This window comes from Meriones unguiculatus, chromosome 6 (genome assembly GCF_030254825.1).
Source record: "Meriones unguiculatus strain TT.TT164.6M chromosome 6, Bangor_MerUng_6.1, whole genome shotgun sequence".
Classification (NCBI taxonomy): Eukaryota; Metazoa; Chordata; class Mammalia; order Rodentia; family Muridae; genus Meriones; species Meriones unguiculatus.
The window spans coordinates 129,286,492-129,358,580 of record NC_083354.1 but is presented as its reverse complement, the minus strand read 5'-3'; the positions used below and the strand labels follow the sequence as shown (position 1 = coordinate 129,358,580).

The window sequence follows — 72,089 nt, the reverse complement described above, 5'->3', positions numbered from 1 at the left end:
GGTACTGGAAGGTACCCTGCATGTTACCAGAGGTAATCACCAACTTGGCTGAAAAAAATAAAAAATATCTGTCACCCAAATGGTGACCTGCCTTTGAGATATACTGATGCAGTACTAACACAAATGCGGAAGTGGGAATAAACAGCCACTATCTGATTGAGTGTAAGGCCCACTCTAGCATCTAAGAACCTGATACTAGATAGACCATGGGCCTATGGGAAAACAAATTACTATTGTTCTGCTAAAAGAACACTGCAATAAAATTATTCCTAATGATGTACTGCTATACCCATAGATCTGTTTTTGCTCATCATAGAAGCTTCTTCTTGCAGTAGAAGAAACTAATAAAGACACCCACAGTTGGATAATGTGCAGAAAGAGACTTTGAACCACTCATTCCTAAATTGGATGTCTTCATCAAATCCTCCCCTCAGTGCTCAGGGAACTATGTGGAAGAAGAGGAAAAAAGAAAGGGCACCACAAGAAGACCTACAGAGTGATCTAACCTTGGCCAATGAGAACTCACAGAGACTGAACCACCAACCAAAGAGCAGCTCATGCATGGGCTGGACCTAGCCCCCTCCACATATATAGCAGATAAACAGCATGATCAACATGTGGGTCCCCTAACAATGAAGGGAGGGGCTGTCTCTGTCTCTGCCTGCTTTTGGATCCCTTTCCCTCACTGGGCTGCCTTGTTGGGCCTCAGGGGAAAAGGCTATGTTTAGTCATGCTGTGACTTGCTGGGGTGGGTTGTTCCCTCTTGGGAGCCTCCCCTTCTCTGAGAAGGAGTGGGAGTAATGAGGAAAGAGGCATGAGGTTTGGACTAGGAGGAAAGAAGAAAGGAATCTGGGATCAGGTTCTAAAGTGATTAAACAAATGAATAAATAAATGGAAAAATTAGATAGATAGATAGATAGATAGATAGATAGATAGATAGATAGATAGATGGATAGATAGATAGATAGACAGACAGACAGACAGACAGATAGATAGGAGTCTGAAGGGATGGAAGACTTCAAGGAAACAGTGTCCTTCAGACACAAAAGGAGTAAGGTACATTTTCACAGAGATTATGGCAGCACACACAGAACCTTCACGGGTTCAAGCCAAATCAGAAAATGGAAAGATGTCTCATGCTCATGGATCAGTAGGATTAACACGGTTAAAACGGCCATCCTGCCAAAAGCAATCTACAGATTCAATGCAATTCCCATCAAAATTCTAGCACAGTTATTCACAGGCCTTGAAAGAAAAATGTTCAACTTCATGTGGAAAAAGAATAAGCAGCAACAACAAAAATCAGGATAGCTAAAACAATCCTAAATAATAAAAGAACTACCAGAGGACTCAGAATTCCTGATTTCAAAGTATACCTCAGAGCTACAGTAAAACACAACAAACAAACAAACAAAAATCCACATGGTATTAGCATAAAAATAGATACATTAATGAATAGAATTGAATTGACTACCCAAAAATAAATCCATACACATATGTACACCTGACTTTTGATAGAGATGCTAGAAAAACACACTGGAAAAAGACAATGCCTTCAATAAATGGTGTTGGACCCAAGAAAGTCAAAGCCATTGAGAGGAAAAATAAAAAGGCTCAATAGTTATCACAGTACCTGGTTTCAAGTTTCAAGTCATAGAATATATAAAAGGGTGCTGTCACAAAAACTGCAAAAACTGAGGATATAAATTAAAGGAGAAAAAAAAAAAACACGGATCTGCATATAGCTAAGCCAAATGATGATTGACAGAAATGCCAAATATATAGTGTGGAGAAAAATACATATATTACCTCTTCAACAAATGGTGTGGAAAAGCTAGAATCCACAGGAAGATGAATGCAAGTTAGTCTATATTTCACCCTGAACAAAAATCACCTCTAAATGGATCAGACTTTAATTCAAGATCTGATCATCTAAAACTGTTCGCAGAAAATAGGGACTATACTTTAGTACACAGGCATAAGCAAGTACATTCAGAAACTCAAGAAATAATACTAATAACTAATGAATGGGCTTTCACAAAATTAAAGAGATGTGCAGTAAAAGAAATTATCATCAGATGGAAAGGACAACCAATTGCATGGGAGAAGAATCTTTGCTAGCTATAGCTCTGTAACAGTTAATCTTGGTCATCAACTTCATTGGATCTGGTTCAACTAAAAGACAGGCCTGTGGGAATGTCTGTAAGGTTATTTCCCAGGATGATTTACTGAGGCTGGAACACATTCCTTCCCCCAGAGTAGGCAACACCTTCTGGAGGGAGCCAAGATGTAAGGGATCTAAGGGGAAAGCTTTGCTGTCGCTGTTCACCTTCACTCATTGCTGGTATGTGCATCTACCATGCTGCTGGGTCCATCTTTGCTGGCACTAGAATCCAGCTTCCTCAGTCTTCCAACATGGAATGAAGACAAGTGACTCTCCAGGAATCCTTCAGGTTTTCAGCTCCAGATTGGGACTACTAGAGCATCCAGCCTCATGGACTGAGCACCTACCATGTTTTCAACCTTTACAGTATACAGACATCCTTCCTTGGACTACCTAGGCAATTTAATAAACCCCCTTTGTAATATGTATCCATCTATTCATTCTATTGGTTCTGTTCTTCTAGAGAACTGTGACTAATACATAAAAAGCAGAAAAAGAGTTGTGAAAAGGAAGAAATTCATGGGGGAATAAAGGGATAAAGGTAAGAAGAGGAAAGTATAAGGGTTAAGATGGTCAAATATAAGCTGGGTGCACACCTGTAGTCCCAGCACTTGGTAAGAGGCAGGCAGAAGGAAGCAGATCTCTGTGAGTTCAATGCCAGCCTGGTCTACAAAGAAAGTCCATGACAACCTAGGCTACACAGAGAAATCCTGTCTCAAAAAAAGGGGGAGAGGTCAAATCTTTTTAAAAATCAACAATATATATGATAAATACACACCAATTAATAAAACTCTGTTATTTATAAACTACAACAAATGTAATGTTTTGTTATAATAGCCTGCATGTACTAAGGCACCTTAATGTACATATCCATAAAGACCATCCAGTGTTGGCTCTGACTTCTACCCCCTTCCCCCAGAGGTCTAACAAAATGTTCTTGCCCGGAGATGACTGCTGTGAGAAAACCCTGTGTTTGGCAGAAAGGAACACTGAGAAGCAAACACACTGTTGTCTCGTCCTTGTTTTCAGAAATAAGAGGATCCCAGTATGTTTTCAGAGCATCAGAAAGACCCACATGCATCCTGTGGGACCACTTCCCCAAGCCTACAATTTCTACCTGCCACCCACAGAGACCAATGAAACATGCAATTCATCTGAACAGAATTTTTCACCAATTTGAGATCTTCTGCATAGAGGTTAATAACCAGCTCTATAATGTGTCTTTCAAAATGACACCATGTGACTACATTTGAGTAGCTAATTTAGACTACAACTGACCTCAAGGATTATTCATACCCTTTAAAAGAGAAAGAGACACATCTTTGTGAGGGAATTACTGGCTGTAACTTCTTTTCTACTTACAGCCCTGAGGCAGTAGGCAACAGGCCACAGCCTTCATTCAAACTAAATAAATACTGAAAGATTACCATTGTTACTACAAGGAACTGGACATGTTGACATGGGCAAACAAGCTGAATTACCTCTTTTCTTTTCTTTTCCTAGTTGTTCAAAACACTGATGTCTCAAGCTAGATCCCGTCAGACAGGTTAGACTCACTTGCTTCCTGATCTGAAAGCTAAAAAAAAAAAAAAAAAAAAATTCCCAGCAATATAGCAACAAAATCAATCTACACTGTGGAGTGTTATTACATCAATATAATATAAGTGGTTTAAGGGACTAGAATAATACTCAGTTATATTAACATTGGAAGACATAAACTTCCTGATTTTTAAAATATCAGAGTTTATAAAAACAATATGGCCTTGCTATAGATTTCAAAGGCCAGTTGGGCCAAAATTTGTTTTAAACAGTTAGTAAGATGCCTGAGTTTCCTAGTGGAAGAAAAGAAACAGATCAGGAAGAAAAATAAGAAGACAAAACAACAACCACAAAACACACACACACATATAGGTTGGTGCTCTGGTTTACCTAATGAGCTTTTAGGCAAAAGAAGTCCCTCCAGATTCCTGTTAGATTTCTTCCATGATGTGAGTCCCTTTGGATGTAGTCCACTCGGGACCTCACTGTCTAAGTGTAAGTGAATCATCAGTTTGTTCTATACAGGAGAAGCTAGCTGCTGCTTTCCACATGTTCCTTTCTTGCTATTCAGAGCAGAACAAGTCACAAAGCCTGCATTTCCTCAGAGATAGGACTATGCCAACTAGGCCAAGTGCAAAAGATGAGAAAGCCTAGTATTTTAGTTGTTGGTAACTGTAAAGGGAGATTTATTCTTCTATTGTTTGCTTTCAGAGAACATCTAAGTTTATATAAAGTTGGCTTGGATTTCAAACTCAAGCAATGACACATAGTAGCTAAGAGAGGAAATTTTGTTAGACAAAGCAGGAATCTGGCTGGTTGTACCACTTTCTAACTCAAAGCATTCTGAGAAAATATTCAAGTGCTAAGTACTATGGCACTGTCAAAGTGTTACAGCCAGATTAACTCATTCACTACTCAAAAAGGTTTCATAAATGATGTGACAATATGAAAAGAATAAGTAATACACTCAAGATTACAGAACAGGTAAGACAAATAATTAGAATGAAAAGAGTTAGCTGTTATTGGATACAACATGTTTAATTATTTCATTGGTGCTTTAAAGATCTTCAATCCACTGTCAGAAATGTAACCAGTGTCAATAAGTGTGTGTTTTAATATAACCCACTACACAAATACATATTAACAATTATACACATACTATGATATGTCTATTTGAAATTTAAAATTTTATGGAAGTATACCTACTCTTACTTCATGCAATACACTGGTTATATACCACTGTGCTATTTAAAACTGCTAGTCACTCCCCACAAAACTGATGAAAAAATCAATGAGCCATGACCTAAGATTTGAATAACAACATACATTCCTTTTGACCACCATCAGAATTTTGACAGGCTTAACTAAGACAATATAGTCAAAGCACTGAACCACCACACATACCATGTGCTCAGTACACGTTGATCTTGAAAATTAGCCCTGGCTGTGAGGAAATGGGGAAACCCTGGCATGGCTGTAGATAAACCTACTGCCAGTTGAGGTCTGTCCTTGACAGTAGGGTGGGAATTTCCCCAGTATTCTTACCCTGTACCTCAGTGGAATCCAAGTCAGAAAGAAAACACTGGGTTATGGTTAATCTGGTTTCCTCTTCTCCACTAAAAAAGACCAAGTTACAAGCTACCATGCTTGTCTGCTAAAATCCTTAGTAGTTACAACTTATTGCATCCAAAACTGATACAGGGGACATTGACACATAGGAAATTGATCAAAAAGAGTCTTTCTAGGGAGAAATAATCATTTCTTATTGATATTCATTCAAATTGCCTCAAACCTGCTGGTTTAAAATAATTTAATCTTATCATCTTCTAGTTAATGCTAGAAGTCTGAATGAGATCACAGCAGACTAAAATAAAGGTGTCTGTCAGCAAGGGGATCCTTTATAGAAATCATAAAGGAGCATTCATTTTCTTGCTTTGTTCCCCCTTTTCTGGAGGGTACCTACACTTCATGTCCCTTTTTCCTTTTTCCATTTTCCATGGTGAAAGACAGAAATGGCTGGAACTTTTTTGCACTTAAGTACTCTAGTCCTGATACTGTTGTCATGTTTCTGTTTGTGCCCTCCATCTTTAAAGGACTTTGTACTAATGTGGAGTTCAGCTGAATAACACCTGGTAACCCTTCTAAAAGGTGCTTGACATAAGCACATCTTCTAAATCCCTTTCTTAATATGGTAAGATGTTTGGATGATTCAGAAGTAAGCATTTTTTTCTTTTGCTCATTCAGGAGAATAGTTAAATGAACCAATAGTTAAATGGTGCAATGTATAACAGCAACAATAACTCAGAACTTATCAAATATTACTATGTGGTAAGTGATCTATTCAACGATGCACTTGCCTTTACTCATTTCCCTGGCAAGAAATCAAGATATAGAAAGATGTGACAAGTTGCTTAAAATTACACAGACCGGAGGTGGCAAACACAGGCAAAAGCTCTCAACCTACATGGGTCATTGCATACAGCTGAGTTCTAAATATGTTTATGTACGTTAAATGATACAAAACTTTCTGAATCATGATTTCTTTTATTATCTTCCAAAAAAGAAAAGAACTTATCCTGAGAAAATTCATTTATTTAATTAAAGTTTTATGAATCAAAGGCAAAGTTCAAGCCAGGTGGTGGCAGTTCACATACGCTTTTAATCATTTTAAGCATTCCAGAGGCAGAGGCAGATCTCTGTGAGTTCCAAGACAACTTGGTCTACAGAGTGAGTTCCAGGACAGTCAGTAATAAACAGAGAATCCCTGACAGTTGGAGCAAACTTCCAACTGAAAGCTTTTGCTAACCTCTTTAAATCTTCTGGGATTCATATAATTTCAGGCTCAAATGCAACTAAATACTTTATTTTCTTATTGTCATATTTATTTATTAATAGAGAAAGGGAGCAAACTCACACGACTGAGTGCTTGGGGGGTCAGAGAACACTCTGTAATAGCAAGTTTACTCTCCTTCTACCATGTGGGTCCCAGGTCACCAAACTCAGGTTGTCAGGCTTGGTGACAAGAACCTTCATGTAGATTCCTGAACACATTTTGCATCATTTAGTAATAACAACATAGTAACTCAAATAGACAGACACCAAGACATCTGATAAGATGTAGATGATTCAGGTTAAAATGACCAAAAAAATAATAATAAGGAAATGAAAAGCAGTGCAAACAAGAAAAAATGTAACCTAACCTGAATATCCCAGAAGCAGAAAGGTCAAATAGGCCAGAGAAAAGAATGATGTCAAGGAAGTATAACAACACCCGCAGGAATGAGATGTGGGAAGCTTATTACATAGAGATGGAAAGAAAATCAGAGAAGAATAAATAAATCATTGAGGCTTTGAAAATGGATAAGTAAGGTTCAATTTAACAAGGCATTGGGAGATATAACCTGAGAAGTTCCAGGGCTGGATGTATATAAGACTAGAGAAGACAGCCATAAAACAGAGGGAGATAATAAGGTAGGACACTGGAAACCAGCAATTTCTGACACCGCTGGAAAGGAAACTGCGTCACTAGGAAACTTGAAAGAAGTAGAGTATACATTTTTACTATTATGCCCTTTGAATCCTCTAATCACAATGCACATGTATGAACTAAAAACATGTTATTGTAAACATGCACATGAAATGATTTAACAGATCCACAGCACTATGAAATTAAACCAGGCACCTGCTGGTAGTTAATTTAGGAGTTCAGGTTAAGCTATAGTTTATTCATATTCCTGCTACCCTCAGCAGCCTGTAAAAGCAATTCACCTGCCTTTCCCATTGGTGTAAAAATTAACCTTTCAGCTCCTCTTTGTCTAGTTCAGTCTAAGCATCAGCCTCAAGATGAATTGAGGTCCAGTCATCTTGTAGTCCCTTTATACAGTTGCTCAACCTGGCATCCATTTCATAACTGACTCAGACATGTCAGAGGATCCAGTCATTTACCCTAGGGACGAAAGCTACTGATGGAGTCACAAGACAAATAGAAGACAACCCGACCCAGCATTGTGGCTGAGATAATGTCTGCCACCTGTTTTTTTTTTTCCCAATCCTCTCATATTCCTACTTCATCAATATTTACTGACATCAATATTTGTCCTTTCAAATGAATATGAACCACCAATGCAGCTTTTACCACACAGAAGAGCAAGTTATGTAGCTCTGTTCTGTTAAAAACTAATGGCTAGTTCTTCCCTGCCACTCTTCCAGCCATTTCTTCTAGCCTATCTCCATTTCCCTGTGGCTCTTGGCCATCTGGAAGAACAGCTCTCTACTAGATCCCTCATACTTGGCTAGGTCTCATGAGGTGAACTTTATCCTCCTCTACTTCCTCCATTGCAGTCTATTAAGACCTTAGACTATCTGCCACTGGCTCATGTTACCTCCTCCTCCTAGTCCACCTATATACCCTCGGGACTCAGCCTCTGGATATAGAGGCAGTGCCCAAGATCTACCTAGTTCTTCCACATCACTCCTTTCATCCATTCCTATTAGCTTATCTCCATTTCATTATCTTCATTTCATTCATTTTCTTTGTTGACCTGAAGAACTACTGTCTGCCACTACCACCAGACTTGGCTGTAATTCACGGGCCCAACAACTGACACTTGGCTAAAAACTAGAGTGAGAAACAGCAACCAAAGAATATAACACCAACCCAACAAGGGTGAGATCTGATATCTAAACCAAGACACATAACAAACATCCTAGATGCCTAGATGCTAGCTCAAAAACATGAACAACCAAGACAATATGCCAGATAAATGATCCCAGAACAATTGATCAAAAGAAGGGGAGAGAAGACCACTACAACAAAATAAGAGGACTTAAATTAGTAAATACTGCTCATTAATAACTCTCAATAATAAAGATCTCAATTCACCAATGAAAAGACACAGACTAACAGACTGGATTACTAAAGAGAATCCACCCTTCTGCTGCATATAACAAGACCACTGTATCATCAAGTACAGAAATCACTTTAGAGTAAAAGTATGGAAAAAGGTATTCTAAGAAAATGGAAACAAAGAAAGAAGCAAGCTACTTTAATATCTTACAAAATAGACTTTTTATTAATTTTTATTTTATTTTATATTAATCACAGGTTATTTACTTTGTATCCCAGCCATAGGCCCCTCCCTCATTTCCTCCCAATCCCACCCTCCCTCCCTCATCTCCTCCCTGCCCCTTTCCCTGCTAGGGGAGGTCTTCCTCCCCTTCCATCTGACCCTAGCTTATCAGGTATCTTTAGAAATGGTTGCCATGTCCTCCTCTGTGGCCTAACAAGACTGTTCTTCCCTCAGGGGGTGGAGGGTAAAGGAACTTTAAATCAAAATGATTCAAAAAATAGGAAATAACAGTATATAGTCAAAAAATAAAAATCAAAGAGAATCTTGTAATTCTAAACATTTATGCACTAAAGTAAGGGTACTCAATTTCATAAAATATATTCTAGTACAGCTAAATCAATACTGACCCTAAGTCAGAGATAGAGAATGACTTCAACACCCAACTCTTGCCAATGCATAGCTCATCCAGACAAAAATTAAACAGAGAAATGAGGGAGTTAAATAATATCATAAATGTACTTAACAGACATCTACAGAATATTCCATTAAAACAGCCTTTGGAACTTTCTCCAAAGCCAACCACATATTAGGACACAAAGAAAGTCCCAATTGATACTAAAAAAATGAAATAACACCCTTCATCTTATCACCATGGATCAAAGATAAGCATCAACAAAACAGAAACTACAGATTACAAATTCATGGATGCTGACCAACTCAACACTGAATGAAAACTGGGTTGAGGCAGAAATCAAGAAAAAAAAATGAAAACTTTAAAAAAAATGAGTGAAAAATAAAAACACAACATACCCAAACCCATGGGATATAATGAAAGCAAATATAAAAGGTAAGATCATAACACTAAAAAACTGGAGAGGGATGAAGAGATTGATCAGCTAGTAAAAGTGAGGACCACACCAAAAGAATTTGAGAAATCTCATAATAACCCAAACACATTCGAAAGCTCCAGAAAAACAACAAGAAATAATACCACAGAAGGGAAGAAATGATCAAACTCAGGGCTAAAACCAGTAAAATAGAAATAAATAAACAAGCAAAATAATTATACATGGATTCAATGAAAAACAGAATTGGTTCTTTGAGAAAATTAACAAGATTAATAAGCTTTACACAAATTAACAAAAAGACAAAAAAGAAAAGATACAAATTAATAAAATTAAGAGAGAAAAGGGGAGACATTACAACACACACTGAGAAAATTCAGAGAATCATAAGAACAAACTTTAAAATTCATATTCTACCAAACTAGAAAACCTAAAAGAAATGGAAAGAGTTCTTGATATGATCTACCAATGTTAAAGCAAAATGGAATAAACAGTTTAAACAGATTTATAATCCCCTAATAAAATAGAAGCAATTATGAAAAGAAATCTCCTAACCCCCCTTTAAAAAAAGTTCAGGGCCAGATGGATTCAGCACAGCATTCTACCAAAACTTCAAAGACAAACTAACACTAATCCAAATGCTCCTCAAATTATTCCACAAAACAGAAACAGAAGAAACATTTCCTAAATCTTTTTATGAAGCCACTATTATTCTGATAACAAAACCACACAAAGACCCAACAAAAAAAAGAAAATCATAGAACTATATTCTTTATGAACATAGATGCAAAAATATTTGTAAACCAAATTTAAGAGCATATCAAAAAGACTATCCCTCCTGATTAAGTTGGTTTTATTCCAGAGATGCAGAATGGTTTAGCATATATAAATCAATAAGCAAGAAAGAAGTCAATGTATCTTTATCTGCAGATGATATCATTTTATACAGAAAGACTTTACCAGGAAAAAAAAAATGCTACAGCTGATAAAGTCTTTAGGGAAAGTAGTAATATACAAAATAAACAAAAAAAATTTTGTAGCTTTCCAATATACAAATGACAGACTAAGAAAGAAATCAGGAGAACAGTACTTTTCATAAAAGCCTCAAAAAAATCTTAAGATAATTCTGATGAAGCTATGAAAAACTTGTATAATAAAAACTTTAAGACACTGTACAAAGTAAATAACCTGTGATTTAATATAAAAAATGAATACATTTTTTAAAAAGACACTGAATAAAAAACTTTAAGAAGATACCAAAAGATGAAGGACTTTCCATCTTCATGGACTGGTCAGACTAATATGGTGAAAACAGCATCGCCGAATCAATACAATCCCTATCAAAATTCCAACACAGTTCTTCACAGAAACAAACAACTGTGCTGAAGATATCACCATCCCAGATTTAAGAATGTATTACAAAGCTGTAGTGATAAGAACAGCACAATATTGGCATAAAAAACAAGATGCTTTTATCAATGGAATCAAAGACCCAAACATAATTCTACACAGCTCCAGATACCTTCTCTTGACACAGAAGCCAAAAATACACATTGGAGAAAAAAGAGCATAATCAAAAATTGATTCTGGCCAAACTGAATGCGTAGAAAAATGAAAGTAGGACTAGAGAGCTGGCACAGAGTTTAAGAGTATGGGCTTCTTTTCCAGAGGTCGGGAGTTCAATTCCCAGAAACCACATGACTGTTTATAACCATCTGTAATGAGATCTGGTGCCCTCTTCTGGCATGCAGGTATATATGCAGACAAAACATTGTATATATAATAAATAAACAAACAAACAAACAAATAAATAATAAATCTTTAAAAAAAAAAGAGCGAGAAAGCCTATAAGGGACCAGGGAAGAGAAGGGGATCTTACAAGGAGGAGGAAACAAAATATAGTGCTATACACAGAAAGTAGGGTGGAAAATTAAATGGGAAGTAGGATGGAATGGCAAAGTAAAGGAAGAAATATAAGAGAGATAATTAACACAGGCATTTAGAAAGTCATAGGAACAGTGACTACTGTAGAAGCTTTCTAAAATGCATACATATATGAAAGAACTTTAAGCGGAGTCACCAAACAATGAGAAAGACAATGCTCCAAACAGACTTAATATCCACTAAGTAAAGTCTCCAGTGACGGGAATGAGTTACATCTTGTTGATTCCTCCACCTAAGGAGTTCCAAAGATTCCCCCACCAAACATCACACTATTGCCAACACTATTGTTTCCTTCCCACAACCTGACTGTAATGTTCTATTGCTGAAAACATGACTTAAGTTATGCTGGAAGGTACTTTATGTGTTACTGGAGGAGAAAAGTAATTATCAACATCATCTGGCTATAAACACTGCAACACTGGCCTGCCAAGATATATTAATGCAACAGTGGCACAAATGTTACGGTAGTAGCATAACTTTTCGGTTGGATTTAAGACTTAGGGAAGCTGTACCTCACACTGCTAAAGTGGCCAAGAACCTGAGACTACACAGGTCATTGGCCCTACTGGGGAGAAAAATCCTACTATTATTTGGCTAAACGAACATAGAAATAAAATTACTCCTAATGACATATTGCTATACCCATGGTTCAATGCCTCACTCTACCATCATCAGAGAAGCTTCTTCTTGTAAGAAATATAATTAACACAAAAACCCACAGCTCTGTAGAGTTAGGCAGTTTGGAGTATTGAGACCTAAATGGGATGTTTGGTCACCTCACTCTCTTAAGGTTTAAGGATCTATGTAAAGAAGGGGCAGAAAGATTTTCAGAAGCAGAGATGATAGATAACTCCAAGGAACAGCAACTTCCGGCCACAGCAAGACTGTCACACAAACCCACACAGACTGACAGCACACACAAGACCTGCACAGATTCAAACCAGAAAAAATGCCAACACTGAGAAGGGGAAGTTGACACAAAGTCCCATCACTGTACAAGAAGCTTATAGCAACTAATGCCAGAAAGAAAAAAAAGAAAGAAAGAAAAGAAGGAAAAAGGAAGGAAGGAAGGAAGGAAGGAAGGAAGGAAGGAAGGAAGGAAGGAAGGAAGGAAGGAAGGAAGGGGAAAATCAGCTTTCCCCAGTTAGTGTCACTGGGTATATCAATCACAGTGCAGGTCCAGCTCCATGCTCAAGAGCAGTGCCCTCTTTTTGTTTTATTTTAGTTTGACTTGGTATTTTTTTTTTGTCTTTGGGTTTTTTGTTTGTTTCAATGTTTGGTTTTTTAGGCAGGAGAGGAGATGAAAGGGGGAAAAGAGCATGGAGTTGGGTGGGTAGGACAGTTGGAGGATATGGGAGAACTTGGGGGAGAGGAGAGAATATGATCAAAATATATTATGTGGAAAAAATTAAATAAAAAGAACCTTATCAACCAATAAAAATAAAAAGACCTAATGAATAATTCAACTATGCTTTCTATGGGAAGACGTTGACACTCCACGCTTTCTGAATAGTCTGTTCTACTGCATGTATTTTACTAAAAAGCTCAACATCCATGGCACACATTACCCAATGCCTGGGCAGCCAACAGTGTAGGATGCTATGAACAGTAACTGCAGCAAAGGGTACAGAGTTCTTTGAACAGTTTGAGGTTTAAGGGAAGAAGTGCCTTCGAGGATGAATCCTTAATCGGGCTGTCATTTCACTGCACTTGGAGACAAAGTATTAAGCTGCTGCTTGAGTCAGGTGCTCTACATCAGGCTATATAAACAAGCACAAGCTACAACACGCACGCACGGGAAAGGCAACAAATCAAAACCTAACTGGTACAGCTAGACTTGGAAAGCCAGTTTGATTACTCTGGAGCATTTGCTAGTTCCCACATATAAGATCACCTGCTGTGTTGTACGAATGAAAATGTTACATCCCTTTACCTGATTTGCCTGTCACACATATGGTAGTCAGCAGAGAAGTATTTATCTAGCCTCCCACAGAGGAGTAATTTTAGAAACTACATTAACTAGAAAAGAACCAGAAGAAGAAGGATTACTAAGCTCCAAAAAAAAAAAAAAAATCACTGATTTTGGGGGGAGAGGGGAGATTCCTAATAAGCAGCCCATCTTTTTTTCTTTATAAGAACACAGCACAGGATTCACCCTCAAAACAACACTAAGATAAAATAAAGAAAACTTGGACTGGATCACAGTCAGGATCTAAGGTGACACCTTATCTTTCACATGCCTTATCTCACTCACTCCTCCTCCAACACATAAATGACAAAACCAGGTTTCAGCAAGAATGAGCAACATGGGGCACCAAAGCAGAGACAGCCAAAACCAAGCACAGGCCTGTGAAAGGGGGCTTTATGTGTATTATAAAGACTGAGCACACACTCGGATTTTCAGTCTTTGCCCACCTGACTACTGATTACAGAGAGGGATGTACACATTTCTGCTATGCTACTCAACTCTTAATGGATGTCACTGTCTCAGATTGTGACAGGAACCAACCTGAAAAGCAGGATGACTGCTTCCTTGAAACATTAAGGGCTCACTAGTAGTTCTGAATAACCCAGTCCTTATCTTCAGACTATGGTACTTTTTAAAATGTGTCACACAAAGTCTGGGAAGACTCTCCTTTCATCTTTCTTATGAAAACTGGCCTTTCTTTAAATTACACCTTTTAGGTTTGGCTAAATCTCAAAATTCTACTAACTGTTCTTTACTTACTACCTACTTGGCTATACTTAGTGGTATCCTTGTGTGACCAAGAATGCTGCCTTATCTCTTCTGTCAAACATGTGTGTGCATACTAATTTATGTTTTGCAGGCTTAGGTTTATCTAAAGTTAGGAACTATTGTGGAAAACATCACTATCCCTCTGTCCACTGTGAACTTCTGTCAGGAAAGTTCTTTAACATTCTTCACCTCTCTAAGTACCTTGCATTCCTCATTCCTTCCAAGAAAAAAAATATATATATATATATATATATATATATATATATATATATATATATATATATATATATATGTTCCCTAGTTTGGGAACATATCACCTCACCCCCTTTCTCTTCAGAATCTTTTTGCTTTCATGAAATTTTTTTTTTGCCATGCTCCTCCATGCAATACAAATGACAAAAGCAGGTCTCTAGAAGGACAAGATTGGGTTTGTTCTTAAGTGGACACAGGTTAGCAAGCATTGTCAGTACATCTAAATTGTGCTCTTCAAATTCCACTAACAAAGGTGATGTTTTGATGCCATCTTCACTGCCTTTTGCTGGCTTCCACAGTGGTTATAAACTTTGGGTGTAGGCTAAAATTCACTAACACCATCACATCACACTAGAGATAATAATCACTACAAAATTTCCATAAAAGCCAAACACAGCGTTACCTACCTATAACCCTAGCACTCAGGAGGCAAAAACAAGATCACAAATTCAAGATCGGTATGCTGCCAGTTCTAGGCCAGCCTGAGCTACATAGCTGATTATCTCAAAAACAAGCAATTATACAAAGGACTACCTTAAAAATATTTAATTTGGTAAAGCATAAAGTACATTTCCTATGTAAGCAACTGATGTTTCAATTTTATCATCTTTCATGTATCTATGTCATAATAATCTATTATTTATTTATTCATCTGATTAAATCTAGCAAAAATATATTTAGGTTTAATATCTAAACACAACTGAAGCAAGATATTTTTCCAACCAAAGTTTTCCGTTATGCACGATTTATTTTTCAATACATTGATCTGATTTAAATTTCCCAAATTTAAATTTTCCAAATTTCCCAAATGTGAGTATTAAGAAATACCACATTTGAATGCATTCTAGAGTTTTGAAAACTATACAGACCTTAACTACAAAGGTTTACTTTTTTTCACTATAACACATCAGATCTTTAATGTTATGTATCCCAGGTAAGAACTCTACTAAACTACATCCTTGGCTCAAAGGACTATTTTTCTTTGTGAGTGTGTGTGTGTGTGTGTGTGTGTGTGTCTATGCATGCACACAAGTGCACAACACGAAGATCACCCTGAGTGTTGTCCACCCTATTTAAGAGAGGGTCTTCTGTTGTTCACTGGTGCATATGCCAGGCCATCTGGCCCTCAGACTTTCGGGTTTCTCTTGTCTCTATCTCTGATTGCTTCACAGGAGAAATGGAATTCCAGAGATGTGCACTACATCCGGTGTTCACATCTTAGATCTTCGAACTTGCGCAACATAGGAAGCATTTTACATACTGGGCCATCTCCCCAGCTTAAATATTTTTAAACATGAACTTGATAACAGAGAAACAAAAACTTGAAATATGTATGCCTGGTCATCCTGCATGCTTTCCTTCCAGGAATTGTTCCTGGATTTAATTCCACAAAGTTTAAGTTACTCCTGACAGTAAGCTGTAAAAGAGACATGTTAAGACTTTAAGGTTGCTAGACTCCACATCCACAATGTGCTAAGCAATATCAAACATTCATATTCCATCTCTCAGCAGCCTCATAACATTTTGGTAAAAGAACTAAACATGCAGAATGCAGATATGATTTCCAGAGTTTATATCTGGACTCTCTTACTCAACAGCTGGGGGACAATACACAAAAAACAGCTCTGTACCTCAGTTCCCCATCAGAAAACTGAGAATAACAGTACTAGCTAGACAGTGTTGTTTTGGTTTTGGTTTTGGTTTCTCATACATAAACTCTTATGTGGCACGTGCTTAGAACTATCGAATACACATTTTATCATCTAGTATTATATAAATGTTAGCTATTATTTTTAAAGAAATGCAGCAGTACCTTGGGTTCATGTCCCCATAATCCACATAATGTGGATAATCCCCATAATGTGAAGGATAATATTGTGTCTAGACATAATCATTAGTTCACAAGGTCTGTTCTTTGCAATGGCACCAATAGCATAAACAAACCCTTAGAAAAGTCCAAAGAGACAGTACTACCTGACATATAATATGGATTGTTGGTTGTCTAATAATTACGTCAACATTCTCTAGACAAAGACTACAAGAGACTCATCTACAGTGATACAAAACTGGATTTATTTATTCATTGCAGGCAGAAAAAAACGAGCTCCAATGGGACCCAAAGGGACTCTCAGTTAGACAGTGTGGAAGAATTTCCTATAGGAATTGAGTCTAGGGACCATCCAAGGAAATGGGCATCCTCCTCAGATTGGCTGCTGTCTAGGAGTAGAAATAATTCTGATTGAGTAATTTAATTTTCATTGTCTAATCTGAAATGACAAAAGCTGAAGTGATGCTATCATTGGAAAAGAGGCAACGGTCACTCGGTCACTTGTTAGTCAGGAACAGAAAGTGTTTGCTCATTTGCTTGGTTGACAATATTCCTATATTTTGCCTGCTAAGACATTCCCATGAAGGATCTATTTCTCTGTAGCTCCACTAGAGGCTCTACGTTATCTTGTCTGAGCTTAGTATCCTATGAGAGTGTTTGTCTTCCCAGAGAAGAGTGCCACACATTCAAGGCGAATACTTGGAAAGCTCCTGGCTAGCAGAGACTTGTTTCTCAAACTGGATAAGAAAATTTCAATCAAATGGCAGGGTTAGTGAAAAAACAGTAACTACCATTGTTCTTGCCCATACTGTTGGATTTAGTTTAAAGTCCTTTTATAATCACTGTATAACTTGAACCTCAGAGCAATCTAAGCGGAGCAGTGGGCCTTCACTTGCTCTACTCCAGAGGCTCTGTACAAAACGTATTTCATGCAAACGACACCTCTCTGCTGTAGAGAATGCCCTCTGGAGTTGGGATCCAAGACTTCCCTGGAGGATACATATCTTTGTTCTTTTTAACAATTTTGGAAAATATTGGGTCACAGAAGCTTCCGGGGTCCTTCTTATTTTCCAGCTACCCTTCAGGTAGCTGTTCAACTGCTTGTCACCACCAGCAGTTGGTCTCTGATTAGTCACTGTTTCTACTTCTACACAGCTGTGCCAGCCTGCCCTGTTAAGACGTAAACTCCATAGGCTACAATAAGGACAGTTTTGCCAGTTGCCCACAGCCATGTCTCTGCCCCATACAAGATCTTTAAGGGGGTACTAAACTCACATCCTTTTTCACATAGTAGCTTCCTGAAGCAAAAATAACTGTGCTGCCTTGAAAGTTAATACTCCTCAGCATGTTATGCTTACAACTTTGGAATGACAGGAAACATGTTTTTTGAGCTCCGGAAAAAAAAAAAGGAAAAAGCAAAATTTTGCTAAATTCAGGCACTGAAATTCCTGAACTTAGACTAATCAACTAGTTCTATGTTCTTGTACATTCTGAGAAACCTGCCAAATAAAATCCCAAAGGAAAATGGAAATTCCCAGAAAATTTTTTGTAATAATAAATCTTTGTCCAGCAACATGTGTTAGGGAATTTCCCTAATCACTTTCTTTCTCTCCTTACACATTGTACAAAGTGAAAGTGAAAACACAACACACCACTGGTTATTATTGAACCAAAGCACTCCCAGAAAAAAAAAAAAACAGACTCTGATCCGAACGGATGTGTCCAGTACCCTAACCCTGCAACTCCCAAACTGTCCCTTCTGGAAAGTCACGCAATCACTGTGAACTCCACTTTTCTTATTAGCCCATGGATGTCTTCCTGGCATTGGGGGGAGAAGCCTGAACTTGCAGCAGAACACTTACCACCTATGACCATATTCTGGTGCCTTATCTTTCCTAGGACACTCAAAGCATTTTGAATGCAAACACAACATTTATTTTCTTATCCCGTACTTCCAGCACTTACAATAATAGTATATAAAATGTCTATAAAATGTGTTGCCTTGGAGATCTGAAATATCAAGAAGTTCTAATTTTCATTTGCACACGTCTTAATAACAACGAATGTCATGCTGTGCCTATTTGGCACACCTTAAAAATCATACTAACATAAAAAAAGGAGAAAATGTTTCTGGTATATTATAGACAACTAAATGTAATAATTAAGTAGTACGAATCTAGTACCATTTACTTCCCTTTTCTTTTAATCATGAATCAAATCAGGGGATTTTAAAACAATTATTTTCTCCCTATTCTTCATCATAATAAACCAAATATAATTTGAGGACTAAAATATAGTTTTATTTGGAAGGATTTTTAATTTATCAAGAAGAAATTATTAAAGAGTTAAGTCAGCTAATTTCATTTTGTATCTAGGAATACCTGCTTTGAGGATATACGGACAGCAACAAAGGAGAGGTTCCTTGGTATTCTGACCTAGTGTTCTAACCATATAATTAGCTTTTTAAAATGACACTGTAGGGCTGGAGAGATGGTTCAGCAATTCAGGGCACCAGCTGCTTTTCCAGGGAAATTCCACAGGGCGGTCCACAGCCCTTACTCAAGAAGCTATTCCCTCTTCCGGCCTCTGTGGGCACCAGGCATGGTGTACATGAAACACACATAAAAGTAAATTAAGACTTTAGCCAAGTGTGGTGGCATACGCCTTCAATTCCAGCACTCAGGAGGCAAGGCAAGCAGATCTCTTGAGTTCATGACCAGCCTGGTCTACAGTGTGAGTTCCACGAGTGCCAAAGCTATGTAAAGAGACCCTTTTCTCAGTAAGGAAAAAAAAAAGTTACCGAGGAAACCTAAAATGTTCCTTGATGGATATATGATTAAACAGCTATAGTATACCCATACCATGCAATTTGTAAAAAGCTGTTGAAAGAAACTCTCACATAGACCTCAAGGGTATTATGCTGAATGAACTAAAACAATCTCAAAACGTTATATCATTTACAGTTCCATTAACATAGTTATTATGCTTTGCATATGAAGTGTCCTTCCAAAAGCCCCATGCATTAAAGGCTTAGTTCCCAGCCGGTAGAACTACTTAAAGAAAATAGGCCCCTGCAGGTATTAGTAGCATGCTGTCTGTGGAAGATAAAATGTATCCCTTGTCCTTCCTATGATTCCTAGCAGACAGGTTTGCTTTACCCATGATCCCTGTCATAATGTACTGTCTCACTGCCACCCAAAAGTAGTGGTGCTACCAACCACAGACCATAGCTGTAAACCATGAGAAAAATACACTCTTCCTCCTTCAAGTACATTTTCTCAGATAATTTGTCACAACAGTGGAAAAACAATCTTGAAATGACAAATTATTGACAAGTAAAACAGACTCAAGGTTTACAGAAATTTTCCTTGTGACTATAATGAGGGACAATCTATTCAGTTCCTCTCTCCTAGTTTGTGGCAACTTCAGGCATTCCCTGACTTACTGTAATTGTCCTTTCCACTGTCTTTTCACTACCTTCTCCCTATGTATGTCTATCTTGGTATCAAATATCTTCTCTTCATAATGGGGGGGGGGAGGGTGCTAGAGAACACAGGCTGACCTCAAACCTATGAGCCTACTGCCTCAAATGCCCAAGTAATGGGATTGCAGGCATGTCACACCATATCTGATCTTTTTTTTTTTTAATGAACAGTCATCTCTGATTAAGGCCTAGACTAATGAGTTTAACTTAATCAGCTGTATCTTAGACATTTTCCTGTCACTGTGATAAAATACTCTGGCATAAGCAACCTGCAGAAGAGTTTATTTTAGGCTCAAAGTTGGAACGTGCAATTGATTATAGGAAGGAAGTCAAGGTAGCAAGAGCTTGAAGCAGGTGGTCAGGTTGCCCCCACAGGAAGAAGAGGGTGATGAATGTGAATGCATATGTGATTTGGGAGGAAGGTTTTTATTGTGGATACGAGATAGAAAGAGAGACAGACAGACAGACAAAGACACACACACAGAGAGACAGAGACACAGACAGACACACAGAGAGAGACAGAAACAGAGAGACAGAGAGAGAGCATCCAGAGGCATCTGGAAGAGTGCAGAGCTGAGAGAAAAGAAAGCAAACTGGACATAGCCAGGGCTATCCGTGAGAGAAGCAAGAGTAGTATAGACTATCAAGAGAAAGAATTTCAAGAATAGCAACAGTGGGGTGTACCAGGGAGGGGAGAGGCTTGCCAGCATATAGAGAGAGTGTGTACATACAGGATGTCAGGAGGAGGGAAGCCAGGAACTGCGAGGAACAGTCCAGGAGCTAGTATCTGGAGGAGGAGTGGGGGAGATGAGAAGGCCAAGGAGGCTAGTTTGGATGTTGAAATGTAACACAAGCACATGTGAATATGGACTAAAGGAGTCTGGAGGCTGGCAATAGGAAATCAATAGGTAGCCAGATGCTTCATCTACCATCTAGAGCAGTGGCTCTTCTGGCAGACAGAAACACATTTAAAAGGTTCCCATGGAATTAATTTTCTAATCTTCTTTGATGTGAGTGGATACTGGTGAAATAAAATGAAAAAGCTTTTCGCCAATTAAAGAGCTTGTTCAAAATATAGTTGACTGCCCATTCACAAAGAAATGTTGAAGAAGCTGGTCCAGTTTCGTTGAGTATCCTAACGTCTGTATTACAGACGTTCCTTATGAGCCTCCATGCTTTATTTAATTTTCACTATTTTGCAGAATAGTTACTTTTCTGTTGCTGTGATAAAATATCATGACCAAAAGCAACTTGTGGAAATTTATTTTGGCTTACAATTCCATCCAGGAGTTCAAAATGGTGGGGAAGGCAGGGCAGCACATGACTAGAACAGAAAGTTGAAAAACTACACCTTTGACCATAAACATGAAGCAGAGAGATGTTGAACTAGACATAGGGGGAGGGTGCGAGCACACAAAAACCACCCCTAGTTACTCACTTCCTCCACATTTGGGCTTCAACCCCTAAATTTCCCCAACACTGCCACCAACTGGGGACTGAGTGTTCTAAAGTGTAAGCCCCTGGGAGAGAGTTCTCATTCTAGCCACCACACCTTCTTTAACATTTTGTAGAAGGCTAAATGATAAAGATGTAACTGTCTATTGAAATATGCTCATGAGAAATAGTGTTAGTAAATGTCATACTGAAAGACTGGTTTTAGCATAATCCTTACTAACAACTCTGCTTAGTTTTCCTATTGACATATAAAGCAATTTAATAGCTTTATCTTAGAAAAGCACTTCATTTAATTATAAGATTTAAGAGAGAATATTCATAAAGAATGGCTAAATGAAAAACTGTGTAAAAAAATGGATAACATTCTAACTCCTTATATAACAAACCCCACATCCTAGATTAAAGCAATTGTGTTTTTCAGATTTGGGGCAGGAAAATTCCAAATGCACCCCAAACATTCAATTTCCTTTGAAGAACTTCAATTATTATGATTTCTCCAGCACTTGTGTTTCTATGCCTTTCGAGATGTTCTGAATGTGAGGTGGCTGAAACTCTTGGAATTCTATCTCTTCTTGTGTTTTTTGTTCTGTACTATTCCATTTTATAACAATTTCTACTGTGATTTCCCCTCCAGCCTCCCAAATATGGAATTTTAAGTGAAGGATTATGGGAGTCAGATAACAGTCTAGTAAGCAGACAGAGAATCAGACTGTAAATAAAGAACAAGAGGGCCCTTCTGGTTTTTCCCACAAGTGGGCTCTCTCTGGCTGAATTACCTGGGCATGTTCTAGGCCAGCTCTGGATATGTCGAAGCTTGAACCTACTCCTATTTTTTCAAGCTGATCAATGGGAAAAGACTAGAGAAGGAACACATCCTATACCACCAAAACACTTAAAACTACCAATCCTCCAAGGGAAAGCAGATTTTGGTTTCTATGTTCTCCCTACTTTTGACCAACCTGTGTGTCTGTGTCTCTGTTTGCTCATGTGCATGAATACACACACACATTTTTAACAAAACTTGACTGCTTGCTGCGACTGTGATTTTTTTTTCTGTCTTTTAATTCTTTAATTGTTGGAGAAAATGAACTCAATCCAGGACCCTACATTGTATGTAAACTTGTACCAACACCATTACACTTGGCTTGAAACCACTTTTTTGAAAAAAAAAAAATGCTTTCTTTTGCAAAACTGTGTCTTAGTTCTAAAGAGATGTGAGTGGTTAAAGCTGCTATTTCCTAAACTAAAGGAGTATAGGCACAAATAGAATTTATTCACAATAAAATTTTGGCCATTATTTCACAGAATTTTGAATAAATGAGTTCAACATTCAGATAGGATGTTATTTTTGAGGTTCATTTGTCCATTTCGTCTAAGTTTTTGTTTCTTGCTTGGTAAATTTACTTCTGTAATAGTATCTTAAGCCTTCAACATTTAATAGGTGATTATGGAAATTAAATTTACATGTGTAAAAAAACTTCTGTATATATCATATATTCTCACTTGAGAATATACACATATATATAGCTCATATGATGTAAGTCATATTTTTAAATTTTTATTTTTATTATGTGTATGTGCGTTGCCTGCAGAAGCCCGAAGAGGGGATCAGATGGCCTGGAGCTGGAGTACAGGCAGCTGTGAACCACTGGATGCAAATGCTGATAACAAAAATCCTCCCTCCGGAGAACAGCAAGCCCTCTTAACGCCTTGGCCGACCAAGAAAACATAATCTTAAAATCTAGACTTGTAAAAAACTGTGAAGAACTAAAGTATGGGAAAGGATGTGCCTATGTTATATATTTTACACAATTACAGAGTGTAGTATTCTGGTAGGTATCGTGGTGGGATCATGGAACTAAATCGCCCACAGATATGAGATGTCAAGACGACTATATTTGAGCCAAACATCCAAGTGAACAGCCAGCTAAGTAAGGAGTTGTTTAAAGTGAAAAGATGGAGTAGTGCATGGTTTTGTTTGGTTGGGTTTTCAGTGTGTGTGCTTGGTTTTTTGTTGTTGCTTGTTCTGGGTTTTGAAAACAGAATTCCCAAACACAAGAAATGGTTGTATTTTTTTCAATTTGTGTGTAGGCTTTGGGGAAAGGAGAAACCGTTTCCTGGTAAGAGAGCGTGCCACAGAAGCTAAACACCTCAATTCGTCACATTGACAGCGCACTCCTCCAGTGGCAGCCTGGAGTGGAGGGACAAGCAAATAGTTAACCGCTCAGGAAGTGGGAGGACAGCCAAGTCCCCAGATTCCGCAGCAGGAGTCACCCCACATCCATCACTTTGGGGTTTGGAGACTAAGGAAGACACTCGGGCCAAAGGAAAATCCAGCCGACCCACCTGACGTCTGAAGGGATTTTCCCCACAGAAAGACTTTTCCAGGCCTCCGCGGGGCCCACACGGCTGGTCGGGGAGGAAGACCATATTTTGTTAACCTTACCCCGGGAGCCTGCAGAGGGAGGAGTCAGTGACGGAGGAGCCTGCTGAGGAGGGTAGGAGCTGTAGGCTGAGGAGTTGGTGGAGGGTGGAGCCCGCAGAAGGAGGGGAGGGCGGAAAGAGGAGGCTGCGGAGGGAGGGGCCTGCGGAGGGAGGGCCTGCGGAGGGCGGAGCCTGCGGAGGGAGGAGCCAGGGCTAGGAGCGGCGGGCTAAGAAGTCTGTGGAGGGAGGAGCCCACAAAGAGGAGGGGCCGGCAGGGGGAGGAGCCAGGAGGGGCGGGGCCCGCGGAGGGCGGGGCCCGCGGAGGGCGGAACCCGAGCCCGGGAGGAGGGCGGAGGACGGTCGGCCGGGGCCGCAGACCCGACGGGCTCCCAGGAACAGCCGGCCGGGCCGGAACTGCAGCGGCCGCGCGGGAATGGGCCGCCCCGCGACCTAGCGCCGCACCGCACGTGGCCGCTGCCCGGGCCGGGCAGAGCCGGCGCCATGAACGGGGACGCCATCTGCAGCGCGCTGCCCACCATCCCCTACCACAAGCTCGCCGACCTGCACTACCTCAGCCGCGGCGCCTCCGGCACCGTGTCGTCGGCGCGCCACGCGGACTGGCGCGTGCGGGTGGCCGTGAAGCACCTGCACATCCACACGCCGCTGCTCGACAGGTAGGCGCCGCCGCCGGCCCCCTCGGACGCGGGACGGCCCGGCCGCGCGGGCCCGGCACGGCCAGCTCCGGCCGCCCTTAGCACTTGGGCTAGGCTGGTGCGAGGGAAAAACTGCCCTGGGTGTGTGTCAGACTTTCCAGCTCGCCTCCCCACTTCCCTGTCTCTCCCCCCATCCGAGATGTTTTCTCTCCTTCCAAAAACCTGCAATCAGCGCCACCTCTAAGTGCCTGTTTATTGAACCCGACCTATGTCGGTACAGTGCATGTGTGTTTTGCTTTATCTTTAGCTGGCTGTTAGCCACAAGAGCCCTTGAAACTGTGCTCTCCGAAATGAAAGTGAGTGCAAAATACATTTAGCTCTGAAAAAAAAAAAAAAAAAAAATATATATATATATATACCCGTGTTTTTATATTAACTAAATGTCAAAATGTTTTTCTAGGGTTCTAAGTGTCGCACTCCGTGTTTTTATTAAGCAGTGCTGCTCCAGAGCCTGCATATTATGGTTGGGTTAGGTTTGATCTGGTCGGTTTTGTTTTGTTTGTGGTTTATTACATGCAGTCATGAAGTTCACACATCAAACGCTCCGTAAGCAGTTGTTATTCGAGCTCTGACTTGGGCACTCCCCAAAGGAAGTGTGCACTGTTTTTGTAACAGTAAATTGAGTGAAAGGCTGTTAATGGTCAAAAATTATAAATATAAAAAATTGACTATCTCACATGCTGATATTACTTGGGTGCAGTTGCCACATTTTCAGGAAAAAGGAATAGCCTTGGTTTCTGTTTCCAAGAAAGCCTTACAACTAAGTGCCGTGGCTCTGTGACTGTATGTGTTAGGCAGCGGGTCTAGTCAGAACTCTTGTGCGTTTCCCTTTGATCAGGAGTTTAATCAGACCTTCATTCCGTTTTTAGTTCACTCACTGACATCGGTGTTTGCAATGTTCTCTTTTCCTCCTGGATCTATGATTTCTGAAAAGACAGAAATCATAGCGGTCCCATTGGTCAGAGGCAGTTAATGTGGGTATCAGGTCAGAACCAGTGTCAGATAACTAACCCTCTAGCTTCGAAGGGCCCTGCTAGAACGGTGGACTTTCATCTGCCCTGAGGCTCTTTTTGCCAGCATGGGCTAGATCACATTGTAGTTTGGAGCGCTAACACTTTTTGTGTACCATGATCCAGATCCAGGAGTGGTCAAGGTATTGTGCCTGTTTAGACCGGGCATTGTAGTCTGCGGGGCCATTGGGTAAGTGTGTGTAAGAGGTCAACTTTAAAAGGAGGTTGGTTAGGAACCAAGTAAAAATATAGTCTGTGCACTGATAGACCACTGAGTATACCAAAGCTAACTGGGTTTTCACTTTGGATTCTGCCTTTCAAGGTTTTAATTTACCTGAGCTTTGTTTGTGCCTTTTGTGGGCCAAAGAATAAAGATGGAGTTGCTTTCCTATATTCACCAACCACTTCATAGTATTATTTTGCTTAGTTGAGTAGGGAATTATCTTCATAAGACCAACAAAATCTCCTGGCCGTACTGCATCGCATTCTTTCCACTGATCTTAACATGAACATAGGTCTAGCACAATTGACTCTGAGGATGTCTCATTTTCTCATTTCTAAAACATGAATAATAAACACTGTAGGTATATTTGTTGTGCTCTAGTGTGGATAATGTAACCATTGTTCTTTAACATGATCTGAAAGGAAAATAAGTTTATGTGACGTTACATGTTATTTTAGTGATTAATCAGTCATTCTTCGTAGCCAGTGAGTGGGCCTTCCATAGCAGTCTTCCTGCCTTAATGGATTGATGACTCCTATTGGTTGCTTGTTCAAGTACCCTACAGATGGGGTAACTGTTTCCTATTGAAAATTTGAGTTGGGTAATTTTAGTGATACAGTTATTAAGGCTGTATTTTACATTTTCAGTTGGTTTTTTTTTTTAATCTTTTGATTTAATTTTTCTCCCTCAATCTTGTTGAAATCTAACCTCACAAACCATATGACTAAACCAATAGAATAGGAAAAACAGACCTCAGAGTAACAGAACTACAGTTTGCATCTGACATAAACCCTGTCACTTTGCGTTGTGGTCACCAGAGTATCGTTCATTTTTCTTACTCTGGATGTCCCTGTATGGAAAGCGGAGAGAATGAAACCAGCTCTAGAAAGTTGATCCAAGGGTTAGATTGCATATGAAGTGGTAGACAGGAAGGAAGAATGCATCAGACTTGTGTGTGTGTGTGTGTGTGTGTGTGTGTGTGTACACGTGTGAGATGGAAGAGCCGGTTCATGTGCATGATGTGGAGGACAGGGGTCAGCTTCAGGTGTTGTTCCTCAGGAGCACCATTTATCTGTGTGAGGTATGTTTGTGTGTGTGTGTGTGTGTGTGTGTGTACACGTGTGAGATGGAAGAGCCGGTTCATGTGCATGATGTGGAGGACAGGGGTCAGCTTCAGGTGTTGTTCCTCAGGAGCACCATTTATCTGTGTGAGGTATGTTTGTGTGTGTGTGTGTGTGTGTGTGTGTGTGTGTGTGTTGGGAATGTTTTATTGTTGGCTCTTTTTATGTGTGCTCTTAGAAATCAAACTGATTCTCCTGCTTGTATGACAATCTCTTTACCGACTGTGCTGTGTCCCAAACGCTTATTTCATCCTTTGAACCAAGGAGGAAAGAGTATATATATGCGTGTCACCGGAGCTAGCGCAGTGTGCCCTCAATTTGAGTGTTTCTCAAGAGCCCAGAATCTTCAGGTTCGTCCTGTTAGCTACTACACAGTGACTGTCTTGTTAACCAGTATCTCTTGAGGAAAATACAGAACTTGAGAAATTGAAGTTTTATTAAATGGACTTCACAGATTGATATAACTGGTTTTCTTACAGTCAAGGTAAAGGACAGAGGGAAACTTTGCTTTATGTTTTCTTGCAACTCCTGAATTTAAAACATAAAATATTTTTGCCTACTCAAAGAATAAATAATTTCTAACTATGGTTGGGTGTGTATTTGTATGTCTCTCTGCGTGAGTTTTAAGCTGGTTTGGTCAGAAATGTCTGTTGCTATTCTTATTTCAACAGTCATTCACCCAGAGCTTGGATTTCTTAAGAGCCAACTAATCATCATCACTTACTCAATAGGCTTCTCCTGGAAGCATTTCTATTTATGTCATCGCTACCAACACCCATGTGTCTAGGGTCGGGGGGGAAATGATGGTGGCATCAAGATCAGTTTTCTTCCGTTGTTTCTGTTTGTTTACTTCTTTGTTTGTGTCTTTCTTTGCAAGTCCCTTAGAGCACTGTTTCCTTTTTTCTTCCCACTACTACTTTATAGTTTCAGTTTCCCCTTGCTTTGTATCTAAACCATTATTACACCCTTCAAAACTGTTCCTCTTTCTGTTAATCCATGGAATGCTGCCAAGATAATTATCTTCAAAATTAATTTTACTGATTTCTCTTGCTCAAACACTTCTGGCTATCAGATGAAGTAGTTCTTCGAGTCTTAGGGTCCCAGCATGTCTTTTTGTCATCCTTCTTTTTTATATGCTGTCACATATCCTACTTCACATTAAACTGTCACAGCTTTGCTTTCACTTCTTCAATTCACTTGACACAGGACTGTTGGATGTGCACTGTTACTAGATAAGAGGCATTGTAAGGGTAGCAGTATTAGAGGGTTGAGGACCTGCTCCAAGCAACTAAGTACATCTGCGATATTTGAATGTTTGATCCTTCATGTTTGGAAAGATTTTACATAGTATATAACCATAACATCATGTTATTCTAATCAAATATGTGCCTATTATTATAAAATAACTTTGATAACTTGATTAGTTCAAGCTTCAGTCATTCTAACAGGTTGACTTTCGGGGCTTCCTCTAACGTTGTTCCTGCTCTCTCCTAGCAAAAGTACAGCGATGACCCATGTGCAGTACTTTCACCATTAGTGGAAGTACAGTGATAACCATGAGCAGCGCCTTTACCACCAGTAGTTGATACAAGTTATTTTGGCTGTTCCCTAAACAAGCTAGAATTCATGGAGTGGATGTTATCTCTGTTTTACATGTGATGAAACCAAGGGACACAGAAGTTGAAAACTCACATGAGGCTACATAGCTAATTAGTGGGGGGAAATCTATCCTTAGTTAATCTGTGGGGCACGGTCATTGTGTGTTTTTTATTATCTGAAATAATTATCCTTTTTCTCCTTAGTGAAAGAAATGATATCTTACGAGAAGCTGAAATACTACATAAAGCTAGATTTAGTTACATTCTTCCAATTTTGGGAATTTGCAATGAGCCTGAATTTTTGGGCATAGTTACTGAATACATGCCAAATGGATCATTAAATGAGCTTCTACATAGAGTAAGTACTACTTGTTCTCATGACTACAATTATTATTTAGTCAGCTCAGTAGTATTTTTGTTCTTCAATCACATCACTTTGTAGTATATAAATGAATCAAGTAAGAATATGAAGCACCATGAAAGTGACAACGTTTTTGCCTTTTGTGGCTTTGTTTGTGTTGTTTCAAAGTACTACGGAATTGGGCTGGAATTCAAAGGTCCTAAATTATTTTGCATATGTGACTGTGACATTCAGAGTAAATTCCAGTATTCATATGATATGTGAGCAGATATATGTATGTGTTCATATATATGTGAATAAATATATATACATATTAATACACAGGTAGGCATGGAAAATAGAAAAGTTCAGTCAGTATACTATATGGTCCATTGTTAAGCCATATTTTATATTAGTGACTGTTTAGATTCCAAATTAAGTATTATCATTTAGTGGACCAAGTAAATTATCCCAAATGACAAGATACATGACATTTTTCTATCTATAACAGTTTGAGCCATTACTGATTTTTTTTTTCAAGGTATGAGTTACTCTGGCTTTTATTTGTGAATCTTATCAATAAATAAACTTGTGGGTCACCATTCTTAAAATACATGTACTATACTTTTTATTTTTGCTTGGTCCTACTCCCTGATTTTTTTCAAGTCTGCATTTTCTTTCAGAAATCTTTTTAGGTCAGCTGCTCTATTTTTATAAGGATTTGGGCTAAGTAGAACTGCATTATACCTGTGAATACCTCTGGTACTCCCACGTTATAATACATCAAGTGCTTTCTACACAGGCAAGGGAAAGTGGGCACCACTGCCAGCCACTCATGGAGTGACTTCCTCTTTGTTTCAGAATACACCGCATTCTATTCATGACTGTGACCATCTGAAACAAAGATGGACTGAAGTAGCTGGTGTCAGTCTGTAAGGTTTGTGTACCTGCCCCAGCCATAAGTTACAAAGATTCTATAAATCACGACTTCTTTTTTGTTGTTTGAGAAGTGAAGTTTAAGCAGAAATTCTAATGTCTTCTTTCCACATCTCTATCGATACGGTGGCGCCCAGACTTAGAGCCCACTGGAAATTCTGTAGGCTCTTCTAGGGTCTTGCTAACTCTTAAGTGTGACCGTAAAATATAGAGTGGGTGTCAGTCTACCTTTGACTCCGTGACACTGCCATTCAGAGGCCACATTGCTTCTTAAACTTCATAGGATTCTGAAAAAGTCCGCTCTTTATACACCAACAAAAGATTCACTTACTTCAAGGCATTGAGCTGTATGTGCTCCTAACTCCATGTTAGTGTTTTATATTTCTTTTGACTTCCTTAGCATACCACCCTAAATTATGAACTGATTGCTCACAATGGTATTTATCTTGATCACTCACCCCTAACATCATGAAAGATCATTGAATAAATTGGAAATACACTGTTAAAGCAGCCTAAAATATTTTGAAACATCCCTTTACCAATTGGTCACTGAAATTTAAGCAGATTTGTTTTCAAAAAGAATCATGAGGCAGTTTTAGCTCTTCTTTAAAAACTGACTTTTACACAGTATTTTGGAAAATGAACTCATGCGTACAATCCCTGATGAGCCATTGCACCTTTTCCAGAGTGTCTGATCTTTTCTGAGTGTGCACATTCTCCTGAGAAACTGCATTAGCTTATTTATTCAGAAAACAATGATTTTAAAGAAACTCAGATAGACTCAAAATGGCCTGTGATTCCACAAACAAAAAATTCTCAAAGGTTGTTACAAGAGGTAAAGTGTACAATTAAAAGTCTGAGGTCTAGATCAGAAAGGTGGCTCAGCAGGTACAGGCACTTGCCAACAGCAGTACAAGCCTGATGACCCCAAAGCTCAGTAAAGGAAAGAATTGACTTCACAGAGTTGTCCTCTGCTTCCACGCTCACCCTCTAGAACCATGTATCTTCCTCATACTGTGTATACACGTGCACACACACACAAATTACAATAACAAATGATTTCAGATTTGAGATATTAACACTTCAAATAAATACACACTCTCAATTTTAACTGATGTAGAGATTATAATAATATTGTAGTTTTAAATTAATATAAAAAGTTAAAGTTTTAAATGAATGCTTTCACATGTCAGAAGCAGTTTTTTTTCTGTATGTGCATGTGTTTATGGGTGTAAGCTATTTGATGAAGCCATTGAACTGAGTGGAGGATGGGAATGTACACACATATGTCTGACTGCACCCGCATAGAAATAATTGAGAGCTGTTTATGCTAAAAACGAGGCAGTGATCCCATGCAGTTGCATGGCTAATATAAAAAGAGAAATACCACCGCTACAGTTATATGCATCTCTAAAAACTAAAGAAAGTAAAATATAAGAATATTAAACAATATCAACTGATACTACATTATGAAATTGAGGGTATGTCTTATCTTAGCTTATAATCTATTTCCTCATGGAATTCTTAATTTTTAAGAGTTAAATTATGGTAGTAATTTTTATTTTGTTTCCTTCACCCATACGAAGAAGATTGAATATCCTGATATTGCGTGGCCATTGAGATTCCGCATTCTGCATGAAATAGCTCTTGGTGTAAATTACCTGCATAATATGAACCCCCCTCTACTGCATCATGACTTAAAGACTCAGAATATCTTGTTGGATAATGAATTTCATGTTAAGGTAACTATTTGGGATGGGAGGCTTCTCTGGATCTTTGTTCTGTTTTAAAATTTATTTATTTTTTTTTATTAATTACAGTTTATTAATTTTGTATCCCAACTGTAGCCCCCTCCCTCATCCCCTCCCAATCCCACTTTCCCTCCCTCTTCTCCTCCCGTAGCCCTCCCTGATAGGGCAGGTCCTCCTTCCCTTCCATCTGACCCTAGCCTATCAGGTCTCATCAGAACTGGCTGCATTGTCTTCCTCTGGGGCTGGTAAGGCTAGCCCCCCCCCCCCCCCCCGAGCAGGACACTGAGCTGCCATGGGCTACATCTTTGCAGGGGTTCTAGGTTATCTCCATGAATGGTCCTTGGTTGGAGTATCAGTCTCAGAAAGGATCTCTGTGCCCAGATTTTTTTTTCTCTCCTTGTGGAGCTCCTGTCCCCTCCAGGTCTTTCTATCTCCTCCTTCCTTCATAAGATTTCCTTTCACTCTGCCCAAAGTTTGGCTATGAGCCTCAGTATCTGCTCTGATACCCTGCAGGGTAGAGCCTTTCAGAGGCCCTCTGTCCTGTTACTTCTTTTCTCCCTCTTCTGATGTCTATCCTCTTTGCCTTTCTGAATGGGGATTGATCATCTTACCCAGGGTCCTCCTTCTTGATTAGCTTTTTTTGGTGTACAGATTTTAGTATGATTATCCTATATTATATGTCTAATATCCACTTATAAGTGAGTATATACCCTGTGTGTCTTTCTGCTTCTGGGATACCTCACTCAGGAAGATCTTTTCTAGAGCAGTAGGCAGTGTGTCAGTCTCATAATCTTTGTTCTTAATAATTCTGAAGAAACTTTTTAGCCGTGTCTTAATTCTGTCAGTAGCACCTCCCTGTGGATTGGGGCTTGAAAACCTGACTGGGCAGGTGAAGGAATGAAGAGTCTCAGGCTGTAAAGGTCCAGGAGGATGGAAATGTAGTTCCTACTTTTTGGACACAGTGCCAACATTTGCAGTGGGACGGGAAGGCTTTGTCATTCCTACAGGTCTAAGGCCTTAGGTCCTTGACATGGCCACACCTGTGGGTCAGCAATATTCATCCATTCAGATCCATTCAGGTCTTCCTTGGCTCTCTATATGTTAGCCTCTTTCTAGAAATGATTCGTTTATCCGTTGTTGTTTGTTTGTATAAGGCAGAATCTCACTATGTATCCCTGGCTGGCCTGGAACTCACATAAATTCTCCTGCCTCTGCCTTCCAGGTGCTGGGTTTAAAGGTGTACGCCACCACACCAGGCTGAAGGCTCAGTTATCTTTAAACATTAGAGATAGAATTTGGTACCAAAGAGCAATTCACTGTTTCTTAGATTAAAATTGTCAAAAAAAAATAGTTTTACCTTTTTTATTTTAACTACTTCAGTTATTTTGAAATTAGTGTAGAGTCCTAGGAGGTTATAAGGAGACTACAAAGTAGTTCCATGTTCCCTTTACCCAGTTCCCCTGCAGAATTAGAATACAACTTCCAGAGCACAAACTGGACAGGAATTGGAGATTTTCACCCCTTTTCATGTGCTTCCTTGCCCTCTCTATCCTTTTCAATGAAAAGCTTCTTGCATAATCCCATTTTCTAATTGAGTTTTTCATTGTTAACCACTCGATTTTCTTAACTTAGTTTTTAACCATTCAGTTTTAAGAACCCTGCATATATTTTAAATGACCCCTTCATTCATCAGATAATAATTTTCAGATACTTCTTTCAAATACTTCTCCACAGCTTGTGTTGTCATCCGTGTGTTTGTATTGAATGGTAGAGAATACATGTGTATGCACGTGTGTGTGTGTGTGTGTGTGTGTGTGTGTGTGATCATTGGCTATCCTGGCTGGCTAGTAACAGAGATCCTCCTGCCTCCAGTTCCTGAGTGCTTTGATTACAGGTGCACCCTGTCACACCTGGGTTTTTTTATGTGGTCTAAGACATTAGGCTCAGATTATGTTTGCCCAGCAGTACTTTACTACTGAGCCATTTCCTAGGCCTATTTTTATCCTTTTAGCAAAGCCTGTCCCCAAGAAAAATTTTAACTTTGATAAGTCCAGTTTACCACTTTTTTCCCTTATTCATCATGCTTTTGCTATAACCTGTGAGCACTGCTCTTTCAACTCTAGGTACTGACGATTTTCCCCTGTGTTGCCTTCTAATAGTAAGGTTTTCTTACTATCGTGCTTTTATGCTGAAACCTCATGTCTTGAATTTGTTTTTGTGTGAAGGCAAGGTAAACTGTAACCCTGTTATAGAATAGGGGAACTCAATTAAGCAGTAACTATGGAGTAATTAATATTAAATGCAACTCAATTTTCTATACCTGTTTCCATAGCATACATAAAAGGTGATTTTAAATATTAAAACTGTTAAAGAAACACTTATTCCTCTATTACTTAACAGAGAAGTTGTAACAGTGGAAAAATTTAACACAGAGCATGAGAAAAGTTAAATTTAAAATATTTACTGAATATTTTTTCTTAAAATGGTAGTTTGGGAAGAGAAAGAAAGGTCAAGCTACCCAGGCACAGTGGTGCATTCCTGTAATCCCAGCATTCAGGGAGGCAAAGGTAGGCAGATCTCTGTGAGTTCAAAGACACCCTGGGCCTTGGGAATCCAGGACAGCCAAGGCTACACAGAGAAAACCTGACTCGAAAAACAAACAAACAAAAAACCAAAAAAAAAAAACAAAAAAGGTCAAGCTTGTGCTCTAGCATTCCTGACATGGACAGAGGGACTAACATAGGTATCCCATCATTTCTGCAAGACCTTGCGGTGAGCTGGCACTGAGTCCTTGCAACAGTCCCCCTTCCCAGAGTAGCTACTCCATAGTAGAGCACACAACACCTTTATGTGAGTAACTGACACTTTCCTAAGTGACCAAACTCCCTTCCCTGTTGTTTTCATCCTTTACCTCATGTTTTATTGATAATTTAATAAAATTCTCCTTCAGTACAAATCCATTCTAGTATTTGGGTAGCGACAGCCCCACTACTTCGCACATTCACGGGGAGATTTCCCTCTTCTCTGCTAAATAGCTTTCCCTTCCTCAGTCAGTCCCTTGTTACATGATTTTTAATCTCTGGTGTTATTTGATTGCATGTCTTAGCTCTAATCTCAAATGCTGGTCCTTAGAATAGCTGACCAAAACGCATCTGGCAAAATCTGATGCGTATGGAGTTGGATCAAAGTGTGATTGTTGAGGTTCGAAACACTTAATGAAAGTTTCTTAGCCAGGCGTGGTAAGTGAATGCTGCCTGTAATTCCAGCGCTTGGGGGATGCAGCAGGTGGGTGACGAGTTCAGGGCCAGCCTAAATTATATAGTGAGTTTGAGGCCAATCTGACGGCTGAGACCCTATTACAAGAAAACAGAAAAGGGGGGGTTAGTAATTTACCAGTTGCAATGGGCAGTCATGCTCCTCAAATTAGACTGGAGACTAGAGGCCCCGAGAAGTTTCTTTTTGATGTTTGTGTTGTTATTCTTGTCATTTTTCATGTGTTATTGTTTAAATAACTCTCCTTATCCTGTACTTTTAAGAATTCCTTTTGTCAAGTATCAGATCTGACCTTGCTGTGTGGGAGTAAGACTTCAGCCTCCCTTAAGAACAGAGCAGTGCAATGTAGCCCTAAGAAACTCCGTTTGTGTTGAAATGCCAGTCCTCACGTTAATCCGTACTTTCAGGAAATTGCTATCCTGTTTCTTGGGGATATTCTTCTGGGTACCATTATCCTTTCTTCTTAAGATGCTTAAAGGGTTGCTTGCTTCACTGCTTTCCCAAGTGTCTCCAGGGCTTATGTCATCAGGAACAGTCATTCTTTCCATCATACCCCACCTAGTTCCTCTCTGTACCCTATACGTTATTCTTCTCCATAGTAGTTTTCACCAACTGACACACACACACACATTAAAAAAAAAAAAAACAACAACAACAACAAAAAAAAAACTGTATTTCTTTTTTTTTTTTTTTTTTGTGAAAGGGTCTTATGCAGCCCAGACCAGGCAGACTGTAAGTTTCATGAAGAAAACAGTTTAGCCTGGATTGTTAACCACCACATGCATAACACCATATAAAAACATCCCATAATTAAGTGAGCAAATGAATTTCAGATCTTTTCCATCTAATAAATATACCTGCCCAGTTAATAGTCAAATATGGTATTATAAAAGTAAGACAAAAGTTCTCATCGATACAAACTTTTAAGTTGGTGGTATGGTAGCAATACTATCAAAAAATATTTAACTTCTTTTATTGTTTGTGGAGCAACTCTGGTATGCAGTGTAAAACTGAGCACTGGTCTTTGTAATTTGTTTTCCTGAATTCTTGCTGGTTTCTATACTTTGTGATTACTCTTAAAGTTTCCTTTTTGATAACTTAAAGCACCCCTTTACAAATTCTTACAAAGGTTTTTTTGACCTGTGTTAAAGGATTGTCTCCTAATGTTGCAGAATCAACATTTTTTTCCTTTTTAAAACTCAGACTGACATTGCTTTTTACATTTTTTGTTCTGAGTTATAATTTATACATGTAAATGGAAAGCAGTATGCTGATTCAGTACATGTTTACATTAGCAATAGTAATTATCTCATGTGACAGACGTTCTTCTGAATAATTTCTTAGAAGGACTAGTTGGAATTACCTCAACACATTTCTCTAGGGTACGTTATCCCCAGATACAGGTACATAATGTAGAGCACAGAGAATTAAACAGTTTTCTCGGGGTCACACAACCGAGTAAGTGATAGAATTGGGCTACAAATTGAAATAATCTCAACTCTAGAGTCCAGTGTTTATAACTGAAGCTTCCTTGCCTTTAGAACTGGCTTTCCAGGGTTTGGCAGCATGTCTCCCCTTGATCATTTCTAGTTTGTTTTCTCTTGAGCTTATAGAAAATATATATGAAGGGTTTGTGTGTTCTTGTTTTGATGGGCTGAGGACTGAAATGTTTATCTCATTTATCAAAACAGGTATAAATATTTTTCCCCTATAAAAATACAAGAATTAAATACTCAAAAATACCAGTTACCCAGGATGGAGCCCATTCTACTTTGTTAACTTATTCAATATGTATTATAAGTCTAAGTAATTTAAATTTCTCTGAAGTTTTCCCATACTCCTTGCCCACTAAATAGTATTTCTGGTCTTGCATTTTACCTTTTATTTTTAAAAAGTAAGGAACCTTTTAAATATTAATAAAGCTATAAAGCCTATGTTCTATAACATATATACAAATTGACAATCTAAATAAAGCTATAAAAAGACATACTTAAAATAAAAATGCTTGCCGTTCATCAATTCTTTAGCTGTGCATTCTTGGGGACTCAAATACATGATATGTAACTATCCAAAGTGACTCTTAATAGTGAACATGAGTCATATAACGGTGACCTTTACTCTTATAAGATGTTACTTATTTCAAAATTTAACATCACCACTTTTTGAAGAAGAATCATACCATATAAACCAGGTTTGGCAGACTGTCTCAACTACACAAGTGTTTTCTGCGAAGCCTGACAATTGAGATTTCATCCCCAGAATCCACATGATGAAAGGAAAACCGTGGCTTCTAGATTTGCCCTCTGGCCTACCGTGACCACACACGTACACACGAATAAATATAATAGGAACAATTATTAAAGACTACATAGGCCTGCCTGATTTGTAAGCAATGCTCAGTCTACTGTATGGAGTATGAGGAAGAATAGTCAATGGTAGAGGGATTTAGGGCACAGCCTGCCCCAGGGCTTTTTGCCATAAAAACCAATATTAGGTGTATATACTTACTCAGATTCTGAAACAATTGGTTTCCCTTAAAAATATGTAGTACTCTGCTTCAAACCTTATCAGTGGATAGCACGTGTAGAGTTATTAGGCATAATGATATAGTATTTAATTAGGTAAGAGGCTGTGGAATATTAATAGTACATAGCTTTTCTTGGGTGTGATAACCCTTATAAATACATTTTATGAAAACAAATGCTGTTAACTCTTAGATGTTTTAAAGAAAAAAGTTTTAGTTCAACATTTTCCACTTACAGATTGCAGATTTTGGTTTATCAAAATGGCGCATGATGTCACTCTCTCAGTCACGAAATAGCAAATCTGCACCTGAAGGAGGAACCATTATCTATATGCCACCTGAAAACTACGAACCCGGACAGAAATCCAGGGCCAGCGTGAAGCATGATATATACAGGTACAGGGTATTGCTTTTGTTTTATCATAAACATAAGAGTAATCAGCCAGAATTTTCTTGCTGCATTTTATAATGAGGTTTTCTTCTAATAACTTATGATGAAAATGAATTAGAGGCCACGGTTGACATTTTTCAAATTAAACACTTTTACTTTAAGCAATTTCTTTTTTTTCCTTTTTTTATTAAAATTTTTATATGAGTTACAGTTTATTAACTTTGTATCCCAGCTGTAGCCCTCTCCCTCATTCCCTCCCAACCCCACCCTCCCTCTCTCATCTCTTCCCTGACCCTCTCTAAGACCATTGATAAGGGAGGTCCTCCCCCCCTTCCATCTGACCCTTGCTTATCAGGTCTCATCAGGACTGGCTGCAATGTCCTCCTCTGTGGCCAGTGTCCTCCTCTGTGGCCTAGCAAGGCTGCCCCCAGGGCATTGAGTTCATGTCAGAAACAATCCCTGTTCCCTTACTAGCAATTTCAACAGTGTTTAAAATACGAAGGTGTATGTTTTGTCCTATAAAAATGTAACAGTGCACTTTATTCATTCTGCATCCCCCCATAAGCCCCTCCCTCCTCCCCTCCCAATCCCACCCTCCCTCCTCCCTCTGCTTGCATGCCACTCCCTAAGTCCACTAATAGGGGAGGTTCTCCTCTCCTTTCTGATCTTAGTCTATCAGTTCTCATCAAAAGTGGCTGCATTGTCCTCTACCGTGGCCTGGTAAGGCTGCTCCCCCCCAGGGGGAGGTGATCAAAGAGCAGGCCAATCAGATTATGTCAGAGGCAGTCCCTCTTCCCATTACTATGTAACCCAATTGGACTCTGAACTGCCCTGGGCTACATCTGTGCAGGGGTTCTGGGTTATCTCCATGAATAGTCCTTGGTTATAATTGATGAAAAGTGTAATTGATGAAAAGTGTAATTGATGAAAAATTTTTTAAAAAAAGGGAAAAAAATAATTTAAGAACCTTAAATGACTTTCAAAAGTGGAGGAAAACATGGAGTTAGTCAGTTGGCATGGAGCACGTCTCGCCCCTGGGGGCAATGGTCTCCTGAACCTACTCAGACCTCGGACACTACCACTGCTAGTTCTAGAACTGACGCAGGATGTTTCAACGAGGGGGTTAAGGCTTCTCATAATATTTCCTATAAGCCCACACCTGTTTGTCTATATCCCCCATTTTTATTCATTATTAGCCAGATAGAGCCAAGTAATTGTGGTAATGATACTTGCTTTTTTGCCCAATGCTGGAATGCTAGTAAATTTAGGTATGCCCTGGTTACTCGCATGCCTCACTGGGTGCCTGTGCCCGTTGATGCCCCTCACGCTATGACTCTCTTCAGACAGAAAAGGGATCTTGGAACTACAGCCACCATTGTTACTACCATCTCATTGGCGGCTGTTGGAGCTACCACCGGGGCATTAGCCATGAGTCATACTGGGCAGACTGCTCAGACCCTGAATAATCATTTAGCCAATGTAGCTCATGCCTTAATTGTACATAAAGGAATTAATGCTCAACTAAAAGGAAGCTTGATGGTGTTCAATCAGAGGATTGACCTCGTGCAGGAGCAAATTGATACCCTATGGCAAATCGCTCAACTTGGCTGTCAATGAAAATATGCTGGACTTTGAGTCACTAGCATATAACATGAGAATTTTTCCTGTGCTGCAAAAAAAAAAAAAGTAACAGTGCTCAGAGGTTTTTAGCATACAGTAGTCTGTAATGTTTAGTCACTGTTACTTACACATTATACACACTTTTAAAGAGAAATAAGCAAACTGTTAAACCTATTAGGAATGATTTCATTTAAATCATCCTTAATGTTTATATATGGATGGATCATTTATTCAGTGAATTAATGTGTTTAAGAGAATTATGGTTTCATGTTTCATTTAAAGCTAGTTATAGCCTCAAAGCTCAGCAAGAAGAGTAATTTGTTGTTTTTAATACTGCTTCTTTGAGTAGAGAAAAGGAGGATTATAATTTATTATGCACAGAATTAGAGTATGGGAACTTTTACCTCATGTATAATTCACATCTGTCACTTTAACCTGCGAATGAATGCAAAATCAGGCTTCCTATGTTTATTTTAAACCCATGGGATAGCCCTTTCAAACAACTTTTGCTACCTTTAATAAATAATTAATAGTAAAAATGAAAGTGCTGTTAGTAGTAAATGATATGTCTTGACTAGAAAGTTACATGATTATATACCCCTTTTGTCAAGAAAAGGTTTTCTCACTACTTCTTAAATCCAGTGGCAACCTGTTTATGTCAGTGAGTACTTAGTACAAATATCTTTCACATTCCTATTGTATGAAAAAAAAATACTTCCATTGTTCCCTGATTCATTTAAATCAGATAACTGAGTAAGGAAGATTTTTTTTTAATTTTTTTTTAATTTTTTTTAATTACACTTTATTCATTTTGTATCCCCCCATAAGCCCCTCCCTCCTCCCCTGCCGATCCCACCCTCCCTCCCCTTTCTGCATGCATGCCACTCCCCAAGTCCACTGATAGGGGAGGTTCTCCTCTCCTTTCTGATCTTAGTCTATCAGTTCTCATCAAAAGTGGCTGCACTGTCCTCTACCGTGGCCTGGTAAGGCTGCTCCCCGCTCAGGGGAAGGTGATCAAAGAGCAGGCCAATCAGATTATGTCAGAGGCAGTCCCTCTTCCCATTACTATGTAACCCACTTGGACACTGAACTGCCATGGGCTACATCTGTGCAGGGGTTCTAGGTTATCTCCATGAATAGTCCTTGGTTGGAGTATGAGTCTCTGGGAAGTTCCCTGTGTTCAAATTTTCTTGTTCTGTTGCTCTCCTTGTGGAGACCTTGTCCTCTCCAGCTCTTACTATTTCCCACTTCTTACCTAAAATTCCATTCACTCTGCCCAACAGTTGCCCATCAGGCTCAGCATCTGCTTTGATAGTCTGCAGGGCAGAGGCTTTCAGAGGCCCTCTGTAGAAGATTCCTAGGTTGTTTCCTGTTTTCTTCTTCTTCTGATGTCCATCCTCTTTGCCTTTCAGGATGGGGATTGACCTTTTTAGTTAGGGTCCTCTCTCTTGCTTAATTTCTTTAGATGCACAGATTTTAGTGGGTTTGTCCTATAAAGATCTTAAAAGAGGAAATTCTGCTAAATGAAGACTGCACAGTCTAATCAAGACTTCCCTAACACTGGTTTGATTCTAAAAAGACAGACCATTTTGTTTGGTTTCGGTTGGTTTGGTTTGGGTTGGGTTGGATTTTTTTCGGCTTTGAGAAGATTTTGTGGTTTCTGTCATTATGACTGTTGTGCACGCTGAACCACACTTACTGATTTGTCAATGTTGAACCATCCTTGCATACCTGAGATGAAAGCAGTGTGGTCAAGATGTCTGATCTGCTTAATGTGCTTTTAAATTTGATTTGCAGTAGTTTTACATATATATTCATTGAGGAAACTGGACTATAGTTTTATTTTTTTCTGTTTGTCCCTGACCAGTTTTGATATCAGGGCAATGTTGGCTTCTTAGAATGAGTTTGGTAGTGTCACTTTGCTTTCCATTTGTCTTAGGGTTTCTATTGCTGTGACAAAACACAATGACCAAAAGCAGTCTGGGAAGGAAAGGGTTTATTTGGCTTATAATTCCACATCGTAGTCTGTAATTGAAGAAAGCAAGGATGGGGGCGGGGATCTGGAGGTAGGAGTTGATGCAGGGGTCATGGAGGGGTGCTGGTTACAAGCTTGCTCAGCCTACTTTCTTATAGAACCCATGATCAGCAGCCCATGAATGTCTCCACCCACAATGGGCTGTGCCATCAGTCACTAATTTTTAAAAAGACCTTATAGCTGGATCTTACAGAGGCATTTTCTCAATTGAGGATTCCTCCTCTCTGATGACTCTAGCTTGTGGCAAGTTGACATAAAATTAGCCAGTACCCCATTTTATAAGACAGTTGGAGGAACATTGGTGTTTTCTCTTCTTTAAAAGTTTGATAGACCACAGAGAATTCTCAACAGAGGAAAATAGAATGTCAGAGAAACAAAGAAATGTTCAACATCCTTAGTCATCAAGGAAATGAAAATCAAAACAACTCTGAGATTCCATCTTACACCTATTAGAATGGCTAAGTTCAAAAACTGAAGTAACAACACATGCTGGAGAAGATGTGTAGAAAGGGGAATGCTTCTCCATTGCTGGTGGGAGTCCAAATGTCTACAACCACTTTAGAAATCAATCTGGTCCTTTCTCAGAAAATTGGGAATAGCATAACCTCAAGATCCAGCTATCACTCCTGAGCATATGCCCAAAAGATGCCCCACCACACAACAAAGATATTTGCTCAACTATGTTCTTAGCAGCTTTATTTGTAATAGCCAGAATCTAGAAACAACCCAGATGTCTCTCAACAGAGGAATGGATACAGAAATCATGGTACATCTATACAATGGAATACTACTCAGCTTTTAGAAACAAGGAAATCATGAAATTTGCAGGCAAATGGATAGAACTAAAAGAAATCATCCTGAGTGAGGTAACGGAGAAACAGAAAGACAGGCATGGTATACACTCACTTATAAGTGGATCTTAGCCATATAATATAGAATAGCCATCTACAGACCTAAAGAAGCTAAACACTGAGGAGAACCCCAGGGAAGATGCTTAAATCTCATTCAGAATGGCAAACAGGGTAGACACCAGAAGCAGCGGAAGAGAGGAAACAGGATGGGAGTCTATAGAGGGTCCTCTGAAAGGATTCACCCAACAAGGGTTCGAAGCAGATGCTGAGACTCAGGGTCAGACTTTGGGCAGAGCACAGGGAGTCTTATGAAGGAAGAGAGAGGTAGGAAGAGAGCAATATGGAGGGGACAGGAGCCCCACAAGGAGACCAACAATACTAAAAGATCTGAGCCCAGGGGGTCCTGCAGAGATTGGTGCACCAACAGAGGACCATGCGTGGAGAGAACCTAGACTCCCTTCTCAGATGTTACCAATTGGCAGCTCAGTCTCCATGTGGAACTCTGAGTGAGGGGAGCAGGGGCTGCCTCTATCATGAACTTGGTTGTCTGCTCTCTGATCACTTGCCCCTGATGATGCAGCCTTGCCAGGCCACAGAGGAAGAGGATCCAGGCAGTCCTGATGAGACTTAGCTATGGGCAGGTGGCAGTAGAGGAGAACTCCTCCTTTCAATGGACTAGGGGAAAGGGATGAGGGAAACGAGGGGCGGGATGGGACTGGGGGAGTTGAGGGACGGGGCTTCAATCAGGATATATAATGAATTGTGGAGAAAATATTTTAAAAAAAGCTTGATAGAGAGCTAAACAAGGAGACGTACACCTTTAATTCCAATGCTCAGGGGGCAGAGGCAGGCAGACCTCTGCGAGTTCAAGCCAGCCTGGTTTGCATAGTGAGCTCCAGGACAGCCAGGCCTACAGGGAGAAACCCTGTCCCAAAAAAACAAAAAAGAGCTTGGTAAATTTTGACAGAGAATCCATCTTCTCCTGAGTTTTTCCTTTTTAGGAGAGTTTACTATGACATAGGTGTCATTGATTGCATGTGTATGCATATCTTGATTTAATTTTGGTTGGTCAAATATATCTAAGAATTTACCATTTTTTACATATTCTCCAGGTGTGTTCTTTTTAAGGAGTTTTTAAAGTACTCCCTAATGAGTCTTTGTATTTTATTGAAAATAAAAAAGTGTCCTCCCCGTTTTTGTCTCAGCTTTTATTAAGTTGGGCCTTTGTCTTTTGGCTAGTCAGCTAAGATTTGTCTATCTTATTTTTGTTTTTAAAGAAGCAACTCTTGGATTGAGAGATGGCTCACCTGGCTAGACTCACAACCAAGTATACATTATTTTTGTCTGCATTTCATTAAGCTCTGCCCTGATCTTTATTTTTTCTTGATTCAGTGCTTTTGAGTTTGGATTGTTCTTTGTTTTGTTTTGGACGCAGGGTTTCTCTGTGTCCTGGAACTCACTCTTTAGACCAGGCTGGACTCAAACTCATGAGATCCTCCTGCCTCTGCCTCCCAAATGCTGGGAGTGCACCACCATTTTATTCGGTACCTTGAGGGTACATCATTAGGTTATTATTTGCCATCTTTCTGGTTTTAAAAGCACTCATAACTAAAAGTGTTTCTCTTACAACTGTCTCATAAGTTAGGCTTTCATTTTCATTTGATTCTAGGAACTTTTAAATTTTCTCTCTGATTTCTTGAATGACCCACTGGTAATTCAAGAGCACATTCTTCAGTCTCCATGTACTTCTATGGTTCTGTAGATTTTTTTTCTGTGTTTTGATTTATAGTTTTATTACACTAGGAGCTGAGAAGATGCAAGGGGTGATTTTGATTCTTTTAGACTTGCTTTGACTTGATTTATAGCCTAGACTAGAGTGTGTTTTAGAGAAGGTCCTTAGTCTGCTGAGGAGAATGTATGTTCTGTTTCAGTTGGATGGAACATTCAGTAGACATCTCCTCAAACCATTGGCCTAAGATGTATTTTCACTCTGAGATGTCTTTATTCATTTTTAGCTTGGTTGGCCTAACTATTGACTGAATTTACTGTTATTGTTGTTTCAAAAACCAGGCCTTTTATATTCATCTGTTTTATGGTAGTGGGAGTGTCAAAGTTTACTGCATATACATTTACAGCTGTTACTTGTCCTTGGCTAATTCATCCTTTTTTAGTGTGGCATTCTTTCTGTCTCTTCCAATCAACTATGGTTGGTAGTTGGCTTTGTCATCAGAATAACTTCTCAGCCTGTTTTTGATAGTTTTATCTTTACCAATAAGGTAAGATTCTTAGAGAAAACAGAAAGTAGGATTTTGTTTCTTAATCCAGTCAACTCTACCTACTTATTGGTGAGTTGCTACCATTTTCATCTAAGGCTACTTTTGAAAGATACTAACTCCCGTAGTTGTTGGCTGCTTTTCTGGTGATTGAGTTATTGTTTCTTCTTTATTTTCTCACTTATGGGTATCAGGGATTTGATAACAGGCTAATATCCGTGTACTTATATGTTTGTGAATTATGTTTTTATGTTCAAGCTCTGTATTCCCTGTAAGAAGGAAAAAATAAGGAATTTTTTTTACTTAGGATTTAGTGGGATTTTCTCTGTAATCTTCAGTTTGCTCAAAAATAATGTGTTGATATCTTATTCCATTCATGTTTCATTTTTGAACATGTAATTCACTTAAAGGTACTGAATTTTTATATTGTATCCATTTATTTCAAATATAAACTATTCAGCTTAACTAGGTAATTTGTAACTGAAATGTAATTTTTATCAATTTTTCATAATATACTTGTGCTATGAAAAGACTATTGAAAAAGTCAGTAGAATGGAGTTATGTTAGACAATCTTATTGATTTTTATTTTGTGTGAAAAATAGGGACATCATATTAGACAGTACATTTTATCTGTATGTTTAGAAAAATTTGTCACAAATGTTCATTCTAGTATATAGCACTAAGATATTACTGTGGCAACTTTATATTCTTCATTAAAATTAATTCTTTTTAAAAACTATTTCAGGCATATATAGTATTCACTATCCTACCTATATATGGTGATTCTTTACCTTATCTTCAAAATCATTTCATTTTTAAATAATGCTATTCTAGTTTATTTTACAAAGTCTACTTTTAACATACAACTTTTTAACTTAAACAGCTATGCAGTTATCATGTGGGAAGTGTTATCCAGAAAACAGCCTTTTGAAGGTACGTATACTCTTGATTACTTTATTGCAGAGGGCATTGTAGTGTTGGCCCACATGCAAAACTGTCTAAAGCTCATCATAGTTTTAAACATGTCAGCCATTCATTATGTATACTGTGCACACTGTTAAAACAGCAGTTTATCAGTTATGCATCTGCTGCATACTACAAAGTATACTAGATTAAGGATCAGTTATGAAGAGTATACTTGGCTTAAGGATCAGAAAATAAAAATCTAAATTCTAGTTCTTGTTCTAGAAACAATTAACTCTGTGGTCAACCACAAAATCTCATGTTCTCATTTTTGTCCTTTTAAAAAGGAGATTTTTTTTAATTTCTTTTTTTTGGGGGGGCGGGGAGCAGAGTCTCACAATGTAGTTATTGCTGCCCTGGGGCTATATATAATATAGACCAGGTTGGCCTTGAACTCACAGATCTGCATGTCTCTGCCTCCCAAGTGCTGAGTTTAAAGGCATGTGCCATCACAGCTGGCTTTATTACTCTTTTCAAGATCATGGTAGCTATAAAACTGTGTGAAAATTTATTTCTTCTATAAATACCAACAAACATTGAAAAATAACCTTTGTCATCCCCAGATAATACTGGGGCATTTTATTTGTTTTCTTTTTTTGGTGTTTGTTTGTTTTGGTTTTTTGAGACATGGTTTCTCTGTGTAAACTTGGTTGTCCTGGACTCACTTTGTAGACCAGTCTGGCCTCAAACTCAGAGATCCGCCTGCCTCAGTCTCTGTTTTTAATTTTTTTTTTAAGTTTGTAATGTTCAACTTGTTGCGTTATGAATATCTTCAACATTTCAGTAGTTTAGCAGACAGCATTTACCTCTCATTCATGTAAAATATTAGTGACTGTCCCTTGTTGGCTCTGCTAGGCTCTGCAGAGCTCTGCCTGGTTCAGCTCTTCTCACATCCCCATAGCCAATCAAGAAACATGTCTAGAGCTGGGGAGGAGGGGCTGTGAACTCCTCCCATGAGAGGTGCTCAGGGCTGGCACTGGCTGGGGAGTAAAGTCCTTATAGAAAAGGGCAATTTGAATTGGTCTGAAGTTTAAGAATCCTCATTTTTATTTGAGTAGTGTTAGTAGTATCTTTCCGGCTAATGAACTGTATTTGTTTTGACAGAAGTCACCAATCCTTTGCAGATCATGTATAGCGTGTCACAGGGCCGCCGGCCTGACACCAGTGAGGAAAATTTGCCGTTTGATATCCCTCATCGAGGTCTCATGGTCTCTCTAATACAAAGTGGATGGGCGCAAAACCCAGATGAAAGACCGTCTTTCTTGAGTGAGTTGACAGTTCCGATGTGGACCTTTGAATTCTAGAAATTGTCAGTAGACTATAAATAAAGTATTCCTATTCAAAATATATGCCCATTTGGAAACTGCTATATGAGTTATTTTGCTTTTGTTATCTGTTGTATTTATGTATAAGTAATTGCGCCTAGAAAAGATTTGAGAATTCCTAAGAGAAAAGTGCAGTTGTTTGGTAAGAGTAATAATCTGTTCACTTAGTGAACACCTGCCTTTTGTTCCCTCCTCACTGGGATGAGCACAGGGACCGAAGAATGAATATGTCATCTTAGCTCAACCTTCTTCTGAAGAAAGCATGGAGAAAATGAGTGACTAAATAAGGCAGAGATTGTGGAGTCAATCCTGCACTAAAACAAATGTGCTGGTGCACAAAAGCCATGCTGACGGGTTTTAGGAGTGTGTGTGTGAGTGCTGTTTGAAGCTTGAAACAGCCAGTCATTTGCGGACTTAGGAGGAAGTAGCTCCAGCAAAGAAAACATCCAGAGTAAAAGTTCTGAGACTAGCAGAAAATGTGTTGTGTTTTCAGGGAATAAAGAGAAAGTCTGTGTAGCTAGAGCCCAGTGAGCCAAGAAGGTGGCAAAGATGCTTTAACAGAGAGCAAGGGAGCTGCTGGTCACCCTCTCAGACCTATGCTCCAAGTGCAACGGAAGGCCATTCACTCTCTGTCTCTTCTGGAAGCAATATAATCTAATTTAAGTTCAGTTCAGAATCGTCTTGACTGCTGTATGGGGAAGTGACTGTGGGAGAACAGAGAAGAACAAAAATACCAGTTAGGAAACTCCCTCAGTAGTTGTCCACGTTAGGTGATAATTCTAGACTTAGAACAATTATCCAGAATTAGGATATATTTCTGAATGATCAGAATGATCAGACCTATAAATATAAACAGGAGAAAATCTTAAGACCTTACTTAGGCAGACATTTGACTCAATAGGATTTAAATAAATAAATGAACTTGGGAAATTGAACTTTTTTTTTTTGTTTGTTTCTTTTTTTTATTTTTTTATTTTTTTTTATCAGTTACATTTTATTAACTCTGTATCCCAGCCATGTCCCGATCCCTCATTCCCTCCCAGTCCCTCCCTCCCTCCCTCATCTCCACCGTGCCCCTTTCCAAGTCCACTGATAGGGGGGACCTCCTCCCCATTCATCTGATCCTGTTTTATCAGGTATCTTCAGGACTGGCTGCAAAGCCCTCCTCTGTGGCCTAACAGGACTGCTCCTCCTTTCGGGGGTGGGGAGACCAAAGAGCCAGTCATTGAGTTCCTGTTAGAAATAGTCCCTGTTCCCTACTTTGGGAAATCAATTGGTTACTGAGCTACCACAGGCTACATCTGAGTGGAGGTTCTAGGTTATATCCATACATGGTCCTTGGTTGAATGTCAGTCTCAAAAAAGACCCTGTGCCCAGATATATTTGGTCCTTGTGGAGCTCCTATCCTTTCCCCATCAGACTAACTCCTCTTCTTTCTTATGATTCCCTGTACTCTGCCAAAGGTTTGGTCATGAGTCTTTGCTTTGAAAACACTGCTAGTTAGAGTCTTTCAGATGCGCTCAGTAGACTCCTGTCTTACGTTCAATGCTCATCCCATCTGTCTTTCTAAATGAGGATTGATCATCTTACCCCATGTCCTCTCAATTGATTATCTTTTTTAGGTGTATAGATTTCATTATGTTTATCATATCTTATAGGTCTATATAAGTGAGTATATCCCATGTTTGTCTTTCTCCTTCTGGGATATTTCACTCAGAATGATCTTTTCTAGATCCCACCATTTGCCTGCAAATTTCATGATTTCCTCCTTTTTGATTGCTGAGTAGTATTCCATTGTATAAAAATACCACAATTTCTGTACCCATTCCACCGTTGATGGACATCTGGGTTGTTTTGGCTATTACAAATAGCTAGGTTCTGGCTATTACAAATAGAGCTGCTATAAACATGGTTGAGCAAGTGTCCTTTTTGTGTACTTGAACAAACTTTGGGTATATACCTAGCAGTGGTATAGCTGGGTCTGGAGGAAGCACTATTCCTATTTGTCTTAGAAAGCGCCAGATAGCTTTCCAGAGTGGTTGTACCAGTTTACATTCCCACCAGCAGTGGAGGAGGGTTCCCCTTTCTCCACAACCTCTCCAGCATGTGTTATCGCTTGAGTTTTTCATCTTGGCCATTCTGATGGGTGTAAGGTGATATCTCAGGGTCGTTTTGATTTGCAGGGAAATTGAACTTTAAAACAATTAGAACTTTGTACTTTAGAGCAAAGGCCTGGGCTGTGAAGCTGGTGTGCCGGAGAAAGTGCTTGTCATACAAGCCTGGGGACCATATTTTGGATTCCTAACACCCATACAACTGCCCTGCAGGTGTGTGTTGTGCCTGTAATCCTTACACTTGGGAGGTGGACATGGGTGCCCAGAATAAGCTGGCTAGCTAGACTAGCCAAAACTGTGAGCTCTGAGGTCCAGTGAGAGATGCAGCCTCAGTATATAAAATAGAGAGCAATCAAATAAGGTAGCCAGTGTCAACTTCTGACCTGTGCAGACACACGTACATACAAACAGGCATACAATATGTCCACATCACTCACATGCACACACACTTACGAAACTAAATAAACTGCTAAAATATGAAAAGACAAACCACAGATGGTGGGAATATATTTTTATATCATATCTCTATTTAAATGATTATATCTAGAAATAAAACAGAATTCTGAATAATCCAATACCGAGACAAATAATAAAAATTTTTAAATTGTAGATTAGAATTTCATTGAAGAAAATATACAGTTGACTAAAAGGCATATAAAAGGGCTTTTCACATCACTAGAAAATGCAAACAGTGATATGCCAATTAAAACCCACTAAAACAGCCATGATAAAGAGGACAGATAATAAGAGATACTGACCTTGATCTGAAGTAATGAAATCCTCAAACATAGCTGATTGTATATGCTTAATCATATAGACATGATTCATATAACCAACTAGAAGAAGGAATTTAATTACTGTTACAACTATAATAACATGTAAATGTTTTTATGCAAGAAAGAATCTAGGACTTGTGATCTAAACCCAAGCATCGCTAGCACACAAGTAATCTAGATTAGGTCACCCTAGATAGAGAATTTAGCCTGATGGCAGAGAATACAATACCCATGTTAGACCTCTGGGGCATTCTTAGAAATTGGATAGAGGAACAAGAAAATGGAGTATAAAGGAAGACAGTGTCCTCTCTTGTCTAAGAAGAAGCCAGAAGGACTGCTCCAAGGAGGGAGTGGTCAGTCTGTCTAATCTGACCATTGGTCATGTAAGCCAGACTTTAGCTAAGTTTAGTGGTGAGAGACAAAAGTAGGAGAATCTAATGAACTTGAGAGTTTGAGACCAACCTTGATAATAAATATACAAGATCCTGATATAGAAAAAAGAAAGAGAAAGTTTTTTTTTTTTTTTTTTTTCCACACTGGCATCGTCATTAGTAACCCATACAAATGTAGCTTCTCTTTTGGAATATTGGAGCTCTCTGGAGTTGCAGGCAGTCGTAGGCTGTCAGAGGTGGGTTCTAGGGACCAGACTGGGATGCAGGGACAGTTTGTGCTCTTAACCACTGAGAATCTCTTCAGCCTCCACATGCAGTGTTGGTAGGGTATGAGGACAGAAACCGGTGCTAATGTGTGAGAGTTAATTAGAGGGGCAGTTAAGATTTTACTTCTTTTATGTGTAGTCTTCCTGTTATGGGTTTTCAGTTCTTGTTCTCCCTTCCTTCCTTTCCTTTCTCCCTCCCTCCCTCCCTCCTTCCCTCCCTCCCTTCCTCCCTCCCACTGTATTTGTGTGTGTGTGTGTGTGTGTGTGTGTTGTGTGTGAGTATGAGCGTACTCCGTCAGTGATCAGTGGACAACTTTCAACACTTGGTTCTTTCCTTCCGCCACAGCACTGGGGATGAAACTCGGGTCATCAGACTTCACAGCAAGCACTTTCATGCACTGAGCCATCCTCCTGGCCCAGCCTGTCACAGTGTTTCACATGTGCCAGAAACAAGCCCGTTAGCAGATATTCAACTCAAAATGTAGTCTACTCCTATTCTGTGGCTGTGCTTTTCATTTTTTCTTAACAGTGTCTTTTCTCTAGAGCTGTGGTTCTCAGAGTTCCTAATGCCGCAGCCCTTTAATACAGTTCCTCATGTTGTGCTGACCCTAACCATAAAATTATTTCATTGTTACTTCATAACTGCAGTGTAGCTACTATTGTAAATCGTCAATATCTGACATGTGAGGCCTGTGGAAAGGTCATTCGGCCCCCAAAGGGGTTGCCACCCACAGGTTGAGAACCACTGCTCAAGAGTACAGTTTTCAGAATTGTTCTTAGGAGTCCAGTTGTCGGGTTTCTATGAATCTTATTTTTGATGTCATATCTAAAGAATTTCCTTAAGTGAAGGTTTTGAACATTTTCTACTGTTTATATTTAAGTGAATGATCTATTTTGAGTTAGTTTATATGTATGGTGTACAGTGCAGTTATAAATGACCTGTTATAATAATGGCTGTTCAAATGTCTTAGTATAGCTAACTTTAAAGGACTATCTTCGCCTTGTGGAATGTAAGGCTCTCTGTTGAAATCAGCTTGCCAGAGTTGCAATGGTTCATTTTCAGGCTGCTGACTCTGTTCTGTTGGTCTGCTCTGTTGTTTGTGTCAGCAATAAGAATCCTTAAGATGAATGCATGTTATCACTTTAGTGAAAGACTGACATGGGGCCTTACAAGATAAATGTTAACATTTGAGTTTAAATTATTAGAAGTAATCTGAACTTAAATTTCTTGGGTTTTTGTTTTTTGGCTTTGTTTTGTTTTTCTTATTTAGAATGCCTAATAGAACTTGAACCCATTCTGAGAACATTTGAAGACATAACTTTTCTTGAAGCTGTTATTCAGCTAAAAAAGACAAAGGTAAATCTCCCTTTGAAATTATAACATAAAACTTAAAATAGCTATATATCACTTGTGAAGTTTTAATTTAGTTTCCCAGAAACAGGCTAGAGTTTGGAGGTGGGAAAATTTACAAGGGTCATGATCACTGTGTTTTTCCTTTGTCGACATAGGAATTTCCATTTCATTCAAATGGGCCACCTTCAGATTTAACACTTTCAGAATTCTCAACATCTCAGATGTGAACTTAGAATTTGTACTAAGGCACCTGTGTGCAGCAGACACCCTGAGTCACTCAGGAAGGTGCATATGATATATGTTAGTCTGTATTTACTTCTGTTAAGTGTTAGTGCCCATGGAGGATGAGTGCTTGCTCTTCTTTAATGTACTTGAGTTTTTCTGAGATTTATTTCCATATAAAACAGTAGCATTTATGCTGTATCAGAGGCCCAAATTGTATTTTTATTGCTTGGTTTTTATCTTGTTTTCTTACTCAAATACTTCACATTGTATAGACTAAGCTGTCAGAGAAGTTAATGTGAATGACCTCGGGCAGTTGTCTGATCATTATAGCTCTTGTGTGTGGATCAGAACAACTGAAGGTTTACAAAGCAACTGTAGTTCCTTAGAGCAAAGTAAGCATAGGCTAGCACTCTCTCGGTTTCATTAAGCTGAACTCCATATATGCTAATAAAACTACTGGCTAGCCCAACTCTATGGTGATGAACAAGCACAGTCCATAGTTTCTTTATTGACTGACAGTTTGCTTTTTCCTCCTAGTTTGCTGGACCAACTAGCATAAAAGATTAATATGAAAAAAAAATTCATAATCAAATTAAAGACTACCATAGCATCCGATTCCATGGATCAACATGTCTGCTTTTATGCCAATATCATGTGGAGTATCCACATTTTAGCTGGATTTAAAAATGAACTCTTTGAATAATTCGTAACTTCTACAGCCTTTTCCAAAGATACCAACATCTAACGTCAGTACTAACTTCTCAGACTGTTTCCTTTTGTCTTTTCTTTTCTGTTTCTCCTTGTAAGTTTCTCTTTTTCTCATCTCTCTCTAAGCAGAGGTAGGTGAGTAGGGCCCTGGTGACCATCCTGTAATCCCATCTACTTGGGTAGGCTAAGAGAGGAGGACTGCAAATTCAAGGTGAGCCTGGGCTACTGTGTGAGCTTGAGACCACCATGAGCAGGTTAACTAGGTCTTCTCAAAATAAAAACAAAAGGAGGGAGGGGACCTAGAGGCATAATTCAGTGCCAGATCATTAAATGGAAAAGAAGAAGCAGAAAAGGGAGGGAGATACTGTTGTCTGGATATGAAGAGAAAGGGAACCATCCCACATCCCTTTTTTTTTCTCCAAACACTTTGAATATGCAGATCCTATATATATAAGGCTTAATGTGTAAAACTTTTATCTTCTTAAGTAAAGTAGATGTTTTCTGATAGTTTAGTAACCACAAGATGGGTTTGTCATTGTTTTATGTCACAGTATTATTTTTATATAAAGTTGTAGTTGAGGAGGGTGGTTGAAACCCTGGTTTCTTTGGATGAGATTATTGTAGAATAGAAAAGTTAGTCACACTCCTCTGTATTTATAGAAAATGCTAAGTACTTTGTATGAAGTCTGAACTGCTACAAGATTTCAACTTCTTATTCATTTTTTATCATTCATTCCCTCACAGACTTTTTAGCTCATCTTTCTTCATCTTTCCCAGAACAAATACTGACTTAGACCATAGGGATTTTTATTACTGATATTTGTTTAAAGCATTACATTTAAATACATAAAACACCTTTAAGTGAACTCTACTTACATATATGCAGTAACGATACAAATCCCATGTCTACTCCAGAATTTTTTTAACATATTATGAACAAAATTGTTCTTTGAAGAAAAATATAATGAACAGCTAGGAAACAAAGTAAATAAACTGTAATCAATATAAAAAATAAATATTTAATTAAAAAAAGAAAAGAAAAGTACATAGCCTGTGAAACTAACAGTAGAATAGAAATTTAAAAGCCAAGTGTGGTGGTGTGCCTCTAGTCCCAGCTACTGCAGAGGTGGAGGCAAAAGAACTGAACTTGAAGCCAGGGCCAGCCTGAAAAACACATGTCAATTCTGTCTTTCACAGACACGTACACATTTAATATTCTCTATTTAGAGTGGCTTGGTTTACTTGCATTTTCTATATTTTTAAATTATTTTAGCCAGCTCTTAATTTTTGGGTTTTTCCAAGTAAGTGCTCCTTTTATCTTGGAAAATAAACAGTGAACCAAGAAAGTTTTTTTAATGCTTTCTTGTATATCTTCCTTGGGTATGATTCACTAGTCTATAAACAATTTGAATTGTCATACCTCATTAATTATAAAAAAAATAATGTATTACTAATGAAAAGATGTATTAGAAATGTTTCATTAAAAGTAAGGAAAACTTTACATAACAGATATAGCCAAAAACGAATTTGAAGATGCATATAAAATTATGTGTATAGCAGGTGTGATGGTGATGTCTTTAATCCCAGCACTCAGATGGCAAAGGCAGGTGGATCGCTCTAAGTTCAGTAACAAGATGCATGTCCTGAAGGGTTGCATAGTCTCATACACACACACAAACACTTGTTGAACAAGAATTTACTAAATATAGATCCACTATATATACAGGTGGCTATGAGTCTTTTCCACCATATGGAGCAGGAAGCTGGGATAGTGGAGAGCTGAGTACAGAATCCACTAGTTTCTAAAGTTCTGAAGAACAACTAACATTATATATAATATATATATATATACACACACAGAGAGAGGCTTAGTCGGGTGTGGTAGTTTTTATCTGGAACAACAACACTCCGAAAGCTGAGGCAGGTAGATTGCTATGAGTTGGAAGCCAGCATGGACTACATAGTAAATTCCAGACCAGCCTGACCCTGACTACAGGGTCAAGTTGTCAAATGGAGTTTGAGGCACGGGATGGAATTCCAAACTTGTCTGAGTCTACTTTATGGATGCCAAAAGTAAATCACTTCGCTATAAAGTTATAGTATTCAAATATTTAAACAAATCACATGTTTAGCCTCTACCTTTTATTTAATACTTGCAAGTAACCTTTGCACTATTTGCATGTATTACTTCTGATTCTCCTTACAGAAACCCTACTACATAGGTGTCCTTATCTCTGATACATAAATAGGAAATGTAATGTTATGTTTTATCCCCCACCCATGCACATGCAAGTGACCCTAACTAAATTCAGTAGAGGATGGAGATATATATATATATATGTTAAGACATGAAAGTAGGAGAGGGGACAGGATGAGAAGTGGAGTTCTAAAGGGTGTAGGAGGGACATAAGAGAGGGGAATGGAATGATGACTGACCAAAACACATTATATACATGTAGGGGTCGGGTCAGATAGTTATCGTATCCGTGACCATGACACACACACCCCACCCATACCATGGAAACACACCAGCACCTTTACATCATCCTAACCTTGGTTTCTTATCAGAAAGTACAATAAAAATCATAATAGAACTTTAAATACAACTTTGCATAATATGGATAGACCACATGGCAAAATTGAGCTCCTGGCTTGAACCAAATACTTCATTCTCTCAGTCTTTAAACAATCCTGTTTGTAGGTATTAAAGATGCAGCTGCAGCACTCTTGAGAGATATACTTATGAAATCAACCAATTAATCTGAGGCAGGATGCAAAGTCTGTTCTCTAAGCATTTCTTGTTCTATACGGTCTCTACCTAATAAAGTTATACGTTCCCCAATGATCTAGATCTCATTTCCATTGATTTTTTTGTATAAATAAAACATGTGATGTAGATTGTGATTTTATTCTGTAATTTCTAATTCCATTTAAAGTACATGTGTGTGTTTGTTCCAGATACAGAGCACATCGAGTACTGTTCGCTTGTATGACAAAAAAATGGATTTATCGCTGAACATACCTGCAAACCATCCTCCACAGGAGGTACAAATGTACATCTGGTATTTATACTAAACTTGAATGTGAGAAGAATGTTAAAAAATCATTTAGTCTAACCCCCTTTTCTATACGGATGGGAAACTAAAGTCCAGGGAGTGTTTGTAATTTGCTAAGTAGTCATGGCCATCTCTAACCTGAAATCCCACTCTGTCATCCTCTGATGATGCTCTAGAGTAGTATATAGGTAAACCATAGGAGATAAATTCAGCACTGTTTTATACCACCCCTCCACCTCTTACAGTAAGTAATAAGAGAAATTCCTGTTGCTCTCCAAGAGTTATGTTATGAATCATTTTAAGACTATATGTCCACTTTACAGGTTCGTAAAAGTTATAGTACATTCAAAAGAACATTAAAGCACAACACTTGGGTTTTTTTTATACTTGTTAATATAGTGTGTGCAGGTATATGTGTATGTGTGTATGTCAAAGGATAACTTACAAAAATCCAATCTCTCCTTTACTTTGTGGTTCCCAAGGATCAAATACAGGTCATCCACTTGGCAAAAGTACCTTTACCCACTGAAACACCTCACTGGCCAACAATATAGTTTCAAATTCACTTTTATATAAAGTAACTAATTTGATCCTATGCTAATTTTTGATGGAACCTGAAAGCCAGAGAGTTGCAGTGCATTGTTAAAGGGTAGTAAAAAAAAAGACAATGACAGAGCTAAGAGTAAAGATCCCCATGTTTTTTCCAAGTTTTTCAATCCCTTTGGGTTGAAAGAACTTGAAACTAATCATTTGCTCCAAGGCACATTTCTTATTCATCATTATAGCCACTGGACAGATTGTCTGAATTATGATGAGTGTAAACTTGTTTCTGGGACATAACTATTGCCCCATTCCCTCCATTTGAGTTGATAAAGAAATTAAATTAGAGATTTGGGATATAGCCCAGTAGTAGAGTGCTCACCTAGGATGTGTGAACCACTTTGTATAATTTATTCACATAGTAGAGATGGGGGTGAAAAAGAAGTTACATTTATTTGTGATGGTTTTATGTGTTATTTCTTTGGTTCTGTAAACTATGATTTATAGTAGTTCTGGGTTTTCATTTTTAATCAGCCAAAGGCAAGATCAGTTTAGAAACTATAGCCACGTAATTCTAAAGAAGCCTTTCTACAAACCTTTATGTACACAGCTTCCCTCAGCCTGTTGGTCCTCTGTTTACTTTAGGAATCTTGTGGAACCTCTCTACTCTCTAGAAACGCTGGTTCTCCTGGAACCTCCAGGTCCCTATCAGCTCCTCAAGACAAAGGTTTTTTATCTGGTATGTATTGTTAAACAACTTTTCCACTTTCTTTCAAGATTATTTCATTGGCAAACAGATGGTGCACATGGAACGCATTTTTCATTTGCATTCATGCTCCATATTTTTTTAAGTAACAAGTCTGTATATATGAAGGTAGCAGTGGCATAATGAACAAATACATTTACTTAAAGGCATTCTGTGATCATGGTGAAAAGGGTTTTTTTTTTTCTTAATCTCACAAGAAAAAAAGAGAAGTATTTATAAGTTACCACAGTAACTATATTTTAAGAGGGATATATGTACTACAAGGATCAAGACATATTCTTTACAGAATATTTTCAATAGCTGTAAGGGAGCTAGTTCTTGCTTTATAGATTATGAAATCTCTGGATCACATAGCAAGTAGACAGCAGATCCAAGACCTGATTAAAGCCAGACTTTTTTTAAATTTTTTATTAATTAATTTATTCACTTTGTATCCCCCCTGTAGCTCCTTCCCTCCTCCCCTCTCAATCCATCCCATCCTCCCCTTCTCCACGCATGCCTCTCCCCAAGTCCACTGATAGGGGAGGTCCTCCTCCCTTCCCTTTGACCCAAGTCTATCAGGAGTGGCTGCATTCTCTTCCTCTGTGGCCTGGTAAGGCTGCTCCCCCTTCAGGGTGAGGTGATCAAAGAGCAGGCCAATCAGTTCATGTCAGAGGCAGTCCCTGTAAAGCCAGGCTTTTTTGATGAATGCTTTTTTGTTTGTTGTTTGCTTATTTTCTTTTTTAAGGCAAGGTTTCTCTGTGTAGGCTTGGCTGTCCTTTAACCCTGTAGACCAGGCTAGGCTCATACTCAGAGATTTGCCTGCCTCTGCTTCCAAAGTGCTGGGATTAAAGGCATGTGTAGCAGTGCCCAGCTTGATGGATATTTTCATGTCACTCAACTGTACAGTGTCATTGTGAAAACTTATTTCTGGCTAAAGGCTAACCTAAAGTTACGACAGACAGGCACTTTGTGAAAAAGAACAATATGGAGTCCAGAAGCAAGGAAACAGATAGCAGAGGGTAATTTAGTTTTTCTGGTAAGTAGAATGAATAAGAAAAGATAAAAGCTAAGGAGGACTTATTGTAAAAAATTCCTAGGGGCTGGAGAGATGACTCAGTGGTATAGAGCAATTACAAATCTTCCAGAGGACTCGAGCTCAATTCCCAGCACCCATACAGCATCTCAGAACTGTCACAAGTCTAAATCCAGAGGATCTGCTACCTTATTATGGCCTCCATAGGCACCAAGCATGCACAATGCACAGCTGTAGATGCAGAACAAAACACATACCGGTGTGTGTGTGTGTGTGTGTGTGTGTGTGTTTAAATATTTTTAATTAAAAAAAGAAGAATTCCTGTACTCAGCGAAGCAAATATGGGCTTTTAAGTTCAGGAAAGGGCATCAAATACAAATTTTTGCTTTACAAAGGCTCATCCTGCCTGGAATTTGAAATCTTCTTTAATTTATTGCTTGTATGTATGAAGGGGAAGGGTGTCACACATACCATGGTGCACATATAGAGGTCAAAGTTCAACTTTTGAGAGTCACTTATCTCCTTCCACTGTGGATTCTGGGAATCAAATTCAGGTGAAGCCATTGCCCTGACCCACTGAGCTACCGTGATGGCCCTAGAGAAAAGGAGACTAGGATTAGGGGCAGGTAAGAGCAAAAGCAGGGTGGGTATTGTCAGAGGTTAGGGAGATGCACTGATGCTTCCTCCGAACACTTCCTCCTGGGTTAGAGATTCCTGGAATGCATCTGGAGTTTTCAGATGATTTTTCAAGTGACTTTTCACTTGAGCTGAGAGAGAAGGAGATAAAGCTGAATAAGTGGTTAAGCTGGGAAAACACCACAACTTTTAGAACGAGAACTGAAATGGAGTTTAGAGTTAAGGTGGATGATGGTTATGATTTTAATATTTTTATTTTATTTGAGATCAGTGCCTATCAGTATGATCTGCAGTACACTTCTGAGAATTTGAATTTGAAGAGACAATGTATTCAGTGATGGCAGAGAGATAATCGCATAAACTTGAAGCAGAGATAAACAGTTAGAGCACTGAATTTGTTTTCTAGAGGGAAAAGGAGAAAACATGTCAATGATAGATTTATTACACTTGAAAGTCCATGTATTTGACAGACATTTAAAGTGGAAAAGGAGGAAATCACAAGTAAGAGAACGAGACTATGAGAAGATGGGAAGTTTGATGATTTATACTAAGTGCAGAGCAGGCAAGCACTAACACTAGTAAAACACTATTCAGTATAAATACTTATTACTCTAAAACGTGTTTGCAGGGCTGGCAAGATGGCTGTAGGTAAAAATACTCCCAGCCAAGCCAGCAACCTGAATTTGACCATCAGGACCCACGTGGTAGAAAGAGAGCAAGTTGTCCTCTGACCTTTACAGACGTGTGCACACACACAAATAAATGTAATAAAAGATATTTACAGTATTTTCAGAATTGGATTTCTGAAGTAGCTTCAATTACAGTGAAAACCCGAAGCCATTGGAACCTACCTTCTCTATGACCCACCTGTTGATATTTTACAGATAGGAATATCTAATGAAAACTCTACCCCTAATGAAATGTTCTGTAGGAGGACCTCAAGACTGTTCTTCATTGAAGCTGCATCACTGTCCTGGAAACCACAGCTGGGACGGCACTATTTCTGCATCACAGAGGGAAGCTTTCTGTGATCACAGACCCAGCCAGTGCTCACTGGCTTTACTAAAACCTCTCTTGGTTGAGAAAAGCTTGGGTAAGTATATGCGTCGAGGGGCACTTGAAGTGTTGTATTTCCCTTCTAAGCACACGCTGGGTGGATTGACCATATAATGTTTTTTTTAGTTTTCATTCCCTAGCTCAGTAAATACTTGTTTGAGTAGGAAAGCATTTCCAAACTCCATGCTGACATGTCTTTAGAGGGCCAGATGCATTCCAGGAATCTCTAACCCAGGAGGAAGTGTTAGGAGGAAGCATCACTTACTGTATTAGTAAAAGTGAAGCTATTTCTGTTTATCAGATAGGCAGGTATCCTTTATATCTGAAACAAAACAAAAATTGAAGTCACATTGCCCTTCAACGTAGCATATAAACATATAATACTCTTTCTGAAAGATGAATGAAGAGATAAAGCACAAGTGTTCCAATAGTTCCTGGAAAACATAAGCATTTTCAAAAAATATTGTTGGTACAGGCACAATCATACAGAAATGTGTGTTCTGCGTACTCATTTTTACACAGAAGTGTGCTTGTTGCTTATGTCTGTCCTCAGCTTTATACATTGCTCATGCTTTGCTTTTCTACAGAGCGCCTGCAACCTGGTATAGCCCAACAGTGGATCCAGAGCAAGAGGGAGGACATTGTGAGCCAAATGACTGAAGCCTGCCTCAACCAGTCACTGGACGCCCTTCTGTCTCGGGACTTGATCATGAAGGAGGACTATGAACTCATTAGCACTAAACCCACAAGGACCTCAAAAGTCAGGCAGTTACTGGACACCACTGACATCCAAGGAGAAGAATTTGCCAAAGTTATAGTACAGAAGCTGAAAGATAACAAGCAAATGGGACTCCAGCCTTACCCGGAAGTACTTGTGGTTTCCAGAGCACCATCTTCAACTTTCCTTCAAAATAAAAGTTTATAAGTGAGTCTTTTTTGAGAGGAAAGTCAGTTTACAAATGGTTATTTATGTGTCTATTACCTGGATAATGTTTGTATGAGGATATGAGTAATAGACGCTTCACTGAAGGTTTTTTTGGAAGAGATAAGTATGAGTCTCTTTCCATGACATTGCAGTATTTTTTAAATTAATGTAAGTGAAAAGTTTGCATTGTGCTGTAGTTCAGTTTTATGTCTACTTCAAATTTCACTACTTGAACTTTTTTATGTAATAATTACATTTTTCTTGTTCATGACAGTGCCTTAAAGATGGCCTTTTTTTCTGATAGAAAACATTTTCAAACTCACTTTATCCACGTCTTTTTCATGATTGCTCTGAAATGCAATCTGACTTTATGAAGCTGTGATACAGTAGTCCCACTTTGCAGTCCCAAGTTCGGGTCTCCAAAGAGTTACTTATTTTAAAATTTTATTTACAAATGTTTAAAAGGTTGTTTCAGGGGATACAGTGTGTATAAAGAAAGAAAAAGGAATCTTTTACTAACCCTGGCTATCTCTCTGCCTCTATTTAACCTTTGCCTCCCTGCAGTCTGCAGAGTGAACAGCCCATTGTGTGTCCTGCTGCAGCCTGCTTCCTGCTCTTGTTTAAGCACGCTGATTGGAGAGAGGCTCTTACTAGTGTTGCTGGCTTTTGAACACAACATGGTTTTGGAAGTAGAGGGCACGGCAGGTCCAATCCTCTAGCTCAGATGCAGATATGACTCATTGTGTTCAGTTACCACTGAATGGCTGTGCTGTTCTATTTTTTATTTTCTCAGCTTGTTCACACCAGCTTCACAACCAACAATAAAAATGCAGTACAGTGTGAGTTCTTTTTTTCTTTAGGTTGTTAGCTTATACAAGTAAAGGGAACCTGTGTGAAGTGGTGCCTTTTTCTGAAAACTGTTGAACAAACTTAGCAAAAATTGAGAAACAGGATAAATTTGAAAGCTCAAATTTGCAAGATGCACCAGACTCATAACTTGCCGGAAAAGTTAGAAATAAAGACTAAAAGGACTTACATGGCATTGAGACAATGAAATATTCTTTAATTTGAAATAAGATTTTAAACACCAGAGTTGGAGAGATGGCTCAGCACTTAAGAGTACTGACTGCCCTTGCAGAGGACCCAGGTTCTGTTCCTAGCACTTACATGACAGCTCATAACTATCAGTAACTCCAGTTCCAGGGGATCTAAACCCTCTTCTGGCCTCTATAGGTACCAGGCATATACACAGTCCATTGCATGCAGGCAAAGCAACTCATACACATAAAGTAAAAGGGTAAAAAAAAAAATTAAGAATTTAAATTCCATTTTAAAATAACATTAACCTATGATGTGATTCTTATGGGACTTTCAAAACCATGGAAATTTAAAGAGAAAGATAAAAATTAGACTCATGAGTTGCCTATTAAATTCTTTTTAAAGTATTAAAATAAAAACATGAGTGTGATGGCACACACCTGGTATCTCACAACTTTGGAAGCAGACTGATCAAGAATTCAGAGTCATCCTCAGCTACTTAACAAGTTCAACTATCTGAGACCCTTTCTTCAACAAACAAACAAAAACAAAAAAGATTAAATTTTGAAATATAAAAGAGTAAGTTTTTTTTTAAGATTGCTTTCTTTTAACATTCTTTCTGTCTCTTTCTGTCTATTTCTCCTGGTGATATGTGATATATATATAGATTGATAAAATGAACCTTGCTCTAGCCTTTCCTTTTGCTGCAAACTCTACAGTTCATCACATGTGAGCCATGTAAGCATGTCTGTGGTTACATGCTTACAACCCAGCTGTTTTTCTGCTATGATTTACTGTAAGGAATACACATGTATAGTCACTCATTGTCATAGCCCTGCAAACGTTCTACATGAACACAACATACTGACCAGAAGAATCTTCCACTGGGCAGTGGTGATGCACAGCTTTAGTCCCAACACTCGGGAGGCAGAAACAGGTGGATTTCTGAGTTTGAGGAGAGCCTGGCTGACAGAGTGAGTTCCAGGACAACCAAGGCTACACAGAGAAACCCTCTCTCAAAAAACAAACAAACATGTCAAGGATCGGGATTAATCTGTAGTGAGCTCTCCTTTCGTAGAATCATTACTCTCACCGGCTGATTTTTGCTGTGACCTGTATTTGCATTTCCTCTTTTTGAGGGCATGTGATACCTTGTGCTGAGTATGAGCAGTCAGCACAGAACAAGGCCGGGCATAGAGAATAACTCTAATAAATAGTAAAATGAAAGCTGCAGACGGGGGCGAGGTGCACCCTTCAAATCCTACTTTCCAAGATGTATGCAAGTACAGATAAGTAGAATCATTTTTAAGTAGAACAGAGATTCAAAACTTTGTATCATTTGAGCCACATAATAAGGTTCTTGTTTTGTTTTGTTTTGTTTTGTTTTGTTTTGTTTTGTTTTGTTTTGAACCTTTTCATTAACTAAAGGAGAATGGCTTCATTCTGTGCCAGTTGTGTGTGTGCTTAATTTTGACCAACTTTATTAAAGAAGAATTCAAGCACAGAACTTTAGAAACAATATTTAGCAAGAATTTTATGATTTATAACTTTCATTTTGAAAGAGAATTTCTATCCAGGAGTGGTACTGTTTTTCTCTATGGCATAATACATAAAGTTAATAATATCCAAATAAAATGACAGTATAAGGTATTAAATAAATTCCAATAAAGGCAGTTCATGAACATGCCAACCAGTCACTGAAATAAATAGCAGATGGAAATGTTAGGATTCAGTCACTCTAGGGCAGCACTGATTGGTCTCTCCTTTAACATCTAGACAGTGCTAGATAGAGATGGTGTCTTCATAGTGGCTTTTTGCATGTTTGTTTGTTTATGACAGGATTTCTCTGTGCTAGAACTCACTTGGTAGACCTGTTGACCAGGCTGGCCTCGAACTCCCAGAGATGCGCCCACCTCTGCCTCCCACATGGTAGCGTTAAAGGTGTGCGCCACCGCCACCCAGCTTTGTAGGGCCTTTTATTTCTTGCTACCTACAATACAGTCCAGAGACCAGCATTGACATCATATAGATTATAAGAACTATAAGTTCATAGCCTCTCAGTGGTGCTAAGATCCAGAAATCTGTTTTAACAAACCATGTTAGCAGTTCTTATCATGCCTAACATTCAAGGTTCTTGTTTGGAGAAACAGTACAGAACGAGCTATAAAATAATTTCACCTTTGACTTACAGATTTCTTTTCATGACATCTCTGTGCTACATTTATCTTGAGACTGTACAGTCTCTGAACTAAGATTTGGTTGGTTATATATATGCACCCAACTTACGTTCTCAAAGGAAGATGGGTAGTGTCATATTTTTGAAAGATCACTTAAACATAATATTCAATATTCAGACCAGAGTCAGTTCCACAACTCAGCTCTCTAAGGAAGAGCTTCAGGACAGATAAACACTTCAGTCCAGAAAACAGAGACCCAAGCTAATGCACAAAGAATGTGAGTAAGGTTTTCCTTTCTCTGTGGTAGTAAGATAAAAGTAAAGCTTTTTAATTAAATTATTTTTATTCTCTGAGAATTTTACACATGTAGGCAGTGAAATATGATTCTTAGGCCCCATTTCCCCTCCCAGCTTACCTCCCAACACCCCCCTCTGCTAACCTCACATCTTGTTTTTCTTTCTTACTAAGTACAGTGGGTCAGTGGGTGTGGACTTACTGGGAAACAGCCCTGAAGCACTGCGAATCTTATAGTGGCTGCATCCTGCAAGAATGAGTCTCCCTTAGGCTGATTTTTATTTTTCTTCGTTAATCTATACGTCAGCAGCATTCTTAAGAAATTCTACATTTTCTAATTTATGGAGAAAAGTTACAACCAATTGGGAAAGGGAAAGAATTAGTAGTTATTTATAATGGGCCATACTCACAAACATCTCTTAGTTTTCAGAAAATCTTATCATCTCTAAAGTTCTACCTTCTGTATTCCATAGAGACCAATTCCCAAATGATCTCTTACTTTTTCCCTCTCAATTGAATCATTTCTTTTCTTTTTTCTGTTTTTTGAGACAAGGTTTCTCTGTGTAGCCCTGGCTGTCCTAGAACTCTATAGACAAGGATAGCTTTGAACTCCGAGTTCTGCCTGCCTCTGCCTCTTGACATGCCCCACCATACCTGACAGAAAGCATTTCTTTGTCCATCCCAAGTACTCATATTCTTTATGAAGACAAAATTCCTTCACTTGACCTGAGGTTTTTTTATCTGAAGAATTACTCTATATTGACTCCGTTTTTGTTAACAATTCCTTTCTAAATGGTTTAATATTTAAGGAACCTTGTTGGTCTCATAAGTTGCTTAAAATGTCATGTCATATAACTAATGAATGGATTAAAATGAACAGTTATGCATCTGATGCTCCAAGCTCCTTTATAAAAATGTTAATATACCTGTATGTATGTATGTGTGTGTGTGTGTGTGTGTGTATATACACCTCCTCATTAATTTGTCTCTACACAGTATCATTTGCACATTGGTACACTGATTTTTAAAACTCTGTTTCTCAAGGCTGGACAGATAGCTCAGTCAGCAACCCCTCAACTGAGACTCCTTCACAGGTGACAGGAAGCTATGTGAAGCTGATTGGGAAAGCTGACTCAGCCACTGTCTAAAATTGTGTTTGCTTCTGTAGAAAGTACAACTTAGAAAGCCATATATATATATATATATATATAAACTTATATATATATATATAAGTTTACATAAAATAACAAAAGAGCCATTGTATTTTCCACAATGAAAAATAGTGGGGAGGAGGGGCAAGATGGCGGCGCCGGGAGGACTCTCATTCTGAGCAGCAGCAGCAGGATCAGCACAGTGACCAGTAATCAGAACTCGTGGCCATAAAACACAGTCATTGTGTTTCCCAGGTGAGAGGATACCCCACGGTGGGGGATTCAATCAGTTTTTAACTCAGCCGGCTAAACCGCGGAAGAGATCTCGGTTCCGCCAGATGCTTGGCTGCCGGCTGCCAGCCCCAGCCCCAGCCCAAAGCCACAAGCCAGTGTCTCTGGTCACGGTCCCAGACTGAACCGTGCACACCACCCTATCAGAGACTGGAATTTTCAGTCGAGAGATAACCCCAGGGTACAGGAAACGATTGGGACCGGCCTTAGGTCACCCAGACATCCCTGGAAAAGACTTGGTTCCACGGGCACCCCAGGAGCTAGCCTGGAGCCAGAGCCGGGGACCGAGGCTCCAGCACCACAGAGCTCTGCTTGCCTGCGCGCCTGATTCGCCGCCTGAGATAGAACTGTGGGCACCAGGGCACCAGCGAATGAGTTTCACTGTCTGGTGCAAACACACAGGGAGGGAAACGGCTGGTCTGATCTCAGAGCACTCAGCCGACACCCCCAGCCTGAAAACGTCCCCGGAAAATTACCAAGCTTAGGGAGGCACCCAGGCTCACAAAGGCCGCACAAAGGCAGACACAGGCAGTTTCTGCGTACCAGACAGCTGGCTGAGACTGAGCCGCCATTACCCAGCTGTGCTCCAGGCACAGGCAGTTTCTGCGGCCAGCCAGCTGGCGGACACTGAGCAGGGTGCACCAGGGCAAAAAAGACACTGGGAGTCCCTGTCTCCAGAGAATCCACAGGGAAGGAAGGAGACTGTACTGAATTAAATCACCCAATCCTTCCCTAGAAAAAGTCTAGCAGACCAGTGGGGCCATCCTTCAGCTGTGCTCCAGACACAGGCACAGTTGCTGCTCGCCTGATGTCCAACTGGGTCACAGCAGCTGATCATTAAATTTACAACAAGAAACCCAGAAACAGGGCAGCTGCCCTCAGGATTTCCCTGGGTGAGAGGAGAACCCTCTCGACTAACAAAGACCACAGTTACCACTCAGGTCTATATCCCTGAGGTGAGCAACTCCTGAAAAAACACCAGCCATCCAGGGACTATACCCAAAAAGCTGGGAAGACATCCTTCAGGAAAAACCAGCTTTCTGCAAAGGGGATTCTCGCCACCACAAGATCCCCAGGAACCACCAGAAAATAACCCCAAACACCTAAGATAACACAATGGGTAGAGGCCAGCGTAAAAGCTCAAGAAACAAAAGACAGAGCAATATGGCACCTCCAGAACCCAGTTACCCAGGGGCAAGTAGCCCTGGACACCCCAGCATAACTGAAATCCAAGAAGATGACCTAACAACTATGCTCATGAAGATGATAACAGAGGAAACAAATAAGATTCGTAAAGACATAGAGGAAGATAAACTCAAACAGAATATTGCCATCCGTAAAGAAATAGAGGAAGCTGCAGCCAAACAGTTTATGGCCTTTAGAAAGGAAATACTTAAAACACTGAATGAAATAAAAGAAACAGAGTTGAAGGAACTAAAAGAAAAACAGGAAAGTACAATCAGACAGGTGAAGGAAGTAAACAAAACAACTCAAGACCTGAAGATAGAATTGGAAAAATTAAAGAAAACACAAATGGAGGAAATAATGGAAAGGAAGAATCTAGGGAAGAAAACAGGAACTACAGAGGTAAGCATAACCAACGGACTACAAGAGATGGAAGAAAGAATCTCAGGTGTAGAAGATACAATGGAAGAAATCGATGTATCTGTCAAAGATCATGTTAAATCCGAAAAATTCCTGACACAGACCGTCCAAGAAATCCAAGACAATATGAAAAGACAAAACCTCAGAATAATAGGTATAGAGGAAAAAGAAGACTCCCTTCTCCAAGGCCCAGAAAATATTTTCAACAAAATCATTGAAGAAAATTTCCCCAAGCTAAAGGAGAGGCCAATTAGAATACATGAGGCCTACAGAACACCCAACAAATTTGACCAGAAAAGAAAATCCTCCCGCCACATAATAATCAAAACAGTAAGTATACAAAACAAAGAAAAAATACTAAAAGCTGCAAGGGAAAAAAGCCAAGTTACATATAATGGCAAACCCATTAGAATCACACCTGACTTTTCAACAGAGACTATGAAAGCCAGAAGGGCCTGGACGGATATCATGCAGACCCTAAGAGAACACAGATGTCAGCCCAGGCTACTATACCCCGCAAAACTCTCAGTCCTCATAGACGGAGAAAACAAGATATTCAATGACAAAAACAAATTTCAACAATACCTACAAACAAATCCAGCATTACAGAAGACACTAGAAGGGAAAATACAACCCAGGAAAACTAGCTACATTCAAGAAAACACAGGAAATAAATAACCTCACTTCAGTAAAACAAAAAGCAACCAAGCACACACCTGATGACCACAGCCAACATCAAAATGAAGGGATCTAGCAGCCACTGGTCATTAATCTCTCTCAACATCAATGGACTCAACTCTCCAATAAAAAGACACAGATTAACAGAATGGATACGTAAACTAAACCCAGCAATCTGTTGCATACAAGAAACACACCTAAGACACAAAGATAGACATTACCTGAGGGTAAAGGGTTGGAAGACGACTTTCCAAGCAAACGGACCCAAGAAGCAAGCAGGAGTAGCCATTCTAATATCTGATAAAATAGACTTTCAGCCAAAATTAATAAAAAGAGATGGGGAAGGACACTTCATACTCATCAAAGGAAAATTCCACCAGGAAGACATCACAATCCTGAACATCTATGCCCCAAATACAAGAGCACCCACATTTGTTAAAGAAACATTGATAAAATTTAAAGTGCATATAGATCCCCACACATTAATAGTGGGAGACTTCAACACCCCACTCTCAACAAAGGACAGGTCAACAAAACAAATTAAACAAAGAAACAATGTCTCTGACAGAGGTCATGAATCAAATGGACCTAACAGACATTTACAGAACTTTACACCCAAACACAAAAGAATTTACCTTCTTCTCAGCACCTCATGGAACCTTCTCCAAAATAGACCATATAGTGGGTCACAAAGCAAGCCTCAACAGATACAAGAAGATTGAAATAATCCCTTGTATCTTGTCTGATCACCATGGAATAAAGCTGGAACTCAACAATAACAGAAATAGCAAAAAGCCTACACACACATGGAAACTGAACAACTTGTTACTAAATGACAGCTGGGTCAGGGAAGAAATAAAGAAAGAACTTAAAGTCTTCCTAGAACTCAATGAAAATGAAGACACAACATACCCAAACTTGTGGGACACAATGAAAGCAGTACTAAGAGGAAAGTTCATAGCACTAAGTGCCTTCAAGAAGAAATTCGAGACAGCTCATTCAAGCACCCTAATGGCTCACTTAAAAACCCTAGAAAAAGAAGAAGCAGACACACCAAGAAGGAGTAGACGGCTGGAAATAATCAAACTCAGGGCTGAAATCAATCAATTGGAAACAAATAAAACAATTCAAAGAATCAATGAAACCAAGAGCTGGTTCTTTGAGAAAATCAACAAGATCGACAAACCCTTAGCCAAGCTAACTAAAAGGCAGAGAGACACCACCCAAATCAACAAAATCAGAAATGAAAAGGGGGATATAACTACAGACACTGAGGAAATCCAAACAATCATTAGGACTTACTTCAAAAGTCTATATGCCACAAAATTTGAAAATCTAAGTGAAATGGACAATTTTCTTGATCGATTTGATTTACCAAAGCTGAATCAGGACCAGGTAAACCAACTAAATAGTCCTATATCCCCCAAAGAAATAGAAGTAGTCATCAAAAGTCTCCCATCCAAAAAAAGCCCAGGACCAGATGGCTTCAGCGCAGAATTCTACCAGACCTTCAAAGAAGAGCTAACACCAATTCTCTTCAAACTATTCCACAAAATAGAAACAGAAGGAACATTACCAAACTCATTCTATGAAGCCACAGTCACCTTGGTACCTAAACCTCACAAAGACTCAACAAAGAAAGAGAATTTCAGGCCAATCTCCCTTATGAACATTGATGCAAAAATACTTAATAAAATACTTGCAAACCAAATCCAAGAACACATTAAAGATATTATCCACTATGACCAAGTAGGCTTCATCCCAGGTATGCAGGGGTGGTTCAATATACGGAAATCCATCAATGTGATCCACCATATTAACAAACTGAAAGAAAAAAACCACATGATAATCTCCCTAGATGCTGAAAAAGCATTTGACAAAATCCAACATCCATTCATGTTTAAAGTATTGGAGAGATCAGGGATACAAGGCACATATATAAACATAGTAAAGGCGATATACAGCAAGCCTATAGCCAACATCAAACTGAACGGAGAGAAACTTAAAGCAATCCCACTAAAATCAGGGACAAGACAAGGCTGCCCACTCTCTCTCTATTTCTTCAACATAGTGCTGGAAGTCCTAGCTAGAGCAATAAGACAATTGAAGGAGATCAAGGGGATACAAATTGGAAAGGAAGAAGTCAAATTATCACTATTTGCAGATGATATGATAGTATACGTGAGTGACCCAAAAAACTCTACCAGGGAACTCCTACAGCTGATAAACACCTTCAGCAAAGTGGCCGGATACAAAATTAACTCAAAAAAATCAGTAGCCCTCCTGTATACAAAAGACAAAAGGGCTGAGAAAGAAATTAGGGAAACAACACCCTTCACAATAGCCACAAATGACATAAGGTACCTCGGAGTAACCCTAACCAAGGAAGTCAAAGACTTGTATGAAAAAAATTTCAAATCTCTGAAGAAAGAATTAGAAGAAGATATGAGAAGATGGAAAGATCTCCCATGCTCATGGCTTGGCAAGATTAACATAGTAAAAATGGCCATCTTACCAAAAGCAATCTACAGATTCAATGCAATGCCCATCAAATTACCAACACAATTCTTTACAGACCTGGAAAGAAAAATTCTCAGCTTCATATGGAATAACAAGAAACCCTCTTCTGGAGGTATCTCCATCCCTGATCTTAAGTTGTACTATAGAGCAACAGTTTTAAAAACTGCATGGTACTGGCATAGAAACAGAATGGTGGATCAATGGAACTGAACAGAGGACCCAGAAATAAACCCACATACTTATGGACACCTGATCTTTGACAAAGACGCCAAAACCATTCAATGGAAAAAAGATAGCATCTTCAACAAATGGTGCTGGTCCAACTGGATGTCTACATGTAGAAAAATGAAAATAGATCCATACTTATCACCCTGCACAAAACTGAAATCCAAGTGGATCAAAACCTCAACATAAAACCAGACACATTAAATCGGCTTGAAAAAAAAGTGGGAAATACCCTAGAACTCATTGGTACAGGAGAAGACTTCCTGAACAGAACACCAACAGCACAGGCTCTAAGAGCAACAATCAATAAATGGGACCTCATGAAACTGAAAAGCTTCTGCAAAGCAAAGGACATCGTCATCAAACAAAGCGACCACCTACAGATTGGGAAAAAATCTTCACCAACCCTTTATCTGACAGAGGACTCATATCCAGTATATATAAAGAACTAAAGAAGCTGAAAAGCAGTAAACCAAGTAATCCACTTAAAAAATGGGGAACAGAGCTAAACAGAGAATTCTCTGTGGAAGAATACCGAATGGCAGAGAAGCACTTAAAGAAATGCTCAACCTCACTAGCCATTAGAGAAATGCAAATCAAAACAACCCTGAGATTTCACCTTACACCCATGAGAATGGCCAAGATCAAAAACTCAAGTGACAACACATGCTGGAGAGGTTGTGGAGAAAGGGGAACCCTTCTCCACTGCTGGTGGGAATGTAAACTTGTACAACCACTCTGGAAATCAATCTGGCGCTTTCTCAGACAACTAGGAATAGCGCTTCCTCAAGATCCAGCCATACCACTCCTGGGCATATATCCAAAAGAGGCTCAAGTACACAAAAAGGACATTTGCTCAACCATGTTTGTAGCAGCTTTATTTTGTAATAGCCAGAAGCTGGAAACAACCCAGACACCCCTCAACTGAAGAATGGATGCAGAAATTGTGGTACAGCTACACAATGGAATATTACTCAGCAATGAAAAATAAGGAAATCATGAAATTTGCAGGTAAATGGTGGGATCTGGAAAGGATCATCCTGAGTGAGTTGTCCCAGGAGCAAAAAGACACATGGTATATACTCACTCATATAGACATACAACATAGGACAAACCCACTAAAACCTGTGCATCTAAAGAAACTAAGCAAGAGAGAGGACCCTAACTAAAATGTCCAATCCCCATCCGGAAAGGCAAAGAGGATGGACATCAGAAGAAGAAGAAAACAGGAAACAACCTAGGAACCTACCACAGAGGGCCTCTGAAAGCCTCTGCCCTACAGACTATCAAAGCAGATGCTGAGCCTGATGGGCAACTGTTGGGCAGAGTGAATGGAATTTTAGGTAAGAACTGGGAAATAGTAAGAGCTGGAGAGGAAAGGGTCTCCACAAGGAGAGCAACAGAACAAGAAAATTTGAACACAGGGAACTTCCCAGAGACTCATACTCCAACCAAGGACTATTCATGGAGATAACCCAGAACCCCTGCACAGATGTAGCCCAGGGCAGTTCAGAGTCCAATTGGGTTACATAGTAATGTGAAGAGGGACTGCCTCTGACATAATCTAATTGGCCTGCTCTTTGATCACCTCC

At 39.1% G+C, this 72,089-nt stretch overlaps 1 protein-coding gene across 4 annotated transcripts; it reads left to right on the top strand.

Annotated features, from left to right (window-relative positions):
- The first annotated feature begins 24,023 nt into the window (after window positions 1-24,023).
- Ripk2 (receptor interacting serine/threonine kinase 2) lies at window positions 24,024-64,919 on the top strand. Of its 4 annotated transcripts, none has more exons than XR_009592481.1 (11): window positions 24,024-24,415; window positions 28,611-28,764; window positions 31,269-31,424; window positions 37,469-37,626; window positions 45,285-45,334; window positions 46,469-46,630; window positions 51,509-51,594; window positions 55,483-55,569; window positions 56,731-56,859; window positions 59,422-59,630; window positions 60,181-60,319. XR_009592481.1 is itself a non-coding variant. In XM_021630912.2 (11 exons), the coding sequence occupies exons 1-11, from the start codon at window positions 24,243-24,245 to the stop codon at window positions 60,516-60,518; spliced, it is 1,620 nt and encodes a 539-aa protein (XP_021486587.1). In that variant the 5' UTR covers window positions 24,033-24,242; the 3' UTR covers window positions 60,519-64,919. The 4 variants fall into 4 exon arrangements, 3 of the variants coding, with proteins under 3 accessions (XP_021486587.1, XP_060242008.1, XP_021486588.1); XM_021630912.2 differs by having other exon boundaries at window positions 24,033-24,415; window positions 56,766-56,859; window positions 59,469-59,630; window positions 60,181-64,919; XM_060386025.1 differs by lacking the exon at window positions 24,024-24,415 and adding an exon at window positions 29,608-29,683 and having other exon boundaries at window positions 28,624-28,764; window positions 31,272-31,424; window positions 56,766-56,859; window positions 59,469-59,630; window positions 60,181-64,919.
- The last annotated feature ends 7,170 nt before the right edge of the window (window positions 64,920-72,089 follow it).

Coding starts and splice junctions, on each gene's coding strand:
- Ripk2 (XM_021630912.2), top strand. CDS start 24,243: ATGAACGGGGACGCCATCTGCAGCGCGCTGCCCACCATCCCCTACCAC. Junction 31,425..37,468: donor ATAATGAATTTCATGTTAAG/GTAACTATTTGG, acceptor TTCCACTTACAG/ATTGCAGATTTTGGTTTATC. Junction 59,631..60,180: donor CTTGGTTGAGAAAAGCTTGG/GTAAGTATATGC, acceptor GCTTTTCTACAG/AGCGCCTGCAACCTGGTATA.